This window comes from Hevea brasiliensis, chromosome 5 (assembly GCF_030052815.1).
Source record: "Hevea brasiliensis isolate MT/VB/25A 57/8 chromosome 5, ASM3005281v1, whole genome shotgun sequence".
In the NCBI taxonomy this organism is placed as follows: Eukaryota; Viridiplantae; Streptophyta; class Magnoliopsida; order Malpighiales; family Euphorbiaceae; genus Hevea; species Hevea brasiliensis.
Window position 1 is genome coordinate 112,657,855 of NC_079497.1, and position 51,986 is coordinate 112,709,840.

The 51,986-nt window shown below is 34.7% G+C and overlaps 5 protein-coding genes across 8 annotated transcripts; 3 read left to right on the top strand and 2 right to left on the bottom strand.

The window, feature by feature from the left end:
* Nucleotides 1-4,140: 4,140 nt before the first annotated feature.
* LOC110668981 (probable 3-deoxy-D-manno-octulosonic acid transferase, mitochondrial) lies at nt 4,141-9,335 on the top strand. 4 transcript variants are annotated; one of them, XR_002497609.2, is made up of 13 exons: nt 4,141-4,381; nt 4,475-4,568; nt 4,754-4,796; nt 4,899-5,021; nt 5,394-5,513; nt 5,590-5,668; nt 5,958-6,071; nt 6,474-6,571; nt 7,306-7,396; nt 7,502-7,621; nt 7,697-7,767; nt 8,226-8,493; nt 9,030-9,335. XR_002497609.2 is itself a non-coding variant. In XM_021830412.2 (13 exons), exons 1-12 carry the CDS (start codon nt 4,177-4,179, stop codon nt 8,403-8,405), a joined length of 1,338 nt encoding a protein of 445 aa, XP_021686104.2. In that variant the 5' UTR covers nt 4,141-4,176; the 3' UTR covers nt 8,406-8,443; nt 9,030-9,335. The 4 variants fall into 4 exon arrangements, 2 of the variants coding, with proteins under 2 accessions (XP_021686104.2, XP_021686114.2); XM_021830412.2 differs by having other exon boundaries at nt 8,226-8,443; XM_021830422.2 differs by lacking the exon at nt 4,899-5,021 and having other exon boundaries at nt 8,226-8,443.
* Nucleotides 9,336-13,336: 4,001 nt separating this feature from the next.
* On the top strand, nt 13,337-16,171 carry LOC110668958 (leucine-rich repeat receptor-like protein kinase PXC1). Its single transcript, XM_021830389.2, has 3 exons — nt 13,337-14,794; nt 14,879-15,566; nt 15,700-16,171. The coding sequence occupies exons 1-2, from the start codon at nt 13,345-13,347 to the stop codon at nt 15,556-15,558; spliced, it is 2,130 nt and encodes a 709-aa protein (XP_021686081.2). The 5' UTR covers nt 13,337-13,344; the 3' UTR covers nt 15,559-15,566; nt 15,700-16,171.
* A 346-nt stretch (nt 16,172-16,517) lies between these two features.
* LOC110668973 (uncharacterized) lies at nt 16,518-22,793 on the bottom strand. Its single transcript, XM_021830401.2, has 7 exons — nt 21,736-22,793; nt 19,671-19,815; nt 19,468-19,521; nt 19,281-19,372; nt 17,677-17,912; nt 17,227-17,397; nt 16,518-17,021 (listed from the first exon to the last, which is right to left on the bottom strand). The coding sequence occupies exons 1-7, from the start codon at nt 22,533-22,535 to the stop codon at nt 16,924-16,926; spliced, it is 1,596 nt and encodes a 531-aa protein (XP_021686093.2). The 5' UTR covers nt 22,536-22,793; the 3' UTR covers nt 16,518-16,923.
* A 12,908-nt stretch (nt 22,794-35,701) lies between these two features.
* On the top strand, nt 35,702-43,363 carry LOC110668948 (pyruvate kinase 1, cytosolic). Its single transcript, XM_021830373.2, has 16 exons — nt 35,702-35,977; nt 36,110-36,206; nt 36,299-36,396; nt 36,746-36,901; nt 37,608-37,685; nt 38,097-38,228; nt 38,343-38,423; nt 38,544-38,615; nt 38,731-38,820; nt 39,169-39,313; nt 40,119-40,207; nt 41,363-41,458; nt 41,597-41,664; nt 41,820-41,919; nt 42,304-42,363; nt 42,929-43,363. Exons 1-16 carry the CDS (start codon nt 35,909-35,911, stop codon nt 43,079-43,081), a joined length of 1,584 nt encoding a protein of 527 aa, XP_021686065.2. The 5' UTR covers nt 35,702-35,908; the 3' UTR covers nt 43,082-43,363.
* Nucleotides 43,364-44,783: 1,420 nt separating this feature from the next.
* LOC110668938 (uncharacterized) lies at nt 44,784-46,927 on the bottom strand. Its single transcript, XM_021830365.2, has one exon. It carries the CDS (start codon nt 46,351-46,353, stop codon nt 44,899-44,901), a length of 1,455 nt encoding a protein of 484 aa, XP_021686057.2. The 5' UTR covers nt 46,354-46,927; the 3' UTR covers nt 44,784-44,898.
* Between the last annotated feature and the right edge of the window lie 5,059 nt (nt 46,928-51,986).

Consider the following 51,986-nt stretch of genomic DNA (forward strand, 5'->3'; position numbering starts at 1 on the left):
TTGATTCATTTATTTAAATATTTTCTCTAAAATACAAGAATATAAACCAGAGATGATATAAAAGACTAATAAATCGATCTGGACAAAGTTTTACCATCCGAGCTCAAAACTGGATGCCTAAAGGATTTAAGCTCGGAGGCGATCTCTAACAGCGTTCCGACCTATTTCGCGAGATCAGACAGATCAAAGAGATCGGCACTCTCATCGAGTTCGGACCAAATAAAGATCACGCTACTGATCACACCTAATTCCAAGTATAATTTTAAAATAATTATCGTTACAACTTAAATAGAAAATTTGTAAAGATCTAGTCAAAATTTCACATAGTTACCATCTCAATCACTATATAAATAAAGTAAAGCTTCAGAAATAGGTATAAAAATAAAAAACACTTACTTCGATTACATTGAACATTCAGTTCGTAATTCAATTACTAACTTGAGCGTAGGAGTGGTTGTTAACCACCATCGGCCCTCACCTGCTCTTTCACTTTCAGGCGGCCCTTGGTTCATTCAAATCCAACATCCAGAAAATCCATGGCAATATCAGTTGGTCCCGTCTGTGAAAACTAGTGAGAGGGTTAATGTAGGTGAAGTGCGGACTGAGCTGAACCCACATAATTCCGCGGACGGAGTACTCGCCGTTCTTTAGCTATCATTATCACTCATCCTCGAATGAAGGAAAAAAGAGCAATAGAGAAAAAGAGAGAGACAAGAAACAAAGAACACTACCTTTCACTAGAAGAAGAAACTTCGTTGGAGTCTCAACTAAGATTGCAAAGTCGCCGGCCGAAAGAAATTGAGAAAATTCAGAGAAAGCAAATAAAGCAAAACTCGCATAGAAGATACACCTATATATAATTGGGAGCATTAAATGATGAAAAATTTAAAATGTCGCCAAAATTTTTGCCTCAAACGCTAACAGTGACTATTCATCTCTTGCAGCTTTTGAGAGAAATGCCATCAATATTCATCGAGTTTCAAAAGTCACTATTTTGAACCTAAAGATTCAGACTTGGTGGGGGGGACTAATGATATAAAAGACCAATAAACCGATCTGGACAGAGTTCGTCTATCCGAGCTCAAAACTAGACACCTAAAGGATCTGAGCTTGGAGGAATCTCTAACAGTGTTTTGACCTATTTCACGAGATCAGATAGATGAGAGAGATCAGCACTCTCATCTAGCTTGGACCAAATAAAGATCACGCCATTGATCACGCCTAATTCCCAGCATAATTTTAGAATGATTATCGATACAACTTAAATGGGGAATTGGCAAAGATCTAGCCAAGATTTTACATAGTTGTCATCCCAATTATTATATAAACAAGGTAAAACTTTAGAAACATGTATACAAACAAAAGACACTCACTTATATTATATTGATTATTCAGTTCATAATTCGATTACTGACTTAAGCATCGAAGTGGTTTTTAACCACCACAAGCCCTCACTTGCTGTTTGATTTCAGGCGGCCCTTAGTTAAGTTAGATCCAACATCCAGGAAATCCAGGCAACATCAAGAGATAATCAAAATAAGCAATCAAACAAAATAAAAATATCAAAATTTTAAGAGATAATGTTAGAAAATAGACCGTACTTAATTTTACTCAAAAAGTTAGTTCAAATGGAGGAGATTTGTTTATATCTTATACATAATACAAACACCTTATCCCAAACTAATATGGGATAACACACCCCCTCATACTCAGGCTTAACATCTAGAATATGAAGTTTGTAGTTAAATAGATTTGTGGGTGACCTAACGTTAAAGCAAGACAGACTCATCATGTTGAGAAAATAGGCCGGATCTAACTCTATTCCAAAAGTTAGCTCAAAGGAGGAGGTTTGTCCAAATCTTGTATATGGCACTAATACTTTATCCCAAACTAATATGTAACAACATATATAACCATCACAATTCACAAATATAATCAAAGAAAGTTAAATTGTACCTCAGCAAAATTAAAAAATGTTATGAACAATATTGTATCTCAACAAATTAAATCACCAACAAAATCAATAAAATAAAGAAAATATCAAAAATGCAAAGTTTGTACATAGAGTATTATTTGAGATTGAGAGAGACAAAAAAATAAATTGATGATGATTTTTTATTTTAATTTTTAGGCTTTATTTTTTTTTTACAGAAAATAACTTATATATAAAAAATATTTTTCATGAAAAATTATTTTTCAAAAAAATTATTTTCTGTTGTTTGATCGCAATATTAAATTAATGATACGTGTTTATTTTTTGTATATATAAGTGTATTCACATTTTAATAAGGTTATTAAAATCTATAAAACAGAAAATAGTTTTCTCTTTTAAAAAATAAAGTTATTTTCCTTAAAAATAACTTAGTTTTTCCTTTGATAGTTATTTTCCTCGAAAATGACTTAATTTTTCCTTTGATCAGGAAAATGTTTTCTGTTAACCAATTTTTTTGAGTGCCACAAACGTCAGAAAATGTAAAAAATATTTTCTTTAGAAAATATTTTTCGTGAAATAAATAGAACCTTAATTGTATTTTATTTTTCAATATTGTTGTATTTTTAATAATACAATGACTAAATATACATCCATGATACAAGAGATTAAAATTTTGAGTTTATTTTTTATAATTTTTTAAATCAATATTAAAAGAATTTTTCATATTCTTTGGAATGAAGTTGATTACGAAAGAAAAATCTCTCATTCTCTCTCATAATATCATTACATTACAAAGGACGTCAAAAAATTCGGTCACCTAGAAATGGTCCCCCATTAATTAATTGGCTCCAAATTAATTATATTAATCACATGCTTTGAGTAAGCTTAACTCACCTAATTACATCACATTGGATAGCGAAAACTCTATTTGTCCTGCTTTGATTTAACCGTATTTCAATTTCACCTTATGTGTTATTATGGCAAATTTTTATTTAAATCTGATTAATCATATATAATAGGATCCATATATAAAAAATGTGATTTTTTTTTATACCAATGTAACAATAAAAAGAAATTAAAAAATAAAAAGTTATTTAAATTATAATCGAGTGGTTAAAATTTTATTAAAAAATAGAGAATTATTTAAATTATAATTGGGTGGTTAAAATTTTTTTGGTCCATTCAAATGTTGATGGTTGAATTAGGGTTAGAGTTGAGTCATGGGGAGCTTGTTTTGTCTCAACCAAAACGATGCATATCAAAGCTTTTGTATGGAATCAAAATAAGAGATTCCTAATTTTGTTAAGCATCAGCCTGAATTGAAATTTCCTCTTACTAAAATAATCCAATTTTGTCTTTAACAATTTAGCTAAACACGTTAATTTCATAATTAATTAACCATGAAAAAGTGTAGATGAAATAATTAATCCATAGTTAACGGTGATTAATGAGTATTGAACATATTATAAAATTGATTAAAAAGAACAATACGAAAATAAGATATCTGAATGGGAAGGCTTGAACTCCTTATATGCATTGGTAAAGTCTTATTTGGAGTAAATTTTAATTACTTATCCTTAGTAAATAGTATTTGTACTAGACTATAATTCTATTATTCGAATATTTTAGGGTGTTATTGTATCATTATTATTATTATTATTATTATTATTATTATTATATAGACATAAGAAATATGCCAACAATTTTAATTTAGACCTTGGCTTGGTCCCCCTCCAATTATACATTTTCTGATAATTAATTAATTATGCATTTTTCAGACTGATTTAGATGGGATTAACCTTATATGCATATTTAATCTATAATTAATTATAAATTATTTTGTTATTACTATACATTGATTGAATTAGCAAAACCTAAGTTAAGCCTTCAATAATTGTCATTAACTTGTAATTTAGCAATCAATTATTTATTCTATAATATATTAAGAAAACAATTTTCAATCAATAAGTTTTAATTCAGTGTTACTAAAATCGTTTAAAATGGTGAGATATCAAGCATCAGCGCCATATATATATATATATATATATATATATATATATATATATATATATATATATATATATAACTTCAATAGAAAATGGGCCTGGCCCCTTTAAGAATCCCGTAATGGGCTTGCTATATGATGGGCTTAAAATTTCACTCAGCTTCCATTATGGGCCTTATTAACAAAATTCGTCGATGCCGCGCGCCACGGGGTGCGGGAGTGAAGAACACAGCGAGACATGGATGCTGCTGGAAACACAGGAAGGCTACTCTACAAAATTTACAGGGCGCTTACCTACGGTTTAACACCGTTAGTGCACCTTCACCTACGGTGGCGCCGTCGCCGAGGCCTCGAGCACCCGACCCGTTGGCCTGAGAGATTGGGCCGCCCCTCACTCCCTCGCCCCTCTGGTCCTCTTCTCTGGTTTCACGCTGTCTCCTTAGGTTCCGAACTTCAATTTCTCTTTTTGTTTTCTTTTATCAGAATTTATGAAAAGTTTAGTTTGTTATAATTTAGGAAGCTCGTGCTTTGTGCAGGTGAAGGAATGGCGGCGATCCCTGTCATTAAACGGTTTGTTCAATGCAGGCCTGATTTAAACATCTTGATGACAACTACAACCTTGTCTGCTTTGTATGATTCAGCATCCAATTCTTCTATTTTTTTTTTCATGTGAATTACATTAATACAAAAAAAAACGTAGCTTTTGTATTTTGAAGATTGTAATTTGTGGGGAAAACATGTTTAAAAGAGAAGATAAAGCTGTGTTTCAATTTTATTTAATCAGTTGCTAAAATAGTTGTTTCCTTTTTGTGCAGTGAAGTCATAAAGAATCAGCTTCCAAGTAGTGTTTTATACCAGGTACTTAACCGGAGAGTTAATTAGTATTTGGTTTTCCTTGGTATGAAGCTGAAATGGTATTTTGTTCTCTCCCATCGTATTCTAACTTTATAATTCAACCAGTTTTCCCCACTTGATACCCCTACTGATGTGGACACTTTCCTTGATTATTGGAAGCCAAATGCAATCATGATATTGGAGAGTGAACTATGGCCGAATCTTATCATGGGTTCATCAAGAAAGGGTGTGAGTAACCCCTTAATATGTGCACTGCTTCCTGAGGCATTCTAATGTGGGGAGAAAAAAGTAATAATGATAATAGCAAATTTTTATTTTGACTCTTTACATTTACTTCAGCTATCAAATGATTATAGTTTTCTGATTGCTACATGATTCATTAGGATAACCTTTCAGTGCTAGAAGATGAATTTTAGAAGAGATTATGTTTGTTGAGTAGTTTTATGAGATCTGTTTGTTGCATATGCCAATACTTACTTCCAAGTTCCCCATTTTTGCATATATTTTCTTTGGTCTTGATACACGTACTCCCGTGTGTCTACTTATGTGTTTGTACACGGTTAATGTACAATAAAAGTTATATCTGTTCATGGTCCACAGATTTCACTGGCATTGTTGAATGCTCGAGTGTCTATGAAATCCTTTAGGTTATGGTCTCAACCAGTGCTTCTTCCGCTGATTTCACTAATGCTTTCTAAATTTTCCCTGATCATCCCACTGGTATGTATGGCATGTTTTGTACCTTGCTTTGTGTTCTGTTGCATGGCATTGTCACTTATCTTGCTTTCTGCCATAGAGTTCTATGCAGGCAATTCGCTTCCAGATTTTGCAGGCCCCGCCTTTTATCATCAACTTTTCTGGTGATTTGAAATATGGTATGCTGATTAACTCTGATTGAGAAATTCTCCCTTAAGATTTTATGGGTTGAACTGTTGAAGCAAAACAGTTGTCCATTGAACTAAAACTGCTAAATGAGGGACAAAATGTTGATCAGCCCATGATTTGTACATTTACCAGTGTCATGGTTTTTCAATTACTCTTAAAAATCATTTTCTACCAATTGAGTTCCTTATTTGTGTTCCCTCAGTATTTCTGAATTACATTGTAGCAAGTGCTGGAGATAATTATTTACCCTAATCTGAAGTTACAGTTGCTTGCTTTCAGCAATAGAATGTGATGCTTCTAATGGAGAGACAGGAAGCATAGAAGATCTGAAAGGACAGCTTGCCTCAAGACGCGTTTGGATGGCTTCTTCCATACATCGGGGTGAAGAAAAAGGTTCATTACTGCTATTCTGCCTCTGTTACAAGTATTTCAATCTTTCATTTCATTCATGCATCGTAATTTTTTGTGAATATCTTACCTTGCGTTTAGACCACATTGCTGACATATTGATTTTTGAAAGTTCGGTACAAATTTAAAAATTCTATGATCTGATGATAATGATGTTAAGCTACTGGAGTTGGAATGCCTCTTGTAGTTTGATGCCATTGAGGATCAATAGGTTTTCATGACCTAAACATTTTTTAGCTCAATTTCCAGTTAAATGCTGCTTCATTAACCTTTATATCTCTTTATTCACTTACAAGCCATGGGTGTGTCATTGAACAATTCTAGTTTCTTCACATGTATGAACATGGTTAGACCATTAAAGTACTTGCTTGCAAATACTGTTTGCAGTTATGCTGGGAGTTCACAAAGCACTCATACAAGTATACCCCGATCTAGTCACTATAATTGTACCTCGTAATCCACAGCATGGACTAGAGATCGCTCAGGTATGATTTTTAATTTTAGATGCAAATTTCTTCCATCACTAGCATAATTATAGTTTTGTGCCTGATATTATTCATGTGAGTTTTTGGTAATTTACATCTTCACAACTCCCCTTATTTTCTCCTTTAACCTATCATTACTGGGGATTTAGAATAACCATGGGAATGACCCAAAGATAGAACATCTAAACCATGCTATGAAATTGAGATTGTTGCTGTGGTTAGGCTTCATGCCTTAATTTTGAAAGCCAAATATCTCTGGAATTGGGATAATATCCAATTACACTTCACAAGTCTTTTTACCTTAGAAATGGTTTGATGTATTGCTTAGGTAAATGAATGGCTTGTTGTCAGGCCCTAATGCAGCATGTGCATATGCTGTGTTGTGGCATATTTGAGATTTGCAATTTTCCAGGGAAAATATTGTGAAAGAAAAAGAAAAAAGGAAAAGTGAAAGAAAAAAGAAGAAACATATCCAATGTATAATTGACTAAAAGATTCTCGTTAGATAAAGAAGTTATCATTTTGTGATTTAACATGATAAACTGTTACAGGGCAAATTAGTTTGGATTTTTGCATAATATTGTCACTATAGAACTTCAATTAATAAATTGATGAATAATTGAGTGAATAGGCTATTTTCAAGCAAAAGAAAATAGCTTGCCTTTTTTATGGTCTTGAATATATATGGACTTCATCAGATTAGTAATTTACATTTATCCTTGATTTAATTGCAGGAATTGCAGAAAGGAGGGCAAAATGTAGCTTTGAGGTCTCAACATCAAAGGATTATGCCAGGAACACAAATTTACATGGTCAACACATTAGGTCTGAAATTTTCTTCTTTTTTTTTTTTTCTTTTTCCGCAAATTCGTTTTGACTTTGCAACATGGACTATTGATGTCATCATATATTTTCTCAACGCATTTGTAGGTGAACTGAGATGTTTGTACAGGTTATCACCAGTAGCTGTAATTGGAGGTTCCTTCTTCCCTGGTTTAGCTGGCCACAATATATCAGAAGCCGCAGCCGCTGGCTGTGCAGTTTTGACTGGTGAATGTTTACTCTTAGGTCCTATTTGCTTCATAACATCATATTATTAGAGGCTTACTGTTTGGTTACTTTCAGGTCATCATGTTGGTCATTTCTCACACATGGTAAAGGAAATGCAACGCTTAAATCCCTTATCAATCATTCAGGTTGGAAGAATCCCTTCACGTGTTTATTCTTACTTTTCAAGTGAAACATTTTAATTGGAAATAGAGTCCTTTTCATTTCTATTTGCTGAAATGATATAAAAATGTGTCCACAATATGATATGATATTTAATGAAAAGTAGAAGATAGATAAAGCACCTTGTATCTTTTGTCATTTTTTATTTTATACGGTTAATTATGAATCCATATAACCCTAAATATAAGCAATTCAATATTATGCTGTCTTTTCCCTTGTGTGTGTGTGAACAGATCTGTTCTTGGATAGGAAGGTAGTTTATTTTTTTTATTTTATTTGTCAAATATTGAGAGGGGAAAATAGGAAAAAAATTGCTAGCTTTGTAGGAAATGACAGGTTTTTTTTTTTTTTTTTTTTTGGTGGGTGGGTGGGTGAGTGTGCAGGAAGGACTCATTCAAATCCTTAATTGTTACTGCTCATGCAGGTATCTGGTACCTTAGAGCTTGAAGAAGCTATTATGGAACTCCTTAATGATACCAAAGTACTAGATGCACGGCGCATGGCTGCAAAACAAGCATTTTGTGCTCTGTCCCATGGCATTATTGCTAATGTTTGGAACCTGCTAAATTTTCATGTTCTGAGAGTATCTTTGCAAGAAAGTTGATGAAGACTGGCACACAGCAAATCGATTGTGAAAATGAGGTTTGTCTTTGCCTCCTGCATGAAAGCTGTTCATGAAAGTAGCATCAAAGGTACTTGAAACCAATTAGCAGAACACTTTATGTTCATGGCTTCATGCATGTATATGGCAGCTCAAGCCATTTATTCTAAGTCACACAAACTTTAGTACAATCCCATTCATTGAGCACCTTTGCCCCCTTGATTTTACATATTTGATTAAGAAAACTTTTGGCTTTAGTAAATGATGACAAGAAGCTTTTCTAGCAAGTTGCGAAACCAAATATGGTTGTTTCTAGTTATATTTTGCCTGTAGTTTTCTCTCTGTTTTACTGGAAAAACATGTAATGTACTGCCATTTTTTATTGTTTTTTCCTTGACATGTCCACCTACTTTTGAAGATGATATTTGAAGTACGATTCAATGACAGTTCATTTGTTTCCATTGATCTTCCTTTCTCTCTCCAAATATTTCGTATATGTGTTTTTGGGGTGCTTTTATCTGTTACAGAATCCTTTAGCCAGCAATGTGATTTCACTGATATCCCTTGGATGGTGCTAATCTCCGGGTTCAGTACATCTAATTCAATCTTTCATAAACTGTGCTACAGTACTGCCAGCTCTGGAGCTCAAGCCCTTGAAGTAGCATTGAATCCTTCAACAAACAAGAGAACTTGGCTCGCATTTGCTTCATGCCTTCACCTCTTTGCAAATGGATTATATCTTAGAACAGAAACACAGCACACGGTGTAACCATAGGACCATTTTGTTATGACCATACTCTTCATATGCTGTCTAGCAGGTGCCTGAAAATTGGTTGGCTCAAATAACCTGCTCTAATAACAAAACTTTTACCTGCTTCCCCCACCATGACAACTAAATGTCCAGAAGTAACATCTCAGGGCAGTTTCTTCTTACCTCCTCCAGCTAACTTTCACACACATCAGCTAACTTTCACTGAAATCGGACTGCATGATTCTCTTGATTTCAATTCTAATTTTAGTTGGGTTTTAATTTCGATTTGATGTATTCTTTAAAAAAATATTAATAATTTGACTTAAAATCGAACCAACTGATTTAAATTCTAATTTACTCTAATTCAATATTATCTTTTTATGAATTTGAGTTTGACCAGTTTCAATTTCAAAATAAATCAATTTGATTTCAATTTAATTTTAATTCTGAATCAAATTATGACCGAGTCTACTACTAGATCTAATTTCTAAATGGCTTTTCTTATTTAAAAATTTTACAATTAAATCAAACCAATATCATTGTTCTTTTAATGTCGTTTCTATAATAACAAGCGAGTCAATCCGAAGGACAGGAGGATTGATTGGGTACGAGGAAATCGAACCAAGATTTTGGTTTTATTTTTCGCCTACAGCTTAGGTCAACATCCACCAACCAATTAGTTTTATATATGATTTTTTTTTTCTTTTAAAAAATTAGGTATATTTATTTTTTATTAATGGAAATTCATATTTGTTATAAAAAAAAAACTCTAAATCCTTAAAAATACTTCAGTCTTCTGAAAATGCCTTGAGACTAAACTTTTGACCTAAATCACCTATTTCCATTTAATATAATACGGAATAAAGCTCAATTTTCTCATGTAATTATTGAAAAGATTCAATTTAATTCAATTTTATCTTTTGATTCAATTTAATATAGAAGTTTTAATTTATATCTAATTTAATCTAAATTTAAGGAAGGTGTAACTCATTCACCGCTTTAGTGTGTGAGTTGCCTTTTTTTTAATTTTTAAATATTTTTAAAATTAATTTTTTTAATATTAATTACTTAATTATTTTTAATATTAATTAATTAATTATAATTAGTTATTTTTATATTTTACTTTTTTAATATTAATTAATAATATAGAAAAAATAATATTTTTATTTTTATTTAATTATAATTTTCTAATTTTGAATTAAAAGCATGAAATATAAAAATCATATTTTTCATTTAAATAATTAAAATTAATTATAATAATAATTTTTATTTTTAATTAATTATATGAAAATATAAAGATATTTTTTATATTTTCAGTTTAATTAATAATGTTGAATAATAAAAATAATATTTTTTATTTTTTATTTAAATAATTATACAATATAAAAATAATATTTTAATATTAAAAAATAATTAAATATTAAAAAATGGCACATATTAATCAATTAGGCTAATTGAGTATAAACCAAAATATATGGATTAAATTGGATCAAAAATTAAAAATGAGTTAAATTAAACTTTTTTTAATAAGTACAGTAGCAAATTATCCCTTATTCTAATATAATATTATCATATCTTTTATTTTAAAAAAGATAAATAATATTTTTTTTATTTATATTTACAGTTAGAAATATTTTCATGTAATTTTATAAGTGTATTCTCCTATATCATTCTGGCCCATTCAAAGTAAATAATCTTATACCCCGTGTTTAGAAAGTAACAAGAATTTAATTCAATTAATTTCTTTTTTATTAATCATATATTTGAAATAAAAGAATTTAATTTTTTTAATTTAAAAAAATATATATTTTAAAAGAAATAAAATTTATACAGAATTATGTGGGAATTCTTTTAGATTCTAAATTCATAGAGTTGTCAAATTAGAAATTGAATCCTGATCGACCAAAAAGAAAAACTCACATTTTTATCTTTTTTGAGTGAGACAAAACACTAAGCTCAAAAATAATTTATAGGGCATTACTAAAATTAGAAGAATTATAATTATATATATCACCAAGAAAAGAAATTCAAAGAGTGAAGCCAAAATTCATGTTTTGTGTAAAGAAACTTCATAACGTTACAGATCCTGAACTTTGTTTCATTTCCAATGAGTTGAGCTAGAAAGAGGCAAACGAATAACTTTCTTTTTGTACAATTGCCGACCAAAATCCATACAAAATAAACAAGACACAGTCAGTTGAGTGTAAGAAGAAAGAAAAAATTAGAACGCCAATCCCGCCACCAATATGTCCTTTTCTTAGCATTTCAATGTGTCTTTGATATTACAAAGCAAAGCAAACAAGGTCAATTTCTGATTTAACCTCAAAAAGCTGTGGCATTTCCTTCACTTTGAGCGACAACTTCAGGCTCTGAATTGGACCTTTGTGCCTTCCTTTCATGCCCCACCATGTGCTTTTCTCACCCCAATTTCTTAATTTTATGCTCTTACATCTTAATCCTTCTTTTTACCAACTTAAAATTTTTAGATGGATTGGAGATATAGGTTAAGGGTAATCCTTAACAAGTTATGCTCATGTTTGTCTATCAATAAGTAAAATTTGACAATTAATAATTAAATATCAATAAATAAAATCTCAAATATTAATTATGATCAAAATTTAGGTTTATAACAATTTTGTTATAATTTTAAATTATTAATTAATATATTTAAATCACTCTATTTAATTATTGTATTTATCAAACACCTCAAATTAATTGTTGGAAACTTTTTAATCACTCACTCATTCCCATTTCTTTTTTTAAATAATTTAGAACTTCTTCCTTTTTCAAATTTTTATTCAATTTAGCTTATAAATTTCAATTTAAACTTAATTTAACTCAAAAATTAAGAAAATAAAGATTTAAACTTTTTATTTTTGGTTTAAATTAAAAAATTTTAGTTATAAAATTAAAAAATTAAACTTTTTAATTTTTTATTTAAATTAAAAAATTTAGCTCATAAAATTTAATTTTTAAATTAAATTGAATTTAAATTGAAATTTTCAAATTAAATTAGATAAAAAAATTTAAATAAGCTAAATTGAACTGTTTCAATAAGTATAGAGCTTTTTTTTTTTTTGTTTTTTCATTGATAAGTTTTATATATATATATATTACTCTTGAATTGTTTGTTGGATTTTAGGTAGGAGCATTGAGAAGTGGTGTAGGTTTAGAAATTTTGACTTGTATTATCCTTAGATGGGTTATATAAATAGTTTTGGCCTATCAATTCAAAATGGAATGCCTCCAAATCTAGTGAAAAAGAAAGCACTAGTGGGGTAGAAAGTATCTGTTTCTTTTTTTATTATTATTTTTTTTTTAAATAATAATATATTTTTATTTTTAGCAAAAATCTCAAATTTTAACAACCAAGTAATCATATTTTAAAAATATAATAAATAGTAAATCATAACAATATTTATACTTTATTAAGAGCACTTTATTTTTATTTTTTAGTGAGTTTACTCAACATGAATAGGATTTAATCATAATTTATTAAATAAAAATATCTATAAAATATAAAAAAAAATTATAAAATTATAACTTGGTTAACTAAACCACCACAAAAAAAAGGGTTGAAAAAGCTGAAAGCAAGCAATTATTAAACTTATGGACCTCCATCATACAAAATAATAATCACTCATGGGCAAAGTAAAAGAGATTAGAAAAAAAAAAAGGATTCACTCATTTCCAAATGGGAGGGGATAGAAAACAGCAATCATTGAAGCAACCATCTAGTATTTCACCTTTAATCATGTTCCTCTCTCATACCCATTCCTACAAAAAAGAAAATTATATATAATAATTTAATCTCCCCCACCTCCCCTCCTTTAATCATCACCGCCTTTAAATAAAGGTTCTATTTAATACTAATGTTAAAAAATAATTTAAAATTAAATTTAATAAATTTTAATTATAAAAATAATAAAATAATTTTTTTAAAAAATATTTAAAATAATATTTTTATTAAAAAAAAATAATTTCACCCTCCAAATATAATGCATAATAGGAATAAAAGAAAATGAAAAATTAAGTTAATTAGAGATAACCTAAAATTTTAAATTTGTATCTAAAAATTATTATTTTTATAATAAGAAAGACGATTAATCTCATATTATATAATTTTCTCTTATAATATTTTCTCTTATTCTATCCAGAGACATGAAAGAAGGATTAAATAGGAGAGAAAGAATGCAGCTTCCCTCTTCTCCTTTCTATATTTTTAAAACACACTCTTTCCTTTCCCTTCCCGCCCTACCCCAAGAAAATTTACGTAACATGAAGGGAAAGTTTTCTCTCCTTACTCCCTTCCTCTTCTCTTTCACTTTCTCTCTGCTTCTTCCTCCTTCGCTTTCTGCTCCTCCTAATGATACAGATGCTCTCACGCTCTTCCGCCTCCAGACCGACACCCACGGCAATCTCCTCTCCAACTGGACCGGCCCAAATGCTTGTGCTTTCTCCTCTTCTTCTTGGGTTGGCGTCAAGTGCTCTGCCGCTGGCCGCGTTGTTTCTCTTTCTCTCCCTTCTCTCTCCCTCCGTGGACCCATTACTTCCCTTTCTCTTCTTGATCAGCTGCGCGTCCTCGACCTCCACGAAAACCGCCTCAACGGCTCCGTTTTGCCTCTCACCAACTGCACAAACCTCAAGCTCGTTTATCTGGATGGCAATGACTTCTCAGATGAAATCCCGCCGGAGATTTCCTCTCTCAAACGGCTCCTCCGCTTGGACCTATCAAACAACAACATCCGCGGCGAGATTCCTGTAGGATTGTCCAACTTGACCAAGCTTTTAACGCTCCGGTTACAAAACAATGAACTCTCAGGCCAAATCCCTGATCTCTCCAGGTCATTTCCCAATCTTAAAGAACTCAATTTGTCCAACAACGAACTGTACGGACGTTTACAAGATAACTTGTTGAAGAAATTCAGTTACCGGAGCTTTTTTGGCAATGAAGGTTTATGTGGGTCGAGTCCATTACCAGCTTGTTCCTTCACAGGAACGGTACCGACGGATCCTTCATCTCAGACGGTGCCATCTAACCCAAGCTCAATGCCCCAGACACCGATCCTCAGCAAAGACAAGCCTCAGTCACATAAAGGGCTAAGCCCTGGTGCTATTGTGGCAATTGTGATAGCCAACTGCGTGGCTTTCTTGGTGATGATTTCATTTTTAGTTGCGTATTATTGTGGTAGAGACAGAAGTGCAAGCTCTAAAGTGGGTAGTGAGAGTGGAAAGAGAAGGAAGAGTGGAAGTAGCTATGGAAGCGAAAAGAGAGTGTATGCAAATGGGAGTGGAGATAGTGATGGAACTAATGCTACTGATAGGAGTAGGCTCGTCTTCTTTGACAGGAGGCAGCCGTTTGAACTTGAGGACTTGTTGCGTGCCTCGGCGGAGATGCTTGGTAAGGGAAGCCTAGGAACTGTCTACAAGGCGGTGCTAGACAATGGATGTACGGTGGCGGTGAAGAGGTTGAAGGACGCCAACCCTTGTGCAAGGAAGGATTTCGAGCAGTATATGGATGTGATTGGGAAGCTTAAGCATCCAAATATCGTGAGATTTAGAGCTTACTATTATGCCAAGGAAGAGAAACTTATTGTTTATGACTATCTTCCTAATGGGAGTCTCCATTCACTTCTTCATGGTTAGCGTCGCTTTAATGAAATTTAATGATTTTGATTGATAGTGTTCATGTTTGATTAATTGTTCTATGTATTCATATGATTAGGAAATAGAGGTCCAGGGAGGATGCCTCTGGATTGGACTACGAGAATCAGCTTGGTATTAGGAGCTGCAAGAGGATTGGCTAATATCCATGAGGAATACAATACATCGAAAATTCCCCATGGAAATGTGAAATCTTCTAATGTGCTTCTTGACAAGAATGGTGTTGCTTGCATTTCTGATTTTGGGCTGTCCCTCCTCTTGAACCCAGTTCATGCCATAGCAAGATTGGGAGGATACAAGGCACCAGAGCAGGCAGAACTCAAGAGACTTTCCCAAAAGGCCGATGTGTACAGTTTCGGAGTCTTATTGTTGGAAGTTCTTACAGGAAGAGCTCCCTCACAGTATCCTTCACCAACACGTCCTCGAATTGAGGAAGATGAACAGGCGGTGGATCTTCCCAAGTGGGTGAGATCAGTAGTCAAGGAAGAATGGACAGCAGAAGTGTTTGATCCAGAACTTTTGAGGTACAAAAACATTGAAGAAGAACTTGTGTCAATGCTTCATGTGGGGTTAGTTTGTGTAGTTCCAGTGCCTGAGAAGAGGCCTACAATGGCAGAGGTGGTGAAGATGATTGAGGACATTAGGGTGGAGCAGTCGCCTCTGGGAGAGGACTATGACGAATCTCGCAATTCGCTATCACCTTCCCTGGCAACCACCGAAGATGGGTTGGCTGGATATTGAAATTGCTAGTAATTATTTGGTGGTCCTATTCTTTTCTTCATTTGCATCATCTTGTCGCTACCTCTCTTCCAAGAGCCTTAATTTGTATTGCGTTTCTTTGTAAGATTTTGTAAGCCTTATGCCTTGCCTCTCCCATTGCAGGTGTGAAGATCTGATTATCTCTTACACCAGCCAGAAGATAGATAATTCTAGTGTCCTATGTGAATTATAGTTTGGCATTTGAATTAGTTATTCAATTCATTGAGGGAAAAAATTAATATTATTCTCAGCAGCTTGATTTGCATACTGTCTGGCAGCTTCAATCTCATTGCTTTCGAAATGAAATGAATTGATACAATTAGGGTGAACTCAAAGCAGTTCAAATTGGTCCTCTGGAAGACCAGCAGGTTGGGAGAGGTATAAGATGCTTCAACATGCATTTGCCTACGTGGTGCTCCAATAAAACAAACCCAGTAAATCTTTATGAAGAAACGAAACTAGAGCTACAAATGAAGGATGGACAATTCTCATGCACAGCCACTAGGGCTGGGGGGTTAGAAACTCATGAAATTTACAGGCACTTCGGCTCAACGTGTCATAGTTTGATGTGAAAATAACATTATTTACTTATTTATTTTTTCCTTTTTGGGTTGGTTGAACGCAAAAGGGAGGTGAGAGGAGATCAACGTGACCCGTCACTGCCATGAAGAATTCCCTTCCACGACATCTACTCCCTCAATGGCGCTAGAGCTGATTTCAAAACAAAGCCAAGGCTCGAAACAGCTGATTTGAAACTCAAATCCTCGTCCAGGGAAATAGAAGTAATGTTCATTGAGAAAAATAAACATTTTATGTGATGTGAAGATTTTAACAGTAGTCCAAGCAAACAATCATTTGCTACTCCTCGTTCCACTCTGTCAAATCATAAAAATTAATTAACATGCATGACATAATGCATCCTAAGCAGAGATGCCTTGATATAATTATATAAGCCTCGACTCGTTTTTCCTATAAAATAGTCTTACAATGTGTAATGACTCGACCCTACAGTACATACACTGCTAATCCACTAACATTTACCATTCCTGTCACCATCGAATCACTTTCAATGAGTTGATACAATTTACAAACTTCAAAATACAACAGTTTGGCACCGAGAGAATGCAAGTTCATCAATGAATCAATCGAAGTTATTAACAACAGTTGGCGAGTCACAAGATCCACCCGGACTTCTCAAGTCATATACAGCGCAAAAGCCATTTTAGTGATGAGAAAGAGTATCCTAGCCAAAGGATATCATTCCTGGAAGGGTCTATGCAGCAAGAATTAGATTGGGAATTTTGAAATACAACTACCTGGTAAGGCTTTTTTATTAGTTAGTGGATATTAGTTGATAGATCCCGTTTGATCAATCAGTGTGCCAACTTGCTCTCCACATAAAGCTTTTGAGATGTTTCCAGGCTCAAGAAGGTTAAAGATCACAACTGTACAAAATAAATTCATAAGGATAGTACAGAATTCAACATTGCGCCAACACAGCAATTGGCATTACAATAAAAAGTTCTTGAATCACGAAAATGGGCAAGCAGACACTAACAACAGTCCAATAAACCAAATCCATTATCATGACAGAAACCACATGAACTATACGTGACAGTTATCAGAAAAGATGCAATAAAATATACCAACCAGGAATGCCATTCTCTTCACAGCAGGTCAGTGCCATCATGTCCATTGATGTGGCACCTCTGGAGACCAAGTCCCGAAAGCAAATATGCTCGAAAGTAACATTGTTGTCTCGGGAATGGCAGTCATAGACACCATCAACATTAGTACCTTTCATTACTGCCTCAGCATGAACTGAACGAGAAAAAAGTGTTAAGGGTGAAATTTCAAAATTACCCCAGTTGTGAAAGAGTATGTGAATAAACCATGTAAGTATGTGTGTGCCTGCCTCTTTGCGTGCATGCACATGCGTGTGTGTGTGTGTTTGGGTGGAGGAGGAAAGAAAGGAAAGGAGGAGGGGGGGGGGGGGGGGGTGGGGTTTGTGGTTGTGGCAAGAGAGAGTATATAACATTTGGCCAGTGATTTGCAAACATCGTGCAAGAAAAGTAGATGGATAGAAAGTTGATAGCATACTCTCTAAAGCTTGAAGAGCTGCAGCAGTGTCTGTGGAAAAGTGTGGATTTCCAGTGCCAGCACCAATGCCACCAAATATCACAACTCGGCCTTTCTCAAGATGCCGAATGGCCCGCTGCCTATTGTATGGTTCAGCAACCTCCTGCATTGCAAATGCAGTCTGCACACGTGTTTGAACACCCACCTTCTCTAATGCTGACTGGAGTAATATAGAATTCATCACACTTGCCATCATACTGATACAGGTTCAAAGTGAATGTTTAGTCGAGATAAATCCCAAATCTAGACAATCATGATTCATAAATATGTTCTTCAGGCAATAACCACAAATTTGAGAACCATAAAAACATCCTCCTGGTGGAACCACGATCAACATAAAGCAATGGAAGAAATTATATACTAATCCATGAAAGAGAGAAGGAATGCTCTGTGATAATAATAAGGGAAATAGGAACTGCGAGAATGTATGAGAGGAAAATAATGTATAAATAGGATAGCATTGTAACTAACTGGGTCAGCCAAGAATTCAATAATACAAGAATTATTTCTCTCTCTATAATTCTCTCTCTCTCTCTCTCTCTCTCTCTCTCTCTCTACTTCTAATGCCTATTTCTTCTATTCTCTCATCTCCTTTCTTCTGCTTCTTATCCCTATTTCTTCTATATTCTCTCCTCTTCTTTCTTCTTATTATTTGAGGCAGAACCTAACTTAGGAATTCCATAACATGTACCTGTGACGAGATTTATTATCAACTGTGTTTTTATAATAATCTTGCTTAGCAAAATATCAGTCCTTTTTTAATTTCCCAATGTTTTGAGAAAAACTACAGACTTACACAACCTTCCAATTTTATACATAAATTTCATTGCTTTCAAAACACATATATTCCTTTCTCCTAGTACAGTATGCCTAGTTAAATAAGAAAGTCAGAGACTGGGAATTAGGAAATATATAATGCAGAATCTAAAACCTGAAATTCAGCTGCACATTATTCATTACAACATATTCATGAACAAGAATTCAGAATTGCAGCATTAAATGCCAGCGCAGTTATAAATTCTTGTGGTTATCTGGAAATGTTACCAAGTGCATGTAGCGTATCATACATTAGATAACAGTAATGGGTGCATAAGGAAAAAGCAAGTGAAAAAAACATATCAATTTATCGAAATGAGAAGGGTTACAATAAAAAATAAAAAAGACATAATGTCATCTCACACACTCACTATAGCTACATGAAGTTTTCCTCTTCTCTGGGAAGGAATGACAAAAGGAGCAGGAGAGGAATGGGAAAAAAGTTTTATTGATTCAAATTACTATCATGCCCTTCACTCTTTTCACTGAAATAAATAATTATAAGAACAAGCTAGTAGATTCAATGAATTTCACCCCAAATTGGGGTGAAAGGGTTAGGTTCGACCAAAGGACAAAATTATCCTCATTCTTCTCTTCTCTCCATTTTCACCTCATTCCCAGACAAGAGAAAGTGAAACTATTCTCCAATTTTCTCCTCTCCCCCAGTTTTCACCCCTTCCCCAACAAAGTGTAAAGACTAAATATAAAATTTCAACTTATCATATAACAAGGTAGAAATAAAAACATACCCTATTTGGTAGGCAATACATCTATCAGAACCTGTTTCGGTCACCCACGTGTTTCCACAAAAGAAATTACGACCTCCAACAACAATTGCAACCTGAAAAATCACACAAGGAGCTGTGTTTTACTTGTCAAATTCAGATAGACGACAATGATCCCTAATACAATGGACAATCATTTGAACATGGATACCTCTACACCAAGGCGGCAAGCAATTGCAACTTCTCTTGCAATCAGCACCATCACCTAACAATGAAGGTTATCAACTTCAACTTCAACTTCAACTTCCATAAAAGAAGGGACTGGGATGTTGAAACCAACTATTTACTGCACTTGCTTGAAGAATGGGGGGAGTCATTATAAGTTTCTACAAATATGAAACATCCACAACTAACCTTTGGGTCAATATTGTTAGGACCAGCGCCAGTAAGAGCAACACCACTAATTTTCAAGACTACTCTGCGCCATCTGGCATTACACATGGATTTGGATTTTATGTTATTTGTCTGACCTACAGGACATGCTGTTGTGGTTGCATATCTGACATGTAAAAAAGCATATATCATAAGATTGCAATAGTACCAATGGAGTTGAGTCAAGAAAACAACACAGCACCATGAAAACAAAATTTATCAAGATTCTCTTTCAAAGTGCCAAATTAATTTTGAAGGCAGTAATGCCAGATGAGAGATTTGGCTTTTATTTGAATCTATTGAAATTCCAATTCATTAAATTTGATAAGTTAACATAGTCCAATTCATTAAATTTGATAAGTTAACATAGTCAATTAGGACATAGGAGTTCAACCAACATTTGTTAATATCTTATATGTACCACACAAAACCATCATAGCCATACAAGCTTATTTAGCGCTCTAATTTCTTTAGTTTTTATAAACGTATTTCAACCACATGTATTGTGAAATTATATAAAGATTACATATTTTGACAGTACAACAAATACCAAAATATACATTGACTACAAGTGCAAATAAATAATTCGAATTCAAATAAACAAGCCACCACCAGGCCGTAATGAGGAGTTATCCAGCTTGCTGGCTATACAATAACCAAAATAATAATAAAAACATGATAGCCAGGATAAGAGCTGCAAGGGCCAGTTATGTGAAAACTCAGTTAATAGACAGCCAATTGGCTACCAAGTGCCTTCCTAAAAAGTTCAGTTGTTTTAAAAGTCATCCAAGCTCTCCCTTTACAATAAAAATTTATATCAAAGGTGCTGACTGGACCCTTAATCAATGGTCAACATATCCTAAAGATGAACTAAACATCAAGAATAGGAACTACTGTGCTAGTAACTAAGTAAGGACATGTGACATGCTTTCTTATAGAGATTGGTAGAATATAGAAACTACCTCAACCATGCAGTTATCCAGCTCATCAAAACCTTCCAAGAGAAGCAACCAAAGAATATATATCCAGAAAAGTACCACCCCCCCCCCCCCCCTTCTCCCTCCTCTCCAAAGAATATACCCAAACTCTGATGAAATTACCAAAGAAATCTGAATTTCTATCAAAGTAGGCTCACTGGAAACCATCTCTAGCTTATCCTGATTTGTTTCTTGAGAGTGTTGTGCATGGATTTTGGGGAAAAAGATTGGAGTAACAATATCACTAACTGCATTAATTATGAAATTCAGTTATGAATTACATTTGTATCAATCAAGTCCCAACTCACAATTAAATGCTGAAGCATTTCCAAAGTTGCCCGATCTCATCATCCCTTGACCCTCTTCATCACCAAACCAAACAGCTTCCTCATACTGACTACTAAATAAACCAGCCATAGTTATTAAAGGCTCAAGGCGCACTAAGGCGCCAAGGAGTCTTGGAGCCTAAGCGCACGCGAGGTGAGGCGCAAAAGTGAAAAATTTTAAAAATCCATAAAAGTCAAATAAATGTGATGCTTTTCTTTTTTTTTTTTTTCTTTGGCATATATATTGAATTAGATTTGTTGGTTTGAGTTTAAGTGATAATCCATTTTGCCAATAAAACTGCTCGCCAAAAATGAAAATAAAGAAGGCATGAACCTTGTGCCTAGAACAAAGGCGCACACCTAGGCGCATAAGGCGCTAGGGTTCGAGCCTGGTGAGCCTTGAGCCTGATGGCGTGCCTTTAATAACTATGAAACCAGCAAAACTGGATAATTTGAAGTGATTAGAAGCATCCAAATAAAATCACTAGAAATTATAGCTAAACAAAATTTCATTCCAAACCCCAAGTTTGCAACAAAATTGAGTTGCTTTCTTACAAGCTAAAGCATTACTTCACCTCACCCATCAAACAAGTGCAACATTCAACCGTCCTCCAGCCAACGGAACTCTCAACTATTTCAATGGAGGTACTAAAATAAATAAATAAAATTTCACAACAACAACAACAACAATAATAATTTTACAGAATAGTATAGCTAAAGAATGAACAGAACTGAACAATCTACCTCTTGGATTGCCTAGCTGCAGTCCCAGAAGAGCCACTTGTTTTATACTCATCTGTAGCAATCTTCATTGGCAACGAATTCCCCACTATTTCCTCCATCTTCTTAAACCAAGGCCAATGGCTCACCGAGATACCACCATTACTCATTCTATGCCTCTCCAACTTATACCTCTTCTTCAAATTATCCACTTTGTTCTTGCACTGCTCCACAGTCTTGGTCTGCTTCTGGCATCGCTCGCTTACTATCGCCGCCACCTCCTCCCAGTCCCTCCCTCTCAAATTTCCTCTGTTCAGCTGCGTAAACTTCTCAGTGTACGCATCCAGCAAGCATTCGATCGCCGCATCGCTCCACTCTTCTCGATCCTTTCTGTACTCTCCACTGGAATTCCCAGCGCTCCCGGACGGCCTTGCTTTCTTGTAACTGTACGGATTGCTGTTGGCTCCATCGCTGTGATCTTCTCCTTCTCTTCTCTTGTCCGCCCGAACATTTGTCTCATTATTGAAAGGATTTGAATTGTCACTGAAAGGATTCACCTCAGGGAAACCTGAATCGGTCTCTGTGTCTTCTTCTACTTCTTCTGCTTCTTCTACGCCGCCTCCAAGATTCTTGGCGCCGATGGCAGATCCGGCGACGGGAGAAGGTAATATCGGTTGAGGTGGAGCGTGGATCGGAGCTGATTTAACTGGGAATCTGTGAGGCGCGTAGGGCTGGTGGAGGATGTGGTGGTGATGGTCGTTAGGGTTGGTATGGTGGTGGTTATCGTCACCGATGAGAGAGAAATCGTCGTCACAGGAAGCCATGGAAAGGACGTTACAGTTAGGGTTGTAAAACAACGACGTTAGGGAAGACGGGAGGTACGTTGATGGGAAGGGAAAGGTAGTGGTTTAACGGAAGGATAGAGTCGTGAGGTGGGGAGATGGGCCGTGACGGCCTCTGACGGACCCGTTAAGTAATGGAGGAGAAAGAGAAGTGGCACGTGAGTGGGACCCTGGTGTGGGTCGTCCCAAAGGACGTCCTTGCTGTTTTTGATAAGGGGATCCATCGTTGTACTGCATGGCAGGTTGGATTGGGTGAGAATTGAGCTTTTATTTGGGAGAGGAAAGTTATGGTGAGGGCGTCCTCATTTGAAACAACTTGCATTCTTCTTCAATTTTTCAAAATAAAAAATAACTAGCATTTTATATTTTAGGTATAAAAAGACTTTTGAAATTTCTAACAATTACTCTTAAAATTAAATAAAATTTTATTAATTTAATTAATACATTTAAATCTCTAATAATTATTATAAGTGTTAAATTAGTTTTTATTAATTTAATTAATTTATTTAAGCCTCGTGATAATTATTATTAAAGTTAAATAAATTTTTATTAATTTAGTTAATTCATTTATGCCCCTGACCATTACTTTTAAAATCAAAATATTGAAAATTTTAGTTAAAAAATTTTAGCTTCGATAATTTGACTTATAAGTGATGAACGAACATTTAGTTTACGTCTATTTTTATTACATAATTTAAAAGCTAAACTCTTTACTAGAATTTCATGTCTCTTTCTATTAGGGGTGGCAATTCAAGTTGATAGGTCATATTCGTATCGTGTCAACACGCACGCGACACGAATACGACTAAGGTCGATATGAACACGACACGATTAATAAATCATGTACAAAATTTAAATACTAATACGACCTTTTTATTATACGGGTTACATGATACGACACGATTAATATTAAATTGTATTAGATGTATTCAACACGACACAATCCATTTAACACGAAATAACCCATTTAATAATATTTGACACGACTTAACACATTTAACACACTACATAAGTGAGTTCATGTGTCATAATGGGTCAAATGAGTTAATGGATCACGGATCAACACGTAACACCAATATTAAATTGTGTCATAAACGTGTCAAGTCGGATTAGCGGGTTAACCTGTGACACGACACGATTATAACAATGTCATAAATGGGTCGACACGAATTTGATACGAACACAAATAAGCTTAATCCAAACTCTATATTTTCGTGTCGTGTTCGTGAGTCGTGTCCAAAATTGCTACCCCTACTCTCTATGACTTAACTCTATCAATGGAAGATAAATGATTGAAAATATGAGTGTTGTGCACTATTATTACTATTCAGCATCTCAATGCTAAATTCATAGTTTTTCGACATATGTCCCGTGATTGATACAAAAGATAAGTTTCAAGCATTGCAAGACATAGTGCATTGAGCATGTTAGATTCAAGTTTAACCGAGCACATACAATATCAAATGGATGCTTGTAAAAGTGAATTTTTAATTCATGAAAACCTAAATGGATCAATTAAATTGATAATAACTTATTTGATTATATGAGTAATTATTAGAGGGCTTAAAATGATAGACTAAATTGATAAGAATTTATTTGATTCTAAGAATGATTATCAAAATTTAAAATAATTAACTAAACTGATAATGAAAATGACTTATTTAACTTTAAAAGTAATTATTGAAAGGTTTAAAAAAGTTTTTTACTTATATTTTGCGGGTATTTAATAGTAACACTTTTATGTATAAAAATAACAAATCAAATAACAAAAGAAAACAAGAAATATTATTTTTTATTATAATAATTTTATATCAATCAAGACTATTAAATTATTATACACTTTTTAATTAAGGTGATTTATTTATTTCACTCTAGTTGTTTGGTGAAATTTATAACTTCATCTCTCTTGTTTTTAAATTATAGTTTATTGCAATAGTTGAACATAATTGATAATTGATAATGGTTGATATTAGCTGATAATCAATAACTGATAGTTAGTTGATTTATATTAAGGAAATGTTCAATAATATTAACTGTTCTAATAGCAACTAGTTATTTTAGTAGTTACTAGTAATTTTATTAGTTATCAGTAATTTTAAAATAGATATGTTCAATAAAAATAATTGTTAAATTAGCAGTAATATGTAAAATAGTGATATCAATTTTTGATCCCAGCCAAGACACAAATAATATTTTACTATCCATTCCTTCAACTCATATAAACAATAGTACAAATAGTTGTGTCATTATATTTAACATACTAAATGGTATTTTAAAAATTATTATTAAATATAACAAAAATGTTCAATAAACTATATTTAGCTATTATTATTGATATATAAAATCAATAACAAAGGTTTATTATATAATTTATTTTACTATTAAATAAATATATAATTATTAATTATTATATCATATAATTTATTTTATTATTGAAATAAAATATATAATTATTAATTTATTATGCCATATGATTTATTTTATCATTAAAATAATTAAATAAATTATAATTCAATAACCTAAGGCGGAATAAAAAAAACTTAAATTATGATTCTATTTAGTATTATGACTCAAAATAATATAAATATATATATATTTTTTATTTTAATATTTTTGTAACTAAAATATTTAAATTTTAAATTAATTTATAATGCTTATTTTATCTTTTATTATTATAACAATTTTGTACAAATGGTGTATAGTAATGAGTGAGGGATGTAAAACTATGCTTAAGATTGTTGTCACGACCCAACCTATGGGCCGGACCGGCACTAGGACCTGGGCCAGGCTAAAGCCCCCGAGGCCCGTAGTAAGCTTAACTGTTCATTAACCCAACTCTAAGGCCCATTTGGGCCCAAATTCAAGAAAACAAACGGACAGAGTCCGGCCATAAAATGGACTTCCTAACGGGGAGTTTTCGACTCACCTGACCTGTAAACATAATAATACTCAATTGGGGAGCTCAACTCACCCTCCACATACTCATAGCATCATAAAAGGAATGGGAGCTCAGCTCCCTCATCCAATCCATCAAACAGACATAGAATATTAAGTTTACAGGTCCAACATGTTAATAATATTACAGACCAAATTCAAATAATTACTGCTAACACATGCGGAAATTCTATGAGTAAATAAAATTACACAAATATTGATAAACAACCTGCGAAGTAGAAAAGCAGGTTAACCCAGAATAAAATATTCTCCTGTGGCCTGTAAAAATTTTTGAACAGGAGTGAGCGTTCGACTCAGAGAGTAAAATATCAATTTAGTCCCTATAATTGACCATTTTTGCAAAAACTGCCCAAATAAGCTCTAAAAATTCTAAAACTTTGCCCCGCGGTCCTTAGCAATATTATTAAGCTATTGCAAAAAGAATCATAATTTTCTAAGCTACCACGAATATTTTATGGATTTTTAATCCTATTTAAGCACTAGAAAATTGCGAAAAAGTAAGGTTCGGGTTTACCTTTGCCAATTCCGACTTCGGGAACGCGCTCGGGATATCTAACAATGGGGGGCTAGCCAAAACCTCGGTCCAATTCGGAGACTTTTCCAGAATAGCAGTGCATCGGCGAATTTATGAGACCGGTCGACTGTCGAATTTCCGCGAATCGAGGATACCTACACGAAGCCCATAACATGGGGGTTAGTACATAAATTTTTTCAGAATTTTCTAAACTCATTAAATGCTCGGAAAAACACTGCGAAGTTCCATGGGACCCACTGAAAAACGGTGTCGGAAAAATTTAAAATTTATGTCGCCGCGAAGCTCTCGACGAGTGGAGCGTGCTGGTACCCTCGGTTTTCTCGTGGGATTCACGGTTTTCGAGAAATCTAGCCCAAAAGTCGAAATGGGCTAAAATCTTCCCAAGCAAAAATCGGACAAACCGCTCGATGGATTTCGGCGTTCTTGGTGTTTATGGAAAGATCTCGCCGAGTAGATGATTTTAGACACAAGACCCGGTCCAATTGGTGGCCGGATCGGCCGGATTTTGGCCGGAGAAGCCGAAATGCCGCGCGCGCGAGGGAGGGGATTCGCGGGCGGTTTCCGGTTACGGCGCACCGGCCGGTGGCAGGTGGCGGGTGGCCAGCCGTGGGTGGCAGGGGGAGGTGGCTGGCCGGCGGCAGGGGAGGGAGGAGAGAGAAAAGAGAGAGAGAAGGAAGAGGGAACGTCGCGCGCGGGAGGAAGAAAAAGAGAAGAAGACCGGTCCGATTCGACCGGTCCGATCCGGTCCGGTTCGATTCGGCCGGTTCGATTCAGAATACAAAATTTTGAATTTTTACTTTACCTCGGGACCGAAAACGAGGTCCAAAAATTTCGAAAAAATTCCAGAAAACTCAGAATAATACGTAGACTCCAAATATATTTTTAGTTTTGCCACGTGGTCTTTAAATTAATTTTTAAAATTCATCAAAGTTTATATTTTCGGAAAATCGAACCCGATTTTTTAAAATCCGAAAAATCTCAAAAAAATTCCTAAAATTTAAATAAAATTAAAATACCAAAAATGCTCATAAAATTTAAAATTTTGGGGTGTTACATTCTTCCCCCCTTACAGAAAATTCGTCCTCGAATTTTACACAAGGCAGAATAAAGCACATGATTATACATTGAACAGATAAGGGTACTTGCTACGCATGTCCCGTTCTGACTCCCAGGTGCACTCTTCCACTGACTGACTCCTCCACAAAACCTTAACCATAGGGATCTGTTTGGATCTCAGCTGTCTCACTTGGTAGTCCACTATGGCTACAGGCTGCTCCTCAAATGTAGTTCTCTTTTAGCTCTATCACATCCGGCTGTAGTACATGAGAAGGATCTGGAATGTATTTCCTGAGCATGGAGATGTGGAACACGGGATGAACGTGAGAAAGGTTGGGTGGTAGCTCCAACCGGTAGGCAACTGCTCCAACTCTATCAGTAACCTCAAAAGGTCCAATATACCGAGGTGCCAACTTGCCCTTCTTTCCAAATCTCATGACTCCCTTCATTGGAGAAACCTTCAGGAATACATAGTCGCCCACTGCAAACTCCACGTCCCTCATGCTGGGTCCGCATAACTCTTCTCGCCTCTTGAAAAGTTTCAGTCGTTCCCTGATTAAAGGAAATACCTCTGAAGTGTACTGCACTAGGTCTACATCATGCACCTTCGCTTCCCCCATTTCTGTCCAACACAGAGGAGACCTACATTTTCTTCCATATAATGCCTCATAGGGTGCCATCCCTATGCTGGAGTGATAACTGTTGTTGTAGGCAAATTCCACCAAAGCTAGCTGCTCATCCCATTGACCTCCAAAATCCAAGACACTCATGCGAAGCATGTCTTCCAGTGTTTGTATTGTCCTTTCGGATTGTCCGTCTGTCTGAGGGTGGAAAGCCGTACTGAAGTTCAACTGTGTGCCAAGTGCCTCCTGCAACTTTCTCCAAAACCGAGAAGTGAACTGGGGCCCTCTGTCAGATATTATGGAAGCCAGAACTCCATGCAATCTGACTATTTCTCGAATGTAGAGCCGGGCATACTGTGCCACAGAGTATGTAGTCTTTACAGGTAAGAAGTGAGCTGATTTGGTTAAGCGGTCTACAATTACCCATATCGAATCATATCCTCGCGTGGTACGAGGCAACCCAGTCACAAAATCCATAGTGATCATTTCCCACTTCCATTCCGGGATAGGGAGCTCTTGCAGCTTCCCTGACGGTCTCTGGTGTTCAAACTTCACCTCCTGACAAGTCAAGCACTTGGACACAAAGTCTGCTATGTCTCTCTTCATGCCATTCCACCAGTAGCTATCTTTCACATCATGGTACATCTTGGTGGAACCTGGGTGGACACTGTACAGTGTGTAGTATGCCTCTCGCATGATTTCATTCCTGAGGTTGTCCACATCGGGCACACATATCCTAGAACCTTACACTAGGGCGCCATCATTGGCAAATCCAAACTCATCACCTTCACCTTGCTGTACTCTTTCTATAATCTTCATCAGTTGTTGGTCTCTGTGCTGGGAAACTCTAACTCTGTCCCTCAAGTCTGGCCTCACTGAAAAGTGAGCCAACAATACCCCCTCATCTGAAAGATCTAGGATTAAACCTTGATCCATCAACTCATGTACCTCCTGAATCAATGGTCTCTTCTCTACTGAAATGTGCGCCAAACTGCCAGAAGATTTTCTGCTCAAGGCATCTGCCACAACATTGGCCTTTCCAGGGTGGTACTGGATGGTGCAATCATAGTCTTTCAGAAGCTCCATCCATCTCCTCTGTCTCAAGTTTAAATCCCTCTGTTGGAAGATGTACTTCAAGCTCTTGTGGTCGGTGTATATCTCGCACACTTCACCATACAGATAGTGTCTCCAGATCTTTAGTGCAAAGAGTATAGCCGCTATTTCCAAATCATGGGTGGGGTAGTTCTGCTCATGCCTCTTCAGCTGCCTTGAAGCATAAGCCACTACCTTTCCATTCTGCATCAAAACACACCCTAGGCCAACTCTGGAGGCGTCACAATACACGGTGTATCCTTCACCACTCACAGGTAGTGTCAACACAGGGGCAGTGGTTAGACACTCCTTAAGCTTCTGGAAACTCACCTCACAATCATCTGTCCAAATGAATGGAACATTCTTCCTGGTCAACTTAGTTAGGGGAGCCGCTATCCTGGAGAAATCTTGTACAAAACGCCTATAGTAGCCAGCTAAACCCAGAAAACTTCGCACCTTAGTGACTGTTGTAGGCCTAAGCCAATTAGTTACAGCTTCAATTTTCTTGGGATCCACTTGAATGCCGTCACTAGAAACCACGTGTCCCAAGAATGAGATGCTTTCTAGCCAAAATTCACATTTTGAAAATTTGGCATATAGCTGGTGCTCCCTCAACGTCTGCAACACCATCCTCAAGTGCCACACGTGTTCTTCCTCGGTCCGAGAGTATACCAGAATGTCATCTATGAATACGATGACAAAACGGTCCAAAAATGGCTTGAACACCCTGTTCATCAAGTCCATGAAGGCTGCTGGTGCATTAGTGAGTCCAAAAGACATCACCAAGAACTCATAATGACCATATCTTGTCCTGAAAGCCGTTTTGGACACGTCCTTATTCCTGATTCTCAACTGATGGTAGCCTGATCACAGGTCTATCTTGGAAAAGAATCTAGCTCCTTGGAGCTGATCAAACAAATCATCGATCCGAGGAAGTGGATACTTGTTCTTCACAGTCACCTTATTCAGCTGTCTGTAGTCAATACACAACCTCAATGACCTATCTTTCTTTCTTACAAATAGCACAGGAGCGCCCCAGGGTGAAGTGCTCGGGCGTATAAAACCCTTGTCCAAAAGCTCCTGTAGTTGCTCCTTCAGCTCTTTCAATTCTGCTGGTGCCATCCTGTAAGGTGGCATCGATATGGGGTTTGTACCCGGCACAACATCAATGCAAAACTCTATTTCCCTTCCTGGTGGCAACCCTGGAAGCTCCTCTGGGAAGACATCCATAAATTCTCTGACAACAGGAACATTTTTCATGCTGACACCTTCTACAGATGTATCTCTCACCAATGCCAAATACCCTTGGCATCCACGCCTCAACATTTTTTTGGCACTAATTGCTGACACCAAATTATATGGAGCCACACTCCTGTCACCATCAAAGCTAAACTCTTCCACACCAGGTATGTGAAAATACACCTTTTTGTTCCTGCAGTCTAAAGTGGCATAGTGAGTTGACAACCAATCCATCCCCAGGATTACATCAAAATCCATTACTGGTAGAGGAACCAAGTCTGCTGGGAGGATCTTTCCATCCACTACCACTGGGCTACCCGGAAAAACCATATCTACATCTATGTTGTCACTAAGTGGGGTAGCTACTGACAAAGGGCACTCTAAAGTTGTAGGGTTTCTACCCAACCTCATGGCAAACACAGGGGAGACAAATGAGTGCGTAGCACCCGGATCTATCAAAACACGAGCCTCATAAGAACAGACCAGAAGAATACCTGCCACAACTGCATTGGAAGCCTGAGCATCCTGGTGGGTCAGGGTGAAAACCCGAGCTTGACCCCTACCCTGAGTGGCAGAACCTTGATACTGACTTCTACCTCCTGATCTGCCTCCAAATCCACGTCCCCCTTGTCCTCGGCCCTGTTGGCCACTGAACTGACTGCCTGCCATGTTGGAAGTACCCGGATACAACTGGCGAGGAACATTTGCAACAGAACCCTGTGACCCCATCTGTGGCTCGCTGAACATGGGGCATTCCCTAGCAAAGTGACCTGGTTGGCCACACCTGAAGCATACTCCTGACCCCATCAAACAAGGTCCTGAATGTCCTCTTCCACACTGTGCACACGGTGCCAAAGAGGATCCTGAACTGCACCAGGCTGCTGTACCCAATCGTGACCACCTTTGGATCTGCACTGCAGAATCCTCGTGGTTTGTGTCTAAAACCACTTCTCTTGTTCCTACTCTTTCCTCTGTAATTACTCTGGCCACCACTATCCGGAGTACCCATTTGGGGAACACCGGTAGAACCCTCTGCTCTGTTTTTCTTTGCTCTTCCGCTGTCATCCACAGCATAGCTAATCTCTATCTGTCTGGCTCGATCAACTACCACGTCAAAAGACTGATCAGACATCATGGCCAGGTTTGCATACCTCCTGTCAAGCCCCTTTAGGAATCTTTTCACCTTCATAGTCTCTGTAGATACTGCTGTAGGGGCATATCTGCTCAATTCGAATTTCAGAGCATATTCATCTACTGGACACGCCATTCTGTCTTAAGGCCTCAAAGGCCCACTGCTTCTGATCTCTGAAGCTTTCTGGCACAAACCGATTGATAAAAAGTTCCACAAACTGAGCCCATGTCAAGCCCTCCATCCGAGGTAACACGTAGTCATTCATCCATTGTCTAGGCATAGGCCCTATGACATGCTGCATACACTCTATCAGTCTTCTATCACCAATCAGTAATTACATTCTTGCCTATCTGCAGGAATCCAAAAACCGATATGCATCGTCTGACACATCATAAGTACCAGGCACCAACTTCTTGAAATTTATGATCTGTTTATAAGGTTCCCCTCTTGGTGCGGTGGACTGCTGCTGCTGTGGAGGGTGGACCATATACTGCGCCATCATGTCGATGGTTCTCTGCAGACCAGCTAGAGTAGCTGCCATGGGGTCCATGGGACCCTGTGCCATAAAGGACTGATCCTGTACTGGGGGTGGCTGCTCCTCTACTTGAGTAGCTCTAGGCCTCCTACCCCGCCTCCTCGGGGCAGGCGCCTCATCCTGTGCCGACACCTCGTCAGGCACATCTGGTTCAGTGCGATGGCGGCTCTCACGCTTCTACGCATTTTCCTGAAATTCAGCAGCATTAGCCCACAAAATTCAAAACTGCACCTTACACAGTTCTATAGACTCATATTTACACATAATTATTTGAAGCAGAAACTAGAAGCAAGATGACAATGCAAGACGAATGTGGACCCTATTTTTCCGCATGTGACTCTTAGTAGACTCTTCCCAACACTTTAGATAATATTCCCTAAGAATCTGGAGCCTAAGCTCTGATACCACATTTATCACGACCCAACCATGGGCTGGACCGGCACTAGGACCTAGGCCAACCTAAAGCCCCCGAGGCCCGTAGTAAGCCTAACTGTTCATTAACCCAACTCTAAGGCCCATTTGGGCCCAAATTCAAGAAAACAAACGGACAGAGTCCGGCCATAAAATGGACTTCCCAACGGGGAGTTTTCGACTCACCCGACCTGTAAACATAATAATACTCAATTGGGGAGCTCAGCTCACCCTCCACATACTCATAGCATCATAAAAGGAATGGGAGCTCAGCTCCCTCATCCAATCCATCAAACAGACATAGAATATTAAGTTTACAGGTCCAACATGTTAATAATATTACAGACCAAATTCAAATAATTACTGCTAACACATGCGGAAATTCTAGGAGTAAATAAAATTACACAAATATTGATAAACAACCTGCGAAGTAGAAAAGCAGGTTAACCCAGAATAAAATATCCTCCTGTGGCCTGTAAAAATTTTTGAACAGGAGTGAGCGTTCGACTCAGAGAGTAAAATATCAATTTAATCCCTATAATTGATCATTTTTGCAAAAACTGCCCAAATAAGCTCTAAAAATTCTAAAACTTTGCCCCACGGTCCTTAGCAATATTATTAAGTTATTGCAAAAAGAATCATAATTTTTTAAGCTACCACGAATATTTTATGGATTTTTAATCCTATTTAAGCACTAGAAAATTACGAAAAAGCAAGGTTCGGGTTTACCTTTGCCAATTCCGACTTCGGGAACGCGCTCGGGACGTCTGACAATGGGGGGCTAGCCAAAACCTCGGTCCAATTCGGAGACTTTTCCGTGCAGTGCATGTTCGGTAGAATTTCGCAGACCTGGTCGACTGTCGAATTTCCGCGAATCGAGGATACCTACCCGAAGCCCATAACACGGGGGTTAGTACATAAATTTTTTCAGAATTTTCTAAGCTCATTAAATGCTCGGAAAAAACACTGCGAAGTTCCGTGGGACCCACCGAAAAACGGTGTCGGAAAAATTTGAAATTTATATCACCGCGAAGCTCTAGACGAGTGGAGCGTGCTGGTACCCTCGGTTTTCTCGTGGGATTCACGGTTTTCGAGAAATCTAGCCTAAAAGTCGAAATGGGCTAAAATCTTCCCGAGCAAAAATCGGACAAACCGCTCGATGGATTTCGGCGTTCTTGGTGTCTATGGAAAGATCTCGCCGAGTAGATGATTTTAGACACAAGACCCGGTCCAATTGGTGGCCGGATCGGCCGGATTTTGGCCGGAGAAGCTTAACGCGCGCGAGGGAGGATTTATGCGCTTCCGGCCGTTACGGCGTGGCCGGTGGGAGTGGCGAGGGAGGTGGCTTTCCACGGCAGGGGAGGTGGTGGCGTGGCGAGGGAGGAGAGAGAAAAGAGAGAGAGAAGGAAGAGGGAACGTCGCACGCGGGAGGAAGAAAAAGAGAAGAAGACCGGTCTGATTCGACCGGTCCGATCCAGTCCGGTTCGATTCGGCCGGTTCGATTCAGAATACAAAATTTTGAATTTTTACTCTGCCTCGGGACCGAAAACGAGGTCCAAAAATTTCGAAAAAATTTCAGAAAACTCAGAAAAATACGTAGACTCCAAATATATTTTTAGTTTTTCCACGTGGTCTTTAAATTAATTTTTAAAATTCATCAAAGTTTATATTTTCAAAAAATCGAACCCGATTTTTTAAAATCCGAAAAATCTCAAAAAAATTTCTAAAATTTAAATAAAATTAAAATACCAAAAATGCTCATAAAATTTAAAATTTTGGGGTGTTACGATTGTGAAATATGTAGATGGAGAGGATATTTGAATCATTCTTGGCTCCATAAAAGTGTAAGATTTGAATTTAGACAAAATGAAGAAAATTGAGGGAGGAGAGATTAAGGAATAGAGAGAGAGACAAAATCAAAGAAAGAGAAAAAAAAATCAATGATAGGCTTGTTTCATTTCTTTTATTTTATTTTTTCATTAATTTCTCTCAAACGGTCAAAAAATTGAAAAAGAGTTTATTAAATTAACTCGCGCCGGATGACATAAGCAGAAGAGAGATATTGCGCCTGATGACAATGAAGTTAACAGTTAAAAATAAAATTATTTTATTATTTTAATATTTTTATAATTAAATTTTATTAAATTTAATTTTAAATTAACTTAAAAAACTTCTTCAAGGCCGCTTTTAATAATAACTTAAATTATAATGTCAAATAAACTTACCATTTTTTAAAAAATTTTAATAGTTTGGTATCAATTTAATTCGATTTAATTAAATTTAATAACTGATTTTCTGAATTTTTTAGAAGGAAAATTTTAATTTATTATAAAATAAAAAAATTAGTTGAATTTATTTATTTTTATTCAAAGTAGTTGAATTTAATTCAATTTAATATTAGTTTTAATTCAAGTTGAATTAATTTAATTTTAGTTTGACTTTAATATGATTATAGATAAAAATTTAAATGACTCACTGTAACATGATATACTTAAATAAGAGTGAGTATTATTTAGTTTAAATTAAATAAATTGACTTAAATTATCTTAATTTAGTAATTTGATTTAGCTTTTAAAATAACTCGATTTGATTCAATTTTATATTTTAAAAATTTCAGTTATTTTGATTTGATTTAATTTTAAAGAGAAAAAAATTAAATTGAATAAAATTAAATTATTTTATTAAATTTTAAATTAATTTATTTTTATAAAAATTTATAAATTATATGTATATAAATTATTTAATTTCATTAATTAATAATAATTAAGTTTAAATCAAAATCATAATCAAACTAAATAATTTAAAAATCAAAACTAAATTAAAAAAACTCATTAAAATTTAAAAATTAATCAATTTAAATCAAACTAAAATAAAATAATTTGATTTAATTTTTTATTTAATTTAATTTTTAAAATATAATAATTTAATTAATTTAATTTTAATAATTTAATTTAATTTAATTTCAACTTAAAACTCAAACTATGCTTTGCGAGACCAATATGCCCAGTCCTAGCCCAATAGCCCTTTAATCAGTTGACCTTTCGCACCAAAATGCCCAAAAGCAAGTTTCCCATTGCCATTTGTTCCCGACTACTCTTCACAAACCAAACGACGGCCCCCAGGATTTGACCCCAACAAAAAGCTAAACATCTTTCCCCTTTCATTCCTTGGGCGGGACGCTCTTTCCACTTTGGCATTCCAACGTGCACCAGCTCCCTGAAATGTCACCCACGTGACAAGCACGTGTCACCTTCCTAATTAAACACCCTATAACCTCATCTCCCACTCTCCTCTTTCACTCGTTTCTTCCACGCGCTCGCTATCCTCCAATCCACTCCAATGCCGCCTTCCACGCCCACGTTTTAGACATTGGGTTCAGTTTCCCCTTCCCCAAGGCAATATGTTTTCGTACATCAGCGGCATATGAGAGTCCATGTTTCTTCGATCGCTGTTGCTCCGAAGTGGTAGCGGTCCCTATCTACCATACTTTTTGGACATGTGTCATATGCGTGGGAAGGGGGGTGGGGGGGATCTAGAAGAGTTGATTCTTACAAGGCTCTGTTTCTAGTAAAATCAGGTTTTCAAGGTTTTTAAAAGCAGCATTTACGCGAGAGCATATTCGAAGGTCCGGAGGGACTATAAGCAAATCAAAAGCCAAAAGCTTCAGCTGCTGCGCTCGATTCACGCCAAACACTAAATCTTAGTTCAATTTTGTTCTTACCCAATTCCATTTTTTTGTTGTATTTTTGTTATTTATTTCGTTATTAATCCGCGAAGATGCATGCGAGTCATTTGCTTCTCGAGGAGCCGATAAGGATGGCTTCAATCCTGGAGCCATCAAAAGCTGTAAGTATCTATCTATTAATCGGTTTTGAATTATTACTTCCATTTTGGATCTGTAATTTCATTGATTTGTTTGTTTTTAGGCGGAAAGTTTTGGTTTTGATTCGTTGTTTGGTTTTTTTTTTTTTTTGGCAGAGTTTCTTTCCAGCAATGACGAAGATTGTGGGGACTCTAGGTCCTAAGTCTCGATCCGTTGAGGTTATTTCTGGCTGCCTCAAGGCTGGAATGTCCGGTGAGCTTTGATATTTTGGTTTTTGTTTTTTGCTTTTAGTTCTGGAAATGGTGAGGTAAATGATAGATTTTTATATGAAATGGGATGGGTAGTGGCTCGGTTCGATTTTTCTTGGGGTGACTCGGAGTATCACCAGGAGACGCTGGAGAACTTGAAGGCGGCTGTTAAAAACACTAAGAAGCTCTGTGCTGTAAGTTTCTTACCTCCTCTCCTTTATTTATTACTTAATTTTAATTAGAGCCGGAGAGGACTAACATTATCTCCCTAATGAACAAAAAAAGCTTAACTTTACCAAGCTGAAAGCGGAATGTTAGCTGCTTGTGTTATTATAATAACAATTGGGGGCAAAGTTTCTGAATGTGCTGTAATTGCTGTTAAACAAACCTGTTTGTTAACAGGTTACTGTTGCAATGACAGTTAACGAATTTGTTTTTGTTTGCCACTCTAATACTCTTGTAGTCTTGTTATATTAAATGAGTGTGGGAAGGATACCATTTGTCGTTTTCAGATATTAAATGAGTTTCATTTGTCTTCTTTAGGTAATGCTGGATACAGTGGGCCCTGAGTTGCAGGTCGTTAACAAAAGTGAGAAATCCATTTCTCTCCTGGCTGATGGTCTTGTTGTTCTAACACCAAATCAAGAAAAAGAAGCCTCATCAGAAGTTCTGCCCATCAATTTTGATGGGCTATCTAAGGTTCCATAATCTCCATTAATTAATCATTGTGTTTAGCCATTGTTTGTTGGAAAATTATTTGTCTAATTTTATTTTTATTCATCAATGTTTGAAATGTAAGTAATAGTAAAAGTACTTCCTTAAAGTTCAGATGGAGACTATTAGCTCGAGCCTTGAATATTTAAAGTCTGTAATTTTGTTTTAGGGAGTACTTCCCAGATCCCAGCGTTTGAGGTGCTAATTGGAAAGGCATGATGTATTTGTACAACTGTAGTCATTGAAATTCTTACGTGCTCTTCTTATATTCTTTTGGGATTCTATTTCACTTTATTTTGTCCCCAAACTGTGGATTTTTTGGGGCTCAGAGACATTAATTAGCTTTTGGCTTTCTTTCTTAAAAAAACTATCAAAACTATGTTTTGACGTTCAAAAACATGTGGAAATGGTTCGTATCACAGTGCCGAAGACACTTGAGTGAGGGGTAAGGTGAGTTTTAAGATAATAGTTGGTGAGCTACAAACAATAAATTTTAACTTCGAATAGATGCTTTGCATAAGCTTAACATGAAATTGTGACAATTTGTAATCCATTATCCCTGGATGGTACTAGCGTCTTTATTATTTCTTAAATCAAAGGAATTTTATATTTTATGAATTATCTACAGTGACGAAACCATTATTGTGAATTCGATTTCATGATAACTAAGCCAATATTTTGGATTTTGCAGGCAGTGAAACCGGGAGACACCATTTTTGTTGGTCAATACCTATTTACTGGAAGTGAGACTACATCTGTTTGGCTGGAGGTAACAAGAAAAATTTTGGGGAAATAAAGTCTCTAAATAGAGGTTTTTGTTTGGTTCTTTTCTTTTATTTTCCCCCATTTTTATAATGATTTGCTTGCAAGAGGAATGGGTTGCCTGTTTAGTTAATTATTAATTATTGCATTTAGTCGTCTTCACTATGCTTTGACTTTGGTGTTGAAGGGTTAAGGTGAGCTTGGATTTGTGTTTGCTGTGTCTTTGTTCCATTATTAGTCACAAAATGAAAGTTCTTTTGGGTTTAAAAAGTTGTATGGAATCTTTTTGTTCGGTTGATGAAAAGTGAGTTTAAAGGAACTAAGTCATCATTTGGGGAAAAGACCACTTTACATTAGCATTTCTGGCAACTTAATTAAACTTGTGCATGATTGTGGTGTTCTTGCTGGAACTGAGCAGGTTTCTGAGGTGAAGGACAGCGATGTGATTTGTGTGATAAAGAACTCTGCAACTTTGGCAGGGTCATTGTTCACTCTGCATGCTTCTCAAATTCGTATTGACCTGCCTACGCTTTCTGATCAAGATAAGGAGGTCAGTCCTGCTTCTAACCGTTTCAGCTTATCTATGGATGTAGTCCAAGAGTTCTCATATGTTGAAGTTTTTATATTTGCTGAATGTGTGCTTTTTGGGATTTTTCAATTTCAGGTTATAAGTACCTGGGGAGTCCAAAACAAAATTGACTTCCTCTCGTTGTCTTATACCCGACATGCAGAAGATGTGCGGCAGGTAATTTCTTTTCATTAACCAATGTGCTTCTGCGGCATGTTATTTTTCAGAGTCTGTGATTTCAGTATCATTTAAACTGTTTGTTGGTATAGCTTCAGCAAGGGTCTTATTTGTGTGCAGGCCCGTGAGTGCCTCTCTAAGCTGGGTGACCTCTATCAGACTCAAATTTTTGCCAAGATTGAAAACGTCGAAGTCAGTTGCATATGCTATTCCTTTATCACTTAGCTTGTACAAATTTGTGATTCACTTCCAAGTTCCAACTAAGAGTGGTATAATTTTTTTTCTGGATTATAAATTTTTTTTTTAGGGATTAACCCATTTTGATGAGATATTACAAGAAGCTGATGGCATTATCCTTTCCCGTGGGAATTTGGGGATAGACCTCCCTCCTGAGAAGGTCAGTTTTTATGCTTTAACAAAAATGCTAGTTTATGGAATAAATTTTGTTGTGTCTGAGCAAGTTGCTGTGTAAGATGCATAGATCAGGGTACGCTTATGATGCATCAAGGACTGAACTCCTATCCTATGTATTAATATTCTCAAGATGTTATCAAAATTTTCGGCATTATATATATATATATATATATTTATTTTCCTTTGTGAGTCTCATGTTTTTTGGTTAGGTTGGGCCCAGTGGCATGCCAAACTATATTAGAATTTTACTTATAGATAGCAAGATTATGATATTTTACCTGTTTTGCTATATCTCTTCAGCTGCTGTGGCTAATCTCTTTTGAATTCACAGGTGTTCTTGTTCCAGAAAGCAGCCCTTTACAAGTGTAACATGGCTGGTAAGCCTGCAGTGGTTACTCGTGTAGTGGACAGTATGACTGGCAACCTGAGACCAACTCGTGCAGAAGCTACTGATGTTGCCAATGCTGTGTTGGATGGTACGTTATCATTTTTATGCAACACTAGTTACTTTTAAGACTATTAGAAGGGCAGGCTTGTATTGCTGAATCATTTGATTGCACACAATATGTAATTACTGGAGTAAGGTATCATTTTTCATGTGCTTCTTGCATGGTGTCCTTGTGTTGATGTCTACTTTGTGTTCTTTAATCATTGCATTGTTTAGTGTATAATATGTAGGGGTATAAACAAGCCAAGCTTTGAATGGCTCAAACGCATATTGTTAGATTTTCACTGAGGTTGTGCTCTATTTGTTTAGATTTTGTTAGGCTTGAGCTCGGCTCACAGTTAACTTGTTTATCAAGCTCATGAGTTCGAGATCAATTCTGCAAGTATAATTAGCCAAATTATTTCAAAAAATTATTTTTAATTAATTATAATCTCAAATTAATTTAATCATAGGGTAATAAATCATAATAATTAACTTAATAATTATAATAATACCATTAATTAAATTATAATGGTCATAAACTATATATTTTATATAGTTATATATTATAATTATACTTTTGATTTATAGTTATATTATTTATAATTTAATTATCTTGTGATTAGTTACAATTATAATATTAATATATAAATGAGTTAGCTGATGGGCTTATAAAGGAGTTGCTTACTAGTCTAATTGAGTCAAGTAGTAGTAAGTTCAAATTAGGCTAGTTTATTAAACGAGCGTAAAAATCAAGCTCAAGCTTAGCCCCTTAAGCAAATGATTTTTTGTCGAGGCCTTAGTAATATTCAAACTTGGCGCTTTATTTCTTATCAAATTCTCTAATTTGACAGGAAGTGATGCAATTCTTCTTGGTGCTGAGACTCTTCGTGGACTGTACCCTGTTGAAACCATTTCGACTGTTGGTAAAATTTGTGCTGAGGTAAAACTTTCTTTCCTTGTTTCATAATATTTTTGGACGTTATTCTATCTTTATTGATTAACTAATTTAATTTCTAATTGCGAACTTGCTATTTTAAATGTTGAATATTTTGGAACTTTACCTCTAAATGAATTGAATTCTAAGCTTTTCATTTCTAGGATAATCATAACTATCTTCTTTAAGTTTTTCCATGTATTGAATGCTGTTTTTACAGAGTTTTTTGAGAAATAAAGTATTGGTTAATTTGTTATTTAAAGCTGTTGCCCCATTCTTTTATTTGGGCTTGACTTGACACTTACATCATTTAAAACTTGGACAGTATTTGCAATGAAATGCGTATACAATGCATACTTTGTGAATTTGGAGACCAGTTATGTACTCTTGTGGGGATAATTATGTGTATTTATTTTGCATCTCTTTAACAGTTCTCATCTTTAATTGCTTTGTTTTTTGGTCTAAACATTGCGAGTCATAATGAAATTTATACATACTTGTTATGTGCTGATGATTATTCCTTGAACTGTTACACTTTTCACAATGAAATGGCCAAAATTTAGTCTATTTTGTACCTTACTCTTGGATTTTATAGGATGGGGGATAGTTGCACATGTTTAGGAATTTGAGTTGTTTCTTGTGCTTATCTATTCTGTCTTGGTAACAAGAGGAACATTCCAAAAGTTTATATTTCTGTTACATTTGAAGGGTATTTGTTGTACACTTGTACTTCATGGTTGAGACAACTTGCTTGGACTTGGTCATTGTAATTTATTAAAACTTGAAATTGAAATACCTAATAGATTATATTTGGCTTTATGGGCTGTGTTCTCTGTTACTATTCGTCCAGCCAAGAAGGTAACTCATTATCCATCATTGTGATGGTATTGTACTAGCGTTTCTTGCGTTTTGATAGGTTTTATGTCAGATTGCCAGAGAGCATCTCTCTTTCCAATGCCTGTTTGCAAGGGTGAAAAGTCAATGTATTGCAGTGTTCTTTCATATAGTCTTAGACATCAAGCCGATTATCTGTGGGGCCGTAATTAAAATGAATAAAGCAATTATCCTAGTTTTTGAAGCAGAAAAGGATATTTAATTTTTCTTGGATCATTTCCGTGTCTTCCATTTTTATTTTTGATCTTTTTATCATTTTCCATGTAGGCAGAAAAGGTTTTTAATCAAGACATGTATTTCAAGAAAACTGTCAAATATGTTGGTGAGCCAATGACCCACTTGGAATCTATTGCTTCCTCTGCGGTATTGTTGCTTTTTCATAATTTTCTTTAATAATCAGTCAGATTGTTTTATTGAATTAATTCAATATTTCCATGAGATAAAAATAGAAATCAGCATTTTCAAGTTGGTATTCTTATGAGCATTATAATTATTGCCCAGGTACGAGCAGCTATTAAGGTGAAGGCTTCCGTCATTATCTGCTTCACTTCATCAGGAAGGGCTGCAAGGTATCCTTGTGTTTATCCTCTTTATCTCTTTCATGTGCAAGTGAACCTAGAAGACATTAATTTCGATAGTAGTTGCAATTATTATTATCATGGTAGTTTTGTCATGCAACTTCGATGGACTTATGTCTGCAAAACTTGTAAATATATGTGCGCAGATTGATTGCCAAGTATAGGCCGACAATGCCAGTTCTGTCTGTTGTCATCCCCCGGCTCAAGACAAATCAACTGAGATGGAGCTTCAGTGGGGCGTTTGAAGTATGCTCTCGACTCCTTTGAGTTTTATGCTTACTGGATGAAGTTGAGTGTTCATTGTTTTATACATATGTATTAATGGTGCATACAAATTAATTAAGCGTTTTTACTTGTGTTCTGGAGATTCATCTAGTGACACAACACAATGACCGTCTTCCAACTCACTTTATCCTATTCATGAAATTAGCAAAATATATATAGGATCTTAGAAAGATTTTTAGTTGATCGCATCATGCTTTTGTCATTTGAGAATTGTCTGTTTTGCCTACCTGTCCTATTAATGTTGCTTGTAGGCTGTAGCTATAGTATCATATGATGCTTCTGCTTCATGCCACCCTCTTGATATTATAGCTAATGGAACTTTGTTGTCTACATATCAATGTTCAGGCAAGGCAATCACTTATTGTCAGAGGTCTCTTCCCTATGCTTGCTGACCCACGACATCCTGTAAGTGTTCATTTTATTTATTTTCATGGGAGCTTACTTGGTGGTATGACTTTGAAGATAAGCACTGTTTTTATGTGATGGTTAAATGTGTTAATTATGATTATATTTATAGCTTAAATGGCCTTCACATGTTTCTGGCTGTTGCAATGGTTTTATTTGATTGTCAGTCAACTCAAAAACAGTTCTGTTATTTTTCTGTTAATATAAAGAGTCTAGGTATCCTTATGGTTAGTGATCTCTTCTTGTTTGGGCTGGGTTTGTACTACCGGTCCATCTAGGAATGGTTTTTTGCTCTTATTGAATGCAATGATTGCTCCAACTTGAGTAGTTTGTGACATGTGCCTCTGCCTCTAGTAGTTGAACAACTTGTTCTTGTCATCACTATAAGTGGTTATAATTACCAAAACCGTGTTGTGAAATTTTGCGGTCACCCTGGTCTAGGTACAACCCTGGCTAAATGAAACCTTAACCACCTGCATTTTGATCTGTTCTTTTTTTTTTTTTTAATTTGTTGTGGCATGCCTCAAATGGATTTATGAAATCTGGTTTCCGATATGGTTTGCAGGCGGAATCTACAAGTGCAACAAATGAGTCAGTATTAAAGGTAGCCCTTGATCATGGAAAGGCCTCTGGAGTTATAAAGTCGCATGACAGGGTAGTTGTTTGCCAGAAAGTTGGAGATGCATCTGTTGTTAAAATTATTGAGCTTGAAGATTGAAGTCATTTTTATCATGTTTTCTGTGCTTTGACAGCGAGTGGTAGATTCTACTGCTGTAACCTGTGAGGTATCTCCAGGTTTTTGGGACTAACTTATGTTTTGGAATGTATGAAGGATTTAAACTGGCAATTATTTTTGTCCACGATGAATGGCGTGGAAACTGGGAAGTATACCCTTATTCCCATTTTCAGCCTCAAGTTTTTGAATTGCTCGACTTGGCGCAAATGACCCTATAAATTTGTTATTTAAAATAAATGCGACACATTGAGTTGTATTGGTAAATTTTATTAAATCATAACTATAAAAACTTTGGCAAATGGTGACTTGTTTGAGTGTCACAATGTAACCTTGACATTGACAATATGTGAGACTCTTTTGGTCGTTGAGCATGAGCTGCCTATACGTGTGACCTGCAACTCAAGTATAGGAGGCAAAGCGACTTGGGACTTCGGCCTTTGGTTGGAACATCTCGACAACTATAAAGCCTAAACTGAATTTTGCATAAAAGTAAAAATTGAATCCAACTGATCTATACATATAATCAAATCAAATCGAACTGATAAAAATTGATTTGATTCGTTTTAAATATTCGGTCTTTTACATCTGTAATTTTTTCTTTCAATATCCAAATCACAATACCCAGATCAATTCCAAATGACTATGTAAAACACAATTTTCATTAACATAAACTCAACATCACAATCATTCAACTCATTAATGAAAGAAATATTACAAATTGAACAAAATAAAATAAAAAATAAATGAAAAATAAGCAGAAGAACACTGCTGCATGGATCTGCGAAGAACACTGTTGCATGAATTTGTGGCGCTGATGCTGTGGATCTGCAGTGCGGATACACTGGTGTTGTGGCTCTGAAGGCAACGGTGTTGGGCTTTAAGAAAGCACATGAAAGTTGAGGCCGAAACAAGAGAGAAGAGGGGAGGTGAGCGTTAGGCAGAGAAGAAACGAAGGGGAAGAAAAATTAATGGCATAGAGAAAAACAAGAGGAGAAGAGAAATTAAGGAAGGTGGCTGCAATGGTTAGAGAAGAAATAAAAAGAGAATGGTGGGAGAGGTTGGCGACAAACTTGATAAAGAAGAAGAAATTAGGTGGAGAGAAATTATATGTATGAGAATTGGACGGTTGAGATTAAAAGTCAATTAAAACTGAAAAAATAGAAAAATAAGTAACATGTAAAGGCTGGGTTTCAAAGCTAACGCCTCTTACCACTTAAAAATGAGTTTGATTCGGTTAAAATTTTAATCAAATCAAAATAATTAAAATATTTAAAATTAAAAAATAAATCAAATCAAGTTATCTTAAACATTAAAATGAATTATTAAATTAAAACAATTTAATTCAATTTATTCGATTTAAATCGAATAATACTTACCCTACATTACTGTCTCAATGAGTTAGTTATTCAGCAGTTGTATTTTAAGAGCCTACATATTTCGTTACGTCTATTTTATTGCTTTTGAGACCATAACAAAAGCTCCTGTGGTCTAATGAATCAGACAACTTTGGGTTTGAGTCCCCCACCAGACATGCAAGTTTTGGCCTTTGGGATTTGCACACCTCGGAGCAGAGTTTCGTCATTCACTCATTGGGTAGCTTGTGAGTTTAACAAATCGGGATTGGGATTGCACGAATGGATCTAAGAATTACCAACTAGTTGTCTAGTTCCTCTCAGTTTCACACTTGTCATCACTGAAGATGTATTCAAAAGAAGCAAAACAAAACAAGTATTTACATCTATTTGAACTGAGAAAAACAAAAGCATAAAAACTATTTTCACCTATGAAACTAATACAATTCATCCTGTTATGGAAGATGGATCACTCCTTTTGTTTGAAGAAAGTTGTTGCTGTTGATGAAGATCAAGCAATTCAAGCTCTTTCTGGCGTATGAGAAGTACCATTCTTTCACTTTCAAGTCTTCTCCTTTCATTCTCTAGTTTTGCTCTCTCCATTTCTCTCTCTTTCTTGCTGCTAAATTTCACCCACTTCAACCTTTGCTTTTCTAGTTCAAATGCTTCGCTGCGGTAGCTCACTTGCTGCTCTTCTAATTGCATCAATCTCATCTTCATCCAGTGCTTCTTTTCCCATGTACTCCTTGCTCCATCTTGGACTACACTCGCCAATTCACTATTCAATTGCTGCATCAAAGATGATACTAAAGAGAACACTCCTGTTCTTCGTCTTTTTCTTGAACCTTTCTCCTCGTGTTCATCTTCATCCTCGTGTCCATGCCCATTTTGACCCCTTGAATTGCCTTCTATTGCCTCATCCTCGTCCTCATCATAATCATCCTCATCCTCCTCGCTCTCATCATCATCCTCTTCATCGTCTTCTTCATTGCTTACCCTTTTTGCCATTTTGGACCCCTCTGTTTCATTCCTCGAATTGGTCATAAATTGTGCATTTTCAGATGAATGAGAACACCTTTGTTGCTGACCATGAGATGCTTGTGGATGCTGAGAATGAGATTGATCTGTAGCTACTTCAGGTGAGTGATTAGTACCAGAAGCAACCCCACTTGAGCCATGACCACAACTGTTATGATAAGCACACATTTCTCTGAAAAACAAGTGCTTAGAATTCAGCAATTTTTTCACTTCTTCCTTCATTTTTGGTGACAAATCCATGGTCTCAAGCAAGCTTTGATTCTCCACAACCTTGCAAGCAGTTCCTTTGCCAAGAATATCATTAACCCTCTTATACCTCTTGTTCAAGTCATTGAATTTATCTTCACACTGTTGTGGAGATACATAAAATCCTTTCTCCATCATTGCCCTCGAAACTGACTTCCATTTCCCTTTCTTCTGTGACAACCCACCTGGCTTTTTCTTTCCTGTAGGATCATTCCCTTCAGATCCAGCCTCATCACCAATGTAGAAGACTGCCATTATAAGAAGCCTAACCATGCTATCAGTCCACTTCATTCTTTGCCATGGAGATACCTTCCTCTTCCCATCACTGGTGCTGTCATCTCCAGTGAAACCATGCTCATCTTCATCACTGAGTGGTGATTGTGGCTTTTCTCTTGAAGTTGAGGAGGCATATGGGTAAGAGTGTTTCAAAGTTTGTTGTTGGGACTGTAGGTGATGATCAGAGTCATGGTGGGCATAGGCTACCATTTGTGGGTGGTGCAAGTGGTGTGAATTTTGTGGGTTTTGAGGGTTCTGTTGTTGGTGTAGTGGCATTTCTAGTCCTAGCATTCCTGACCCCATGCCTGAAAATATCCCACCAGACAAACCATTGTGTTCCATCAAACCGAAAAAAAACAATCTTTTCTATTCTCCTAAAACCAAAGAGAAAAAAAAGAAGTCATTAACTACGGTTCTTGACTCCCCAATTGGATTCAAGATAATTGCAGATGACAGACACTATTACAAAAGACCCAGTTCAGGAAATGTCAAGTTATCTGAAGTTTTGCACTTTAATGGGGATATTTTATCAAAAGTTGCTATTTTGGTGGCAGTAGACAAGTGAAGAGAACAAAGGAAGCATATCCAGTAAATGAACAGAATTACAGAAGAAAACCCAGAAATGATGATTGCTCAAAACACCAAGAACTGAGAGATTGAAATCGAAATGTACCATCAACAGAATCCTAAAAAGCAAGTGCTTGAATACACAGAAAAAGTTAAGACTGGCGAATAATGGACAACTGATAACAAAAACAAAAAGGGAAAAGGAGAGAAAGAAGCGGTAGGTGATGGTATAGAGAGTAGTGCCATTAGAATGAGCGTTAAAGAAGGAAAGAGACAGAGTATATACAGAGAGAGTAGCAGGCAGTTTTAGCGTTGGGAGGTTTTGTTTGTGCGTTCGACAGAAAACTGCCCATGGTTTTGGTTTGTGCACTGCTTCTGTATGGAAATTTAACCCACAGGATTTCAAAACGGGGGAGAGCGCTTCAAACCCACGTGCCCTTCTGAAAGATTTTTCTCTTTAAACACTCTTAAACATATTAATTAAAAATATATTTAAAATTAAATTTAAAGAATTTTATTTATAAAATTTAAAATAATTAAATAATTTTAAACTTTTTAAAATAATTAACTTTTTCAACTATTTTTCAATAATTAACTTTTTCAACTATTTTCTTATTTTATTTTACTTTTAAATTAGACTTTAATATGTCAATGATAAAATATAATAACTAAATGATTTATTGACAATTTAAAATTAATATTATTACTGAATTGCGATTAAAATGGTATTTTTAATATATTAATTCAAGTATATTAAAATTTAATTTAAAATTAAATTCAACAATTGTAATTATAATAAAATTTTTAAAATTATTTGTTGATATATAAAATAATATTTAAAAAAAATGTTTTTTAACTCAAAACCATCAATTGTGTGAAATGCAAAGAAATTTATTAAATTTAACATTTGAATATTTTCAATTTAATAAAGAAAGTTGACTTTAATAATCTTATAATCTGTTGGCTTCTAAAATCTTTAAAATATCAAAATTAATAAAAAAAAAATTGAGGAGATTTGACAATTGATGGATTAATTAAATAAATATGATAGTCTGCTAACTATACGTTGATTAATATTTAAATATTAATTATTAAAAGTTTAATTTTAATATATTAATTATAATTTTAAATTAATAGCTAAATAATTTAATTTTTAATTATTGATTATAATATTAATGGTAGAATATTAAAAATAATTTAAAAGTTATGCGAAAATTTTAAAAATGATGCGAAATGAATCAAAAATAGTGTTATGAGAAATTTATTTTATTATATAAAATTAAATATAATTTAATAATATTAATATTATTAGTTATAAAAATAATATAATAATTTTATTAATTCTTTATTAAGAAAAACTTTTAAAGACTTGACTCAAATTCCAGAGTCAATGTTAGGTTGCGGATGGACGGAATAATAATTAATATATTTATTTATTATTAATTTTATATTGGTCACATAAAAATTATATGATTTTATTATTATTATTATTATTATTATTATTATTATTATTATTTATCAATTTTATATTTTATATGACATATTATTTTTAACATAATATTATACATTTTTATATAAAAATATTGATAATTTTTTATATAAAATTTATAACATAATATTTAATGTATCTTAATAAGTGTTATACTCGTCAAAATAATTGGCATTGAATTTATGAGGATTAAATTTCCTCTATTATTTTTATTATTTATAAATTTGGATATAGAATGTCCATAATTTAAAAATCTTATATAAAAGGATTTGATTTAAATTTAATATTTTTATTAAAAATGTGATTGTATCAGATCATATATATATATATATATAAAGGAAATTATATGGTTATTTGATTTTATATAAAGTATAATTACTTTGCTACAAAAAAAATAAGATAGTTTCATATAAAATTATCACTTATCTTATTAGATTTTCATAAAATGATTCTTTCTTTCGTAAATTAGTTAGTTATGAAAATTTTATTAATTTAAAAAAAAATAAAATGCCCTTAAATAAAAAAAAATATATAATGTTTAAAAAAAATCTAAGAGATGAATTATGTAAGATAAATTTTGTTAAAAAATTATAGGAACAAGTTTAGGTTTATTAAATATTATTTATTAGATTTTTAAAAAAGATATTATATGTATTTTTTTACATAAGAAGCTTTTTTTTTTTGTTAAGTTAACGAAATTTTTGTAATTAATTACTTTATGAGAAAATAATCATTTTACAAAAATAGAATAAAATAAGTAGTAAATTTATGTGAAATTATCATATTTTTCATAATAAATAATTATACTTTATATAGAACTAAGTAGTCACAGAATGCACTATAAATAGTGTAAAATATAATCATATAAGTATATGAAAAATAGATAAAATAGAGTTTATTAAAATGAAATTTTTTATTTTTTGGTCAATAATTGGAGTCAAGCAGTGTTAAATTAAAAATTAATAATTAATTTGATAAAATTTTAATTGGAACTTAAATGATCTTCTTTAAAAATTTATAGGTGAAATGAATTTGTTATTTTCTCATTTCTAAAAAAATATAATTAAAATTAATATATATATATATATATATATATATATATATATATTCAATTTAATAATTTAGGTTTAATATTTTTCAATTTAATAATATTATCCAATAATAAATATATTTTTATTAATAAAACTTATAATTTAAACAATATATATATATATATATATGATGAAAAAAAATTCAATCAGGTCCATTTGAGTGCTTCATTGAGACATAGACAACAACCAATCATAAACATAATTAAATATTAAACATCACAATTTTTAATTAAATTAATTTAATAAATTAAAATTGAGTCTCTTCAAATTAAATGACGATTTGTTCATTTTACCAAAAAAAAGTTGTACATTAATGGGCCGTTGGTTTTGTTCCTCTTGTGAACAACGCTAACTTTGATTTGACACATTTGTTATAATTTAGTTTTTTAATTTATATATTAAATTTTATATTTTTATATAATTTAATATTAAAAATTTAAAATTTTATATATTTTTATAATTATAGTAATTTTTTAATTTTAAGTTAATTTAAAATTTTAATATTTATTCTGACATATTTAAAATTAAAAATTTAAGAGATTCTAATATAGAAAATATATATATATTTTTAATAAAAAGATTGAATTTAAGCTTATTTATATATAATTTTTTAAGATTCATGAGTTGACTTATTTAATAGGGTCACAAATTAACTCATTTAATTAAAATTTATTTAGTTTTAAATTTATTATCTCAAAGTTACGTAATTTAAATTTTATAACTTTAAATTTAAAATTTACTATGATTATTAATGAGTCGAGTTATTTAAAAATTAATTTAACTTAATTTATTTTCTAAATAAATCAAAAAAAATTAATTTAATTTGACTCATTTTCTAAATATACTAAACTTTAACCTATTGGTATTTTATTTATTTTTTAAACAAGCCAACTTCGAGTTTAAAAAGATTTTGACAAATCGAGCATCTTTACTCCTTTTCATTAGTATAGAACTCATAATCGAACACAAACGTACTAATTAAATCACCTTAATTGCAGAAACAATATTCTTACTCCAAGAATTGAATAGAGGAGGAAAGGTGGACCTTACGGACATCAATGGAAACACTTACTGTACGAACCACAAAAAGCTCGTCTCTCCCATCTCTCTATTCTGTCAAAGCTTGACACTCCAATCGTCATTAAGAATGTTTAAAATGTAAAGGTTCACAAGAGAAATAATAAAACAGAGCAATTGGATTTCAAAGTGATCACCTATTAGTGCAATAGTTAGGCATTATATAGCCTTCACATAAAACAGAATCATTGTAAAATATGCTAAAAATTACAGCAGAAATAGAAATAAAAAAAACTTTCCTAACTTCTAGCAGCAGTAAATATCTCATGTAGAATAGGTCTTTATTGACTGAATCAAACTACTAACAATCCCTCCCTTGAACTTATTCCTTCTGTAAAAGAATTAGTTCAAAACTGAATAAGTACTCATGCCCAGTCCTTGCCGTAACTTCTGAAAAGCATCTAACTTGAGCGGTTTAGTCATTAAGTCTGCTAGCTGATCTTTGGTACCACAGAATTGTAAATCAACAATGCCTTCTTTGACTAAATCTCGAAGAAAGTGGAATCTTACTCTTATATGCTTGGAGCGCCCATGTAGGACAGGATGTTTCGATAATTTAATTGTCGAAACATTATCACACATTAAGATTGTAGCCTCTTCTTGTGACTGGCCAATGTCTTCTAGTACTCTTCTCATCCATATCGCCTGACAAGCACAAGCAGCAGCTGCTACAAACTCAGCCTCTGTGGTTGACAAGGTAACAATAGGTTGCTTGCGTGAAGACCATGCCACAGCACCTCCACTCAATAAAAACACATATCCAGAGGTACTTTTGCTATCAACCATGTCACCGGCATACTCCATAATCTATTGTGCCCTTTAGATATCTTAGCACTCGTTTTATGACGGCAAGATGGAGCTTTGTGGGATTGGCCATAAAACGACTTATGAGACTTACAACAAACATAAGATCAGGTCGAGTGGCTGTGATATACATCAGACTACCCACCATCTATTTAAACTGGGTTGCATCCGTTTTTTCTCCTCCTTCATCCCTGCTGATTTGTTGCCCAGGAACAATCGGATTGCTCACAGGATTATGGTTTTCCATTCCAAACCGTTGTAGGACCTCGCCAGCATATTTCCTTGGACAAATAAATATACCATCATCTTTTTGGATAATTCCGATGCCAAGGAAAAACTTCATCAGTCCCAAATCTGTCATGTCGAATTCTTTCTCCATGGAGCATTTAAATTCTGCAAGTAGCTCTTCATCATCACCTGTATATAACAAGTCATCCACATAAATACTCACGATCAAAATTTTCTTTCCCCTCCTTTTGACAAACAGAGTTTGTTCGTTAGAACTGTTTGTGAAGCCTTCTTTTAGAAAATAAGCTTCTATACGGCTAAACCAGGCTCTGGGTGCCTGTTTTAACCCATAGAGAGCCTTTCTTAATTTGTACACCATTTGCTCACACCCTTCTTTTTCGTAACCTTTTGGCTGTTCAACATAAACGTTTTCTTCCAATTCTCCATGCAAGAACGTCGATTTAACATCCAACTGGTGTAATTTCCATCCCTTTTGAGCTACCAAAGCTATAATCATTCGAATTGTATCCATTCTAGCCACTGGTGTGAATACTTCAGTATAATCTATTCCGTATTGCTGGGTGTACCCTTTTATGACAAGTCTTGCTTTGTATTTGTCGACCTCGCCATGCTCATTCAATTTTGTTTTATAAATCCATTTCACACCGACCTTCTTTGCTTCGGCTGGTAACTCCATCAGACACCAAGTGTTGTTTTTC

Coding starts and splice junctions, on each gene's coding strand:
- LOC110668981 (XM_021830412.2), top strand. CDS start 4,177: ATGGATGCTGCTGGAAACACAGGAAGGCTACTCTACAAAATTTACAGG. Junction 6,072..6,473: donor ACATCGGGGTGAAGAAAAAG/GTTCATTACTGC, acceptor TACTGTTTGCAG/TTATGCTGGGAGTTCACAAA. Junction 6,572..7,305: donor ATGGACTAGAGATCGCTCAG/GTATGATTTTTA, acceptor ATTTAATTGCAG/GAATTGCAGAAAGGAGGGCA.
- LOC110668958 (XM_021830389.2), top strand. CDS start 13,345: ATGCAGCTTCCCTCTTCTCCTTTCTATATTTTTAAAACACACTCTTTC. Junction 14,795..14,878: donor TCTCCATTCACTTCTTCATG/GTTAGCGTCGCT, acceptor TCATATGATTAG/GAAATAGAGGTCCAGGGAGG.
- LOC110668973 (XM_021830401.2), bottom strand. CDS start 22,535: ATGGCTTCCTGTGACGACGATTTCTCTCTCATCGGTGACGATAACCAC. Junction 19,816..21,735: donor GCAGCTAGGCAATCCAAGAG/GTAGATTGTTCA, acceptor TTTACATGTCAG/ATATGCAACCACAACAGCAT. Junction 17,913..19,280: donor TGTATTGCCTACCAAATAGG/GTATGTTTTTAT, acceptor AACCTGTATCAG/TATGATGGCAAGTGTGATGA.
- LOC110668948 (XM_021830373.2), top strand. CDS start 35,909: ATGCATGCGAGTCATTTGCTTCTCGAGGAGCCGATAAGGATGGCTTCA. Junction 35,978..36,109: donor TCCTGGAGCCATCAAAAGCT/GTAAGTATCTAT, acceptor TTTTTTTGGCAG/AGTTTCTTTCCAGCAATGAC. Junction 36,207..36,298: donor CCTCAAGGCTGGAATGTCCG/GTGAGCTTTGAT, acceptor TGGGATGGGTAG/TGGCTCGGTTCGATTTTTCT.
- LOC110668938 (XM_021830365.2), bottom strand. CDS start 46,353: ATGGAACACAATGGTTTGTCTGGTGGGATATTTTCAGGCATGGGGTCA.